We start from the raw sequence: 60,948 nt of genomic DNA on the forward strand, positions 1-60,948 counted from the left end.
AACATTTTGGAACTTTTGTGAAGAGGTACCGGAAGGAGTAGACCGATATAGCTCATCTTCGAACTTAAACTAAGTTTGGACAAAATATTACGAAAGCCAAAATTTGAACCGAATCGGTTCATCCTTTCGAGAGTTATCGTGCGCACCAGCCAGCCAGCCAGACAGACAGACGGACGGACGGACATTGCTAAATCAACTCCAAATTGTCTGAAAAACATTTCGTCCAAACATACTTGGGGTCTAAAATCATTATTTTGATGAGGCACATTTTGCCCGTATGAAAGTGTATATACCCTTTCTAGCCTAAAGGCTGAGGGTATAAAAACGACAACATTGCATTTTCGCCAAAAACAAAACTTCTTAACTGATAGTGGCGGGTATCGAAAGCTTCTCAATTTTCAATTTAAATTTTCTATATTAAATTATTTGTGAAGTGTGACCTGAGGTTTCTATTTTGTGGAACTGTTATAGGATTTTAGAACACCAAAAAGTATACTTTTTTCATGGCTCACAATGAAACTCGTTGGCCTATTTATAATAATATCGGCACTGCTACCATTGGGTACGGGTTATAGTGCATATGGTAGACCTAGTTCCTTTGATGATCAATGTACCCATAATACGGGATCATATGGTTCAGGTTCAGGATGTATGAATTCCTGGGCCCTACAATATTTGACAGAGATTCGGGAACTCTCGGTTCGCCTAAGGGAAGAATATAATAGCTTGTCAAGTAGTACTGGTAATAATAGCACCTACATCCCATGGTCAGGTAAGGATCCGCAAGAGAAATTTATTTCGAGAAATTTATTTTTTTCTATATCTTCTTCAAGAACGTCTCATCAGATTGACTGGCAAAACCTCCAGAGCATTGGAGCCGTAGAAGTGTTTGAAGACAAGCGCCGGGGCTCCATGAGCGCTCAATTAATTGCCCAACCCAATTTCTTTGACTGGAAATCGGCTGGTGCTCTTAAGGTACACCAAAAAATCATGAAATTTTAAAACATAAAAACAGGAGTTTAATTTTTTGAACAGGTATTCTTAAAAAATTATTTTTAACAAAACATTAATTTTTAAAGGAAAGTGTGGATTCTTTAAAGATTTTTTTTTTCAAACAACATGAATTTTCTAAAGAATATAATTCCAACAACGTGGATTTTTTAAAGAATATTTTTTCCAACATCGTGGATTTTTTAAAGAATATTTTTTCCAACAACGTGGGTTTTTTAAAGAATATTTTTTCCAACAACGTGGATTTTTTAAAGAATATTTTTTCCAACAACGTGGATTTTTTAAAGAATATTTTTTCCAACAACGTGGATTTTTTAAAGAATATTTTTTCCAACAACGTGGATGTTTTAAAGAATATTTTTTTCCAACAACGTGGATTTTTTAAAGAATATTTTTTCCAACAACGTGGATTTTTTAAAGAATATTTTTTCCAACAACGTGGATTTTTTAAAGAATATTTCTTCCAACAACGTGGATTTTTAAAATAATGTTTTTTCCAACAACATTGATTTTTTAAAGAATATTTTTTCCAACAACGTGGATTTTTTAAAGAATATTTTTTCCAACAACGTGGATTTTTTAAAGAATATTTTTTCCAACAACGTGGAGTTTTTAAAGAATATTTTTTCCAACAACGTGGATTTTTTAAAGAATATTTTTTCCAACAACGTGGATTTTTTAAAGAATATTTTTTCCAACAACGTGGATTTTTTAAAGAATATTTTTTCCAGCAACGTGGATTTTTTAAAGAATATTTTTTTCCAACAACGTGGATTTTTTAAAGAATATTTTTTCCAACAACGTGGATTTTTTAAAAAATATTTTTTCCAACAACGTGGATTTTTTAAAGAATATTTTTTCCAACAACGTGGATTTTTTAAAGAATATTTTTTCCAACAACGTGGATTTTTTAAAGAATATTTTTTCCAACAACGTGGATTATTTAAACAATATTTTTCCAACAACGTGGATTTTTTAAACAATATTTTTTCCAACAACGTGGATTTTTTAAACAATATTTTTTCCAACTACGTGGATTTTTTAAACAATATTTTTTCCAACAACGTGGATTTTTAAAAAATTATTTTTTCCAACAACTTGGATTTTTTAAAGAATATTTTTTCCAACAACTTGGATTTTTTAAAGAATATTTTTTCCAACAACTTGGATTTTTTAAAGAATATTTTTTCCAACAACGTGGATTTTTTAAAGAATATTTTTTCCAACAACGTGGATTATTTAAACAATATTTTTCCAACAACGTGGATTTTTTAAACAATATTTTTTCCAACAACGTGGATTTTTTAAAGAATATTTTTTCCAACAACGTGGATTTTTTAAACAATATTTTTTCCAACAACGTGGATTTTTTAAAAATTATTTTTTCCAACAACTTGGATTTTTTAAAGAATATTTTTTCCAACAACATGAATTTTTTAAAGAATATTTTTTCCAACAACTTGGATTTTTTAAAGAATATTTTTTCCAACAACGTGGATTTTTTAAAGAATATTTTTTCCAACAACGTGGATTTTTTAAAGAATATTATTTCCAACAACGTGGATTTTTAAAGAATATTTTTTCCAACAACTTGGATTTTTTAAAGAATATTTTTTCCAACAACGTGGATTTTTAAAGAATATTTTTTCCAACAACGTGGATTTTTTAAACAATATTTTTTCCAACAACGTGGATTTTTTAAAGAATATTTTTTCCAACAACGTGGATTTTTTAAAGAATATTTTTTCCAACAACGTGGATTTTTTAAAGAATATTTTTTCCAACAACGTGGATTTTTTAAAGAATATTTTTTCCAACAACGTGGATTTTTTAAAGAATATTTTTTCCAACAGCATGGATTTTTTAAAGAATATTTTTTCCAACAACGTGGATTTTTTAAAGAATATTTTTTCCAACAACGTGGATTTTTTAAAGAATATTTTTTCCAACAACGTGGATTTTTTAAAGAATATTTTTTCCAACAACGTGGATTTTTTAAAGAATATTTTTTCCAACAACGTGGATTTTTTAAAGAATATTTTTTCCAACAACGTGGATTTTTTAAAGAATATTTTTTCCAACAGCGTGGATTTTTTAAAGAATATTTTTTCCAACAACGTGGATTTTTTAAAGAATATTTTTTCCAACAACGTGGATTTTTTAAAGAATATTTTTTCCAACAACGTGGATTTTTTAAAGAATATTTTTTCCAACAGCGTGGATTTTTTAAAGAATATTTTTTCCAACAACGTGGATTTTTTAAAGAATATTTTTTCCAACAACGTGGATTTTTTAAAGAATATTTTTTCCAACAACGTGGATTTTTTAAAGAATATTTTTTCCAACAACGTGGATTTTTTAAAGAATATTTTTTCCAACAACGTGGATTTTTTAAAGAATATTTTTTCCAACAACGTGGATTTTTTAAAGAATATTTTTTCCAACAACGTGGATTTTTTAAAGAATATTTTTTCCAACAACGTGGATTTTTTAAAGAATATTTTTTCCAACAACGTGGATTTTTTAAAGAATATTTTTTCCAACAACGTGGATTTTTTAAAGAATATTTTTTCCAACAACGTGGATTTTTTAAAGAATATTTTTTCCAACAACGTGGATTTTTTAAAGAATATTTTTTCCAACAACGTGGATTTTTTAAAGAATATTTTTTCCAACAACGTGGATTTTTTAAAGAATATTTTTTCCAACAACGTGGATTTTTTAAAGAATATTTTTTCCAACAACGTGGATTTTTTGGATTCCGGTGACCAAATTGCAAAGCTGGCTGCCTGGCAACAACAGAAATTGGAGAGATTGAAGAAATTGATTCAAGAAAATAGTCACCTGAACTACATTCAATTCGAAGTTAAGCTCAGGAAGCAACACGACCACATACGCCAATTGTCTCATCAATATTCGGTTAGTGTTGAAAAAGTGGAACAATGGTTGCGGGAACAGTTGTTGTACTTGAAAACGACGGGTCAGGTGGAGGTGGAGAAACTCAGCAAATGGCAGAAAGAAGAACATAAGCGCCTGATTGCTTGTGGCTACAGCAGCAACGTGAAATTTCCAATGAAGAACTCAAAAGCCAGCTGGTCAAGGATTGGTCACGCATTGAACAATTGGCCATGGAATACAACTTGTCGGTCCAAGAAATCGAACAATGGATGAAGGATGAGTTGAAGCGTCTAAAGGATTCTGGTTTGGTACAATGGGGACGGTTGAGCTATTGCCAAAAAATTGAACGTTCGCGTTTGCTCGATTGGTTGAAGCAGCAAAACAAATTGGCCACTGCCGAGGATTTGGATGGATTCATTCAACATGACAAGGAACATTTGGAACTCATTGCCCAAGATTACCACGTCACAGATGAGGAGATTGAAAGCTGGATTAAACAAGAAGGTGTCCGTCTACAAATGTTGGGTGTTATCGAAACTTCGGACGGCAAGAATTGTCAAGATTCGGAAAGAAAACGCCTGAGGGCCATTGCTTCGAAAATTTCCATAGCCGAGGAAGAGTTTTTGCAATCATTGCCTTCGATGATGAATTCCAACAAAACCTGCAAAGCAAAGTTATCCTGCCTTGGGAACAGTTGAAACAATGGCGTCGCCGCCAATAGCTTTTGGCCCAGGCCCGTTTGATCTTTAACTATAGTGGCCACAACAACATTCAAGCCGGGGCGGTGGATTTGAGCCAACAAGAACATGTTGATGAATGAAATGATTTTGGTAAGCACCCACAACAGGTTCCAACAAGGTTCTTGATATCACAAGTAAAACACAGAAAACTTTTTTGAAATAAAAACAAAAGACTCTTTTCCCCTTTTTCTCTTCTTTTCGTTGCAGCAAGTTGAGGTCCAAGCCGAAACAGATAAGTCCGATTTCCTTGCCAAGATTAAGAACAAAATCTTTGATGACCAATGAACTTTTAGAAATATTATAAAGATAATTTTTTAAGACATTAAAAAATAACAAACAACAAACTTATTTAAAAATGTTTTTTTTTTCGATACAAAACATTGAAAATGGCGCCCAATGTGGGGTCGTTGTATATATTAAAATGTGTTTCTTTCAAATAAAAAAATGCTTGACGTGGTATTGTTGTTTGCCAATTTTTCAATAAACTTATTGGTGTCCAAAGCAGAGTTGAATAAAAAAATATGTAAAATGGCGCCCAACGTGGGGTGGCTGGAGTAACAATACACTCACACAATACAATACGCAATACAGTTCGCAATTTTTAAGATAGAACTATGTAATTTGGTATAGAAGTTTCTATTACTCCTAGGATGTTTGATATGGCAAATGGTCTATATCGCTCCACGTTTTGATATAGCCCCCATAAAACGGTGCCTCCAGATTTTCGGTATATTTAAGGTTGTGTCCTCATTATCACACCGAAATGGCTGGAAGTTGGTATTTACTCTTCGTTGGATGTAAAAAATTTTCCCTCAGAAATTTGTCGGTATAGGTTCACGCCTTCATTTAGCCCCCATAGAACGGTACCTCCCGATTTTCGGTATTTTGATTCAAAAATTTCAAAAATTTCAAATCAATATCCCACCGAAATAGCTGAAATGTGGTATTTAGTCTTCGTTGGGGGTATGAAACTTTTCACCTGAAATTTGTCGGTATAGGTCCACGTTTCGATATAGCCCCCATAGAACGGTAACTCCCGATTTTCGGTATTTTAAAGGTTAAGGTCTCAATATCCCACCGAAATTGCTGAAATTTGGTATTTAGTCTTCGTTTGGGGGTATGAAACTTTCCACCTGAAATTTGTCGGTATAGGTCCACACCTTCATATAGATCCCTCCCGAATATCGGTATTTTGAAAAGTAGCCACATTTTTTTACCGAAATTGCTGAAATTTGGTATTTAGTCTTCATCATAAAGGGAAGGAAACTAATGGTACAATTTTACCTCAAAACAACTCGTGGTGGAGGGTATAACAAGTTCGGCCGGGCCGAACTTAACGTCATCCTTACTTGTTTACAATCACTCGGCTTTAGGCTTGTCAATCATTAACGTCTGAAATGTTCTGAAGATCCATGATACCATTTCTTATTTTTGTTGTTGTTGTCATACTAGGGTTAGACAGGTCAAGGCTCCGACACTTCACTTGTGAATATAATCATTATATTGAACATTATTTGAAAAAAAACGGAACTCAATTAATTTGCTGAAATTTGTGTTTTGGATTTTCACCAAAAACACAATTTCTTAACAGATACTGACGGGAATCTAAAGCTTTCAGTTCACCGGGAATTGGTGTTATCTCAATCTTAGGTTTGTGTGCGAGTGTTTTGTGAGTATCGCTGGATCATATCTTATATAAATGAAAACGTAGTGTACGCAGCATACGTTTTATTCCATTCAAGGGTTCGGTAAAAAGAAGACTAATTTGTGGTGTTCTCTATTATATTGAATTATAATAAGAATACGGCAAAAAAATATCCTACAAAAATATTTTTCTTTAATTTAAGATTTGGCTATGGTATTTAAAAGTGAGTGGAATATTGAGAAATTATTTTTTTATTTTTGATAAAAAATTAAGAATATTTAATTATGATTTTGTTAAAAATGAGTTTTTTTAAATAATTGTGCATTTTACAAACGAAAAAAAGTTAGCAAAATTTTAAAAAATACGTATATCTATATATGTGCCTTATAGACTCAAAAACCGTGAGTGGAATATTGAGAAATTATTTTTTTTTTATTTTTGATAAAAAATTAATAATATTTAATTATTTATACCCCTATACCACAGTGTGGAAAAGGGTACTATAAGTTTGTTTTGGTAAAAATGCATGTAACACCGCGAAATATTCGTCGGAGACCCCCAATGTGGTATACCAATCTTCATATCTCGACGAGATAAAGCGATTTTGAGATGTGTGTCCGTCCGTCGGTCCGTCTGTCCATTATAAATTGTAAACACGCTCCAGGCCGCAATTATGGACCGATCGTCACGAAATTTGGAGGTCGGGTTCAGATCAGAATAGATCCCTATTCTTATTGGTGATGATCGTGAAATATTTAGCGGGTGAAATGGACCAAAAACATAATATTTATCCAATTTTCTAGCGGCTCTGTAGGTCTCAATAATAGTCCGATCAACGCGTAATTTTAAATAAGGTAAGAGTATATCACAAAGGAGAAGCTTGCAATTTGAGATGGCGATCGGATAATATTTAGAGGGTTTAATGGACCAAAACTTTTGTGTGGAAATTGTGAAAATTTTTAATATACAGCTTATATCTTAATTCCTGGAAGTGACATTCCGGACAAGTGAGATATACTTGAAAGTGGAACGCTTGACCTTTCAATTCATGCCAATTATGTGGGTGACGTAGGGGATGGAAGATACCAAGGAACGGTCCTGACCGGTTTTAACATGGCAAAGCCCAGGATTTATCTTGGTACCTCTTTCATCTCAAGTGGACACTGACCTCCCCGTGGTGTCACCTGGGGAACTGCCTTTAACACCCGTTAAAGGTAGTGAGCTAACATGTGCCGCGCGTTCACCCATAAGAACGTTAAAAACTTGGGTTTGGGCGTCGGGTTAGTAAGCCTCCCCTAGAAAAAAAACAGCCTACTATGAAAAAACGAAAGAAAAGAAAAACAAACCCCTCTAAAGTTGACGAACCCCGCAAACGTTTTAAGGACCATGATCTGCGAATCTGCACCTGGAATGTTCGCACTCTTTATAGAGAAGGTGCAGTCTTCGCATTGGCAGACGTACTTGGAAAGTACAAAGCCGATATTACTGCCATACAGGAAATACGATGGACTGGGAAAGATGTCACAACAACACCTAAAGGTGACGCACTGTATTATAGCTGCCATGACATAAAGCATGAGTTTGGTTGCGGATTTGTAGTTGGTCGGAGGTTAAAACATCTGGTCTCCAGCTTCACCCCAGTGAATGAAAGACTTGCTACAATTCGATTTAAAGAAAAAATTCTTCAACATCAGCTTTATCTGCGCTCATGCCCCAACCGAAGACAAGGACGAACAGACCAAAGATATATTCTACGAGAGCTTAGAAGAAACATATGACCGTTGTCCTGCCCATGACATTAAAATTGTTCTAGGCGATTTTAATGCCAAAATTGGAAAGGAGAATATCTTTGGACAAACAGTTGGGAAATTCAGTCTACATAGTGAAACATCAGACAATGGAATGAGGCTGATAGACTTCGCAGCGGCAAAAAACATGGTAGTTAGCAGTACCAGATTTAAGCATCTCGATATTCATAAGGGCACTTGGCTGTCTCCAGACCAAAGAACAATAAATCAAATTGATCACGTTGTGATAGATAGAAGACATTCATCGAGCGTGTTGGATGTACCATCGTTCCGAGGAGCAAACATAGATTCGGACCATTACCTCGTTGCAGCAAAGGTACGTACCCGTCTAAACGTTGCAAATAAAGCACGGACAGACACAACACGAAAGTTGGACATCGCCAAGCTGCAAACACAACAGATAGCCACAGCATATTCCACTCAACTGACCCAATTGCTTAATGATAGCGCTTCTCGTCCCGATAACATATCAGCACAATGGCAAAATATTGCCCACTCCATGCAAACAGCCGCAAAATCAGTACTTGGATACCAGAGACCTCTACCAAAGAATCCGTGGTATGACCAGGAGTGCCGTGCTGCTACCGAAGAAAAAAATGCGGCATATAGGGCTACTTTACAATCAGTAGCAACGCGTAGCGCACGAGAGAGGTATCGGGAGAAAAGGAGAGAGGAGAAACGTCTTTTCCGAAGGAAAAAGAGAGAAATGGAAAAGAGGGAGTGTGAACATATGGAGATGTACAGGAGACAGAACGAAGTCCGAAAATTCTACCAAAGAGTGAAGCATCAAACTAATGGCTTTGGTACAGGAATATCCTCCTGTAGAGATCAACAAGGTAATTTGGTAACTGATACAGATAGTGTGCTCAGGATATGGAAAGAACATTTTTCCAAACTGTTGGTATCCGATAGCAGTGAAGACGGCGAAGATACCACAGATCCAATCCCAGATGATGGTATTGAATGTATACCGCCCAGCCAAGATGAGGTAAGGACAGCAATAAACCGGCTGAAGAATAATAAGGCGGCAGGAGCAGATGGCCTACCAGCCGAGCTGTTCAAAACCGGAGGCGACACGCTGATAAGGTGTATGCATCAGCTAGTTAGCACCATCTGGCAGGAAGAACGCGTACCCGACGATTGGAACGTGAGCATCCTATTTCCAGTCCACAAGAAGGGTGATAAGACTGTGTGCTCCAATTATAGGGGCATAAGTCTGCTCCCTATTGCATATAAGATAGTATCTGGCATATTGTGTGAGAGACTAAAGCCTATGGTCAATGAAATTATTGGACCCTATCAGTGCGGCTTTAGACCTGGCAAATCCACCATTGACCAGATATTTACCTTGAGACAAATCCTGGAAAAGACCCAAGAAATGCAGATCGACACCTTCCATCTTTTCGTCGATTATAAAGCAGCATTCGACAGCCCTATACGTTCAAAGGTGTTCCAAGCCATGTCTGATTTTGGTATTCCTGCAAAGCTCATTCGACTTTGTAGAATGACATTAACTGAGACGAGATCCTCAGTTAAAATTGGAAAGAACCTCTCCGAAGAGTTTACTACCAAAAGAGGTTTCAGACAAGGAGACGGCCTGTCGTGTGATCTATTTAACATCCTGCTGGAAAAGGTCATACGAGACGCGAAGGTCAAAAGAAATGGAACGATATACACGAACAGCCACTGGCTTATGCCGACGACATTGACATCATGGGTCGATCGGTAAAGGAAGTAACTGACACCTTTGCAAAAGTCGAAAGAGAATCTGCTAAAGTTGGTCTGGCAGTAAACGGCGTAAAAACCAAGTTGATGGTATCGACGCGTAATATGTCCATAAACACCGCACCATCTGTGAATGTTGGTACCTATAATTTTGAGGTAGTAAAGGACTTCGTCTACCTCGGCACCGCCATAAACACAACAAATAACATCAGTTGTGAAATACGAAGAAGAATAGTGTTGGCTAACAGATGCTACTTTGGGCTGAGTAAGCAGTTTAGGAATAAAGCCACCTCTCGTCAAACAAAAATAACACTGTACAAAACACTGATACTACCCGTGCTAATGTATGGTTCCGAAGCATGGGTACTTGCTCAAGCAGATAAGGCAGTGCTTTGTGTGTTTGAGAGAAAAATTCTTCGAAAGATCTACGGGCCAATCTGTGTTGACGGCGAATATCGGCGTCGTATGAACATCGAGCTGTATCAACTATACAATGACATCAATATAGTTGAACGAATCGAGATACAACGATTGCGATGGCTAGGCCATGTTATAAGAATGAGTGATGATGAACCCGCTAAAAAGGCGTATAAATACGGGCCGCATGGAGGTTCTCGCAGATCTGGAAGGCCAAAGCTTCGTTGGAGCGAACAAGTGAAACGAGATATCACAAAGCTACATATCCCAGATTGGGAAAATACAGCAGCAAACAGAGAGGATTGGAGATTCTTTCTTAGTTCGGCTTATGGAACAAATGTTCAGTAAAAGGCCAGCTAAGTAAGTAAGTAATGTTGGTGTGCATGATCAGATAACAGAGTTACAGCCTAATATATTCCGTTATTTGTTTTTAGTGTAATAATAAACTCGCTAGGAGTCGCAATTATACATCAATAGTCACGAAATTTTGCACCGGGTAAGAGTATAGGTCGAAAAAGATGCCTACAATTTTGAATGATGATCTGATATTCTTTAGCGGGTGAAATGGACCATTACTTTTGTATGAAAAATATAAAAATTTAATTTTTGGTAGATATTTTAATTCCTTGCGGACATATATTTCGCAAAGTAGCCTACATATGGGAAAAAACTACTGACCTTTCCTCTGATGTAAATTGCAATAAAGTGTTTGCTAGATAACGGTCCTACTGCCTAATATATAATGGGTTCTGTGTAGAGAACCACATTTTTATCCCATGTTACATATTGTCTCTCCAAAAGTTTATGTAACACCACGAAATATTCGTCCTAGACCCCTTATTTGGTATGCCAAAATTCATATCTCGTCGAGATAAAGCGATTTAGCGATGTGTATCCGTCCATTAAAAATTGTAACCAAGCTTAAGGCCGCAATTATGGACCGATTGTAACGAATTTTTTAAGGAGGTTGGGTTCGGGCCAGAGTAGAAATGATTAGTTTTTGGTGATGATCGTGAAATGTTCAGGGGATGAAATAGACCAAAAACTAAATTTTAACCAATTTTGTACCGGCTTTGTAAGTCAAAATAATAACCCGCAAAATTTTAAACAAAGTTTGAGTTTATGATGAAAAAGGAGCGTACAAAACCAACGTCTGTGTGAACTAAATTTTCCTTTCCTGCTACAAAAATGTCTTTGTCATGCTAGTTAACTTTTTGGTTTTGGTCATAAGTATTATAAATTTTCACAATCATTGAAAAGAAGTTCCGTGGAGAGCGATTATTCAGGGATAGTGGTATAGGGTATCCCATAGTCTGCTCCGTCCGACTATAGACTTTTCTTACTTGTTTTTTTTTTTAATTTGTGAATTTCATATTATTATGAATTTTTGAAATACCGCGTTGATCTGGAGATACAGCATCAGAATCGGAGGTACCTCAAAAAAATTTGGATTTTGTACGCAAATATCTATAGAATGATAACAGATATAGTCTCTAAATTCAGTTACAATAGGTGTGAAGTAAGTACACGACATGTCTTACAAAATAAGCGGGGAGGGGTCAAGGGGAGCAGTTTTCCCCTTTGAGCTACTAATATAAAATATCATATATTTTTATTTTGTATGCCGAAATATAAAGAACGGTAACTGATATAGTCTCCAAATTGTGTTAATTCTTACAAAATAAGAGGGGTGGAGTCAAGGGAATAAGTTTTCCCCTTTAAGCTGCTAATACCACATATCATCTATTTTAACCACTATAAGATTGAAAAGCTTTAGCTCAAATGTGCCACGGAAAAAAATGTGAGTGGGCAATGGCGGGGAAGTGTTAGAGGTCATCCTATGGCAATTTTTGAAAAACATAACATTAGACAGAATCAATTTAAATTATAATTTTTTTAAAATCGTGAATCTGTTAACATTTTTTTTAAATAGTGGATTTTTTATATTCTTTTTTGAATTTTGTAAAAATTATGTTTGTTAAATTATCTTTTGTTAAATCTTGGATATATTAAATTTTTCATTTTTTTAAATCGTGGATTTTGGCTTAAACTTCATCATTACTTTCTGTTATGGCCCCGGCACATACGGCGCGTTGATCGTTGCGTGCGTTACAACAACCACATGAAAACTTCAAGAACAAACTTGGCATCACTTACACATTTTTCATGTGGTTGTTGTTTTCAACGCGCAACGCGTCACTCAACGTACCGTATGTATTTGGCCCTTTACAGATAGTAATGTTTTTCAAAGCGAACTGACAGTGTTGCAAAAGTTTTTTAAAATTACTTTTTTTCAAATCGTGAATTTGTTAAAATTATTTTTTTTAATAGTAGATTTTTCTAAATATTTTTTTTAAAATCGTCGATTTTTTAAACTTATGTTTTCAAAAATTCTGAGTTGTTGAGAAAATTTTTTTAAAAAAGTTTTTTATTATGTTTTATTTTTTACTTAATTTTTAATTTTTTTTTAAAAGTCGTGGATTTTATAAAAACATTTTTTTTTCTTTAAACTCAAGGGTAAAAAAAATGATTGGTAAAAAAATATTTTTTCCAAAAATTTTCGTTTTTTACCTTTTTTTTCAAAAAATCGTGGATTAAAAAAAATTAAAGAACTGCGGATTTGTCAAAAATATTTTTTTAAATCCTGTAGTATTTGAAAAATATTTTCTCAAAAATCGAGGATTTAAGAATATTTTTTATGTTCTTGTTTTATTATTTTTTTCTATGTTTTTTTTTAATTTTGTTAAATCTATGATTTTTTATAAATCTTTGAAATCGTAGATTTTTTTAAAAATTATTGATTTTTTAAAATCATGAATTTGTTAAAAATTGTGCAATTTTCTAAAAATTATGTTTTTTAAATTATTTTTTGGTTAATATTGAATTTTTTAAAATTTATCTTTTAATTGTATATATTTTTTTTTTTTTTAAATTTAATCGTGAAGTATTTAAATATTTATTTTTTTAATTATATTTTATCCTGAATATGTGAGAATTTATAATAATTGTTCCACAAACATCCCAGACGGGACAGAAGAGACTTGTGAAAAATTAATTTTTTTAAATTATAGATTTTGTAAAAAAAAATTTTCTATAAATTTTTGACTTTTGGAAAAATATTTTTCAAAAAATGGTGTAATTTTCTAAAATTATGTCTTTTTTGAAATTATAATTTGTTAAATATTGGATTTTCTAAAAACTATTTTTTTTAAATAGCAGATTTTTTAAAAAATATTTTTTTTAAATCGTAAATTTTTTTAAATTGTAGATTTTTTTAAATTATTTTTTTAATTCGTGGATTTGTAAAAAAAAATATATTTTTTTAAATAGTGAACTGTTTTAAATATTTTTTTAATCGTCGATTTTTTAAAACTTATTTTTCCAAAAATTTTACATTTTTGAAAAAAAAACATTTTTTTAAAAATCATTGATTTTTTAAAAATTATTTTTTAAATCTTGGATTTTTTAAAAATTATTTTTTTTAAATCATGGGTTTTTTAAAAGTTATTTTTTTTTAATCGTGGATTTTTTAAAAATTATTTTTTCCAAAAATTGGGAATCGTACAAAAAAATTTTTTTTATTATTTTTCCAAAAAATCGTGGATTTTGCAAAAAAAAAAATATATATATATATATGTATTTATTTTATAAATTATTTTTTTATATAGTAGATTTTTAAAAATTATTATTTTTTAAATCGTAGATTATTATTTTTTTTTAAAGTGGATTTGTTAAAAATTATTTTTTTTAATTAGTGGATTTTTTAAAACAATTTTTTAATTGTCGATTTTTTAAAAATATTTTTCAAAAAATTGTGGAATTTTGTGCACACTATTTTTTTTTAATTAATTTTTGTTAAATCTTGTATTTTTTTAAAATATTTTTTTTAAATCGTAGATTTTTTAAAAATTATTTTTTTTATAAATCTTGTATTTTTTTAAAATTCCTCTTTCAAATCGTGAATTTGTTAAAAATTAATTTTTTTAATAGTACATTTTTTAAATTTTTTTTTTTTAAATCGTCGACTTTTTAAGACATATTTTTCCAAAAATTGGGAGTTTTTGAAAAAACAATTTTTTTTAAAAATCGTTTTTTTTTAATTTTTTTTTCAAAAATCGTGAATTGTTTAAAAAATATTGTTTCTAAAATTCGAGGATTTTTTAAAAATTATTTTTTCAAAAAATTGCGAATTTTTTAGATGTTTTAAAAATTATTTTTTAATATCGTGAATTTTTTAAAAATTATATTTTTTAAAGTCGATTTTTTAGAAGTTAGTTTTCCAAATATTGTTTATATTTGAAAAAAATCGTGGAATACTCCACTCAAGCAATCAAAATCGTGGACTTTTGTAAAAAATATGTTTTTTTTATTATTTCTTGTTAAACCTTGGATTTTTTTAAAAATAATATTTTTTTAATTGTGAAAAATTATAATAATTGTTTCACAAACATCCCAGACGGCACAAGGGAGACTTGTGAAAAAATTAATTTTTTTAAATCGTAGATTTTTTAAAAATTATTTTTCCAAAAATTTTTCATTTTTGAAAAAATATTTTTCATCGTGGAATTTTGTAAAAATTATGTCTTTTTTTAAACTATTTCTTGTTAAATATTGGATTTTTTAAAAACTATATTTTTTAAATCGAAGATTTTTTAAAAAATAATTTTTTTAAATCGTAGATTTTTTTAAATATATATTTTAAATCGTAGAGTTTTTTTTAAACTATTTTTTAAATCGTGGATTTGTAAAAAAAATAAAATTAAAAAAAAATTGGGAATTTTTGAAAAATTATTTTTTCTAAAAATTATTTTTTTCTTTTTAAGAATTATGTTTTCTAAAAATTGTGGATTCTTTAAAAAATATTTTTTCAAAAAATTTTGCATTTTGTAGATGTTTTAAAAATTATTATTTTTTAAAATCGTGAATTTTTTAAAAATTATATTTTTTAAAGTCGATTTTTTAAAAGTGGACTTTTGTAAAAATTATGTTTTTTTTATTATTTTTTGTTAAACCTTGGATTTTTTAAAAATTATATTTTTTAATTGGTAGTTTTTGTAAAAAATATATTCGTAGATTTTCTTAAAACTTACTATTTTTTAAATCGTAGATTTTGTAAAAATTATTATTTTTTTAAAGTCGTGAATTTGTTAAAAAATATTTTTTTTAAATAGTGGATTTTTTAAAATAATTTCTTCTAAATCGTAAATTTTTTAAAACTTATTTTAAAAAAATATTTTTAAAAAAGTCAGGGTTTTTAAAAGTCGTGGATTTTGTAAATGCATTTTTTTCAAAAAACCATCGGTAAAAAAATTAAAAAATGTGGATTTTTTTTAAAAATAATTTTTCCAAAAACTATCGTTTTTTTTAAAAATCTTGGATTTAAAAAAAATAAAGAACTGCGGATATGTTAAAAATATTTTTTTTTTTTTCAAAAAATAGTCGATTTTTTGAAAAATGTTTCTTCAAAAAATCGTGGATTTAAGAGTATTTTTTTTTTTCAAAAAAAAATATTTTTTCTTATTTTTTGAAAAATCTTGGATTTTTAAAAATGGTTTTGTAAGCTACCATGGATTTTTTTAAAATTATTGTATTTTTCCGTAGGCGGCAGAAGACGTCTTAACATGGAACATTTCGTGATTGATATTTTTCTTCTTCTTTCTTCCGTTTTCAGATATCCACACACGACCTCATCAACGCTCACAATGAAAGCCTTTGGCTTGTTCATAGTGCTCTTGGGACTTGTAACATGGGGTACCGGTTATAGTGCCTACGGCAGAACTAGTTCTTATGATGGTAAAAATATCTATGGTACGGGATCATATGATTCAGCGTCAGGATTTGGTTCGTACCCACAGCTAAAGGCCTGGCAATTGGTGGAGCAGGATCATATCAGGAATTTGATTATCCAATATAAGAACACCTTGAGCACCGAGGAATATGAGAGGAAATTGCGCAACGATCGTGACCATTTGAAGCAATTGTCCGACTATTACATGGTCAGTGTAAAGGAAATTGAGGAATGGATGATCCGTGAATTGCTGCGCTTGCGCAACGAATTGGAAATTGCCAAATTGGCTGCCTGGCAACAACAGGAATTGGAGAGATTGAAGAAATTGGTTCAGGAGAACAGCCGCCTCAACTATATAAAATTCGAAGTGGAGCTGAAGAAGCAACATGACCACATACGCCAATTGTCTCAACAATATTCGATTAGTGTAGAGGAAGTGGAACAATGGTTGAGGGAGCAATTATTGAATTTGAAGACCACCGGTCAGGTGCAGGTGGAGAATCTCAGCAAATGGCAAAAGGATGAACAGAAGCGTTTGATTGTCATGTGCCTCCAACAACAACGTAAACTTTCCAATAAAGAATTCGAACGTAAACTGGCCAGAGATCGTGCTCGCATTGAAAAATTGGCCATGGAATACAACTTGTCGGTCCAAGAAATCGAACAATGGATGAAGGATGAGTTGAAGCGTCTAAAGGATTCTGGTTTGGTACAATTGGAACCGTTGAGCTATTGGCAAAAGATGGAAAGTGAGCATCTTCTCGATTGGGTGAAACAGCAACACAAATTGGTCACCGCTGAGGATTTGGTTGACTTCATTCAACATGACAAGGAACATTTGGATCTCATTGCCCACGATTACCACCTCACAGTTGAGGAGATTGAAAGCTGGATTGAGCAAGAAGGAGTACGGCTACAAATGCTGGGTGTTATTCGCGGTCCTGGTAGCTATGTCATTGACCGTCATTGGAACGTAAACACTTATCCTGGCCACGTTGTACCCCTGACCCCAACACGCCAACCACCCAGCTGGGACCAACACAACAGCGAAGTTATGTGGAAGCAACAAACCAAAGGCTTTTTAGTTGGCCATGCCCATGGCAGTCCCATGACATGGAAGGAATTTGAAAAGTACTTGCTTGATGAACGTCCCCGCTGGGAACAATTTGCCCGTCAGTTCAATGTTACCGTGGAAGAAATTGAAACCTGGTTGTGTAGTGTGGCCGAACAGCTTTCGAAGGAGGGATATATATACGGAGCGATATATGCAAGGCTCATGCAGCGTTGAACAATAGAAAGAATGGCGCCCGACGTGCGATATCTTAAAATATGATTTTTTTAATTAAAAAATCATTTAATTTACCCATTAAATTATTAATATTTAATAAATTATTACATTTCAATTATCAAAATTTAACTATTAAAAATTAATTATTAAATATAAACTATTTAAAGTAATTATAAAAAATTAATTTATTTAAAATTTAGGTGTAAAATTTTTATTTAATTATTAAAATAAAATTATTTAATTAATTAATTTTAAAAATTAAATTAAAAAAAAAAAATAAAAAACAAATTAATTTTTACACCTGAATTTAAAAAAAAAAATATATTTTAAAAATTAATTTTTAATAGTTACATTTTGATAATTTAAATTTAATAATTTTTAATAATTATATTAAACATGGATAATTAAAAAAATCATTTAATTTAACTTTTAAATTATTAATATTTAGTTTAATCATTAAAAATTATTACATTTCAAAATTTAACTATTACAAATTAATTATTTAAAATAAATTATTAAAAATTAATTTATTTAAAATTTATGTGTAAAAAATAATTTAATTATTAGAATTATTTAATTAATTAATTTTAAAAATTAAATTAAAAAAAATAAAAAAAAAAAAAAAATTTTTACACTTATATTTTAAATAAATTAATTTTAATAATTTATTTTTAATAATTAATTTGTAATAGTTAAATTTTGATCATTTAATTTAATAATTTTTAATAATTATATTAAATATTGATAATTTAATATGTTTTTCGTTAATAATTAATTTTTAAAAATTTATTTTCAATAATTAATGCACAATAAATAAGTCCTAATAATAAATTGTTAATTATTCATTTTAATAACTAAATTTTAGTAATTAAAATAATAATAACTTTTAATAATTAATTTTAATAAAACATTTTTATTAACTTAATTTTAATAACTAAAATTTAATAATTAATTTAAAATTGTAATAATAATTTGTTAATAAATTAGTTTTAGTTTAGTATATAGTAATTCGTTTTTAATAATTCATTTTCAATAATTATTATAATAATCATCAATAATTAATTATTAAGAATTAAATTTAAATCATTAAAATTCAATAATTTTTAATAATTAAATTATATTAATATTTAATGATAATTCTTTAATGATAAAATTAATTTTAATTAAATGAATTTTAAAAATGAGTTAATTTTCCATATTTAATTAATTTCCAATAATTAGTTTTTGATAGTTATTATTGAATATTTTTAGCACTTAAATTAAAATATGTACATTTATTAAAAATGAATTTAATTTTACCTTAAAAAATAATTTAATAATATTATATTTAATTATTAAAATTATTTTATTTAATTATTAAATTTTTGGTTGATATACTAATAATGTTTTATTCAATTATCAAAAAAAAAAAAATAAATTGCAATTATTAATATTTAATTTTTAATATTAAAATTTATATGTAAAAACTTAATCATTGAACATTAATTATTAAAAATTAATTATTGAAAATTAATTATTAAAAATTATGATTTAATTATCAAAAATTATAATTTTAAATAATTAAATTAATTTAATTTTTAATAATAATTTTGTAATAAATTCATTCTTTATATATAAATTTTAATAGTTATTATTTAAATTAATAAATTTAAATTATTAAATTAATTAAATTATCTGAAATTATTTTTTTAAAAAATATTATTAAAATTAATTTTATTGTTTTTTTTTTTTTTTGAGAAACACTGGCACCGTTTGTAGTGTTGGCTGCGACAAGCTACCAACTACATTTTGTTATGTGCATTCGTCGAGATTCGACGACACATAGCAGTGGGAAAAGGTTTGGTTTGTTTCGAAAACACTTTCGTCGGAGTTGTGTTAGGTTGCCAAAGAAAAACTTCTCATTGAAGTTTTTTCTTTGTTCACCTTTATACTTCGAGCTGACGATTGATGTTTGGGTATAAAAAGTTTTTTGTTCAAGAAGTTATTGAAAAATAACTTCGGTGGAGAATATCCACAAACAAGAAACAAGGGATCTGATGAGATCCAGTGGCGTGGATCGAAACTAGTCTTCCTTGCCTTACCCCTTGGCGAACAATGCCAACCTTTTTCCACTAATAAATTAGTTGTTTTAAAATAATAAAACAACAACAATGGGATTAAGCCAGACTATTTTGAAAAAACAAAATTGTATTAGCTATCCCAATAAAAACGACGCCACCAATGTTCGAATTAATTTTATTTATTTATTAAAAATGATCATTTAATTATTTAAAAATAATAATTTTTAATAATAATTTTTATTAAAATTTTTTATAAAATTAATTATAATTTTTTTTTACTAAAAATAATTGTTAAAAGAAATTATCTAAAAAATTTTAACAAATTATTATTAAAAATCATGACACCCATATTAATAATTAAAATTTTAATTATACAAAATTACTTACATAAAATTTGTTTACTCAAAATAATTATTAAATAATTTTAATAAAAACATATTATCAAAAATCATTTTATTTTATTTTTAAAAATTATAATTTTTAATAATTAAATTATTAAATTAAATTAATTTTTAATATTCATTTTTTAATTAAATAATTTTAATTTAAAATTTAATTATAAAAAATTACTTATTGATAATAAATTATTAAATAAATTAAAACTAAAATTCTAAAATTAATTTATTAAAAAATTATTATTAAAAATTAATTTAATTAAATCTATATATATAAAAATGGTGTAAAAAATGTATAGTAATTCATAAAATGAGAACGGCAAGGCCGATTTCTGTAAAATTTGTTGTCAGTTATTCGTATTTTCGAGGAGAAGGTCTTTACGGAAGAAAATTTTGGAAAATCTCTCTGGAAAAGTCGGAAAATTGGAAAAATCGAAAATTGAGTTTTTGTATGAAATTTTATTCCTTAATAGCGAGACGAAGTTCGCCGGGTCCGCTAGTTATTTATAAGTATACATTTTAATAGTTAAATTATAATTTTTAATAATTAATTTTTAATAATTACTTTTAATAATGATTAAGTTTTAACAATAATATTTTAATAATTAAAATTAAATATTAATAATGAGCATTCAGTTAAATGTTAATAATATTTTTTTAATATATTTTTTTAATATTTTATAATTTATTTTTAATAATTAATTTTCAATAATTCATTTTTAATAATAAAATTTTAATCATTAAAATTCAATAATTTTTAATAATTACATTTTAATGATGTAATTAATTTTAATTTTAGACAATTAATTTTTAATAATTAATTTGTTATAATTAATTTCCAATAATTATTATTTAATATTTTCAGTACTTAAATTAAAATATGTACGTTTATTAAAAATTAATTAATTTTAATTACTATTTTTTTAATTTAATAGTATTTAATTTAATTATCAAGAAAAAAATTATATTTTGATTATTAAAATTTAATTATACAAAATTAATTATAAATTATTTACTGATAATAATTTTTAAAAGAAATTATCTAAAATAATTTTAATAAAAAAATATTATTAAAAACAAGTGAGCAAAGGCTATATATAGACCGGACGGGGCCGACCATGTCATACCCTACACCACTACCCCTGTGCATAAGCTTTTCAGTTGTACACATTTCTTTTAAGGGAATATAATCCGACTACCACCAAACATAATATGCCTCTTTCTCTCTGGGACCCCCATAAGCAACCAAAATTTCGTGACCATCCGACCAAAATTGCGACCTGTAGTGTGATTGCAAAAAAATGGAAAAATTGAAGAATTCCATTGACAGGCTTTGATGTTAGAATACCTATACTAGAAGCCGATATATTCACAAACAATTAAACTTTGAATTTGTCTCCACATGAGTTTTTCCCCATTCCGACCCCTAAATATTATCCGACCATCACCAAAATCAATAGGCTTTTTCCTCTGTGGGGCCCCCATCAACACCCAGAATTTCGTGTCTATCCGATAAAAATTCCAACCTGTAGCGTGATTACAAAAAATGGAAAAAACGGATAAATTACCCACTTACGCCAACCTACTTTGCATCAATATTAAGGAGATCTTTTCTTCTTTCATTGACGGGCTTTCCTTTTGGAATACTCCTCCCAGAAGCGGAGATATTCGCATAAGAAAAAAACGTTGACTTTTCTCCACATAAGCTTTTTGCTTATTCCGACTCCTGAATACTATCCGACTATCACCAAACTTAATTGGCTTCTTCCTCTGAGGGACGCGCATCAACTCCCCAAAAATTCGTGACGATCCGAGCAAAATTGCGACCTGTAGCGTCATTACAAAAAAATCGGGAAATGGGATGCATTACCGACTATTGCGATATATCTGTTGTTTGACCACCTACTACAACCTACTTTACATCGTTGTAAATGTGATATTTTCTTCTTTCCTTGCCAGGTTTTGCTTTTGATATACCTCTTAAAGAAACAGAGAGATTGGCTTTGAAATAAAACGTTGACCTTATTTCCAAATAAGTTTTTGCTCATTCCGACCCCTGAATATTATCCAACCATCATCGAAATCAATAGGCTTCTTCCTCTGTGGGACGATCCGATCTAAATTGCGACCTGTAGCGCGATTTCGAAAAAAAAGTTGAAAAACGGGATGTATTACCACCTATTGCTATATTTCCGTTATTTGTGCACCTACGCCAAACTACTTTACATCATTGTAAAGGTGGGATATTCTACTTTCATAGTCAGGCTTTGCTTTTGGAAGCTCCCCAACCAAAGCTGTGATATTTGTCATTATAATTAAAATCGCAAAAACGAAAAGTTGGGTTGTATTAGCGACTTTTGCGATATCTTCGATGTTTGACCACCTACTAAAACCTATTATACATCATTGTAAAAGTGATATTTTCTACTTTCATTAGCAGATTTTGCCATTGATATACCCCTTATAGATGCGGAAATATGCGGTATGAAGTAAAACGTTGACTTTTACTCCAAATAAGTTTTTTGACCATTCCGAGCCCTAAATATTATCCGACCATCACCACCGTGGTGCAATGGTATGCACACCTGCCTTGCACACTAAAGGTCGTGGGTTCGATTCCCCAGTCAGGCAACATCAAAAATTTCAACGTTGGCAAAATACCTCTCAGTAACGTTGGCGACATTTCCTGAGTATTTCAGCCATGAAAAACTTCTCTACAAGTGGTGTCTTAGGACACGCCGTTCGGACTCGACATTGAGCTAATATGAATCAGGGTGCACTCATTGGTATGAGAGAAGTCTCCCTTGTCCCGTATAGGATGTCTGTGGAACAATTATATATATCACCAAAATCAAAAGGCTTCTTAACTGCGACCTGTAGCGTGATTACAAGGTTTAGATGGACAGACGGGCAGACGGACGGACACACATAGCCAGATCGATTCAGCTCGTCGAGACATTCGTTTTGGTATATAAGTATGGGTCTACGAGCATTATTTCGATGCGTTACAAACTTTTTGGCCAACTTATAATACCTTCCCCACATAGTGGTGTAGGGTATAAAAACTTTTTGACCAAAACCAACTTATAATACCCTCCCCATATAATGGTGTAGGGTATAATGAATTATAAAATAATAGTCATCAAAAGGATTGAGTAAAAAAAAAATTTATTAAAAAAATATTATTAAAATTTAACTAAATTATTACATTTTAGTTATTAAAATTTAGTTAAAATTTTGCCTGTTAGAGCTATTTTAATAATTTAATTTGGTTTAATTAAAAAATATTTTATTAAATTATCAAAAATAATTAAAAGATCATTATTAATATTTAATTTTAATTATTAAAGTCTTATTGTAAAAACTTAATCATTATTAAAAGTAATTAAAAAAAAGATAATTTAATTATTAAAAATTATACTTTTAAATAGTTAAATTAAATTAATTTTTAATAATAATTTTGTAATAAATTAATTTTAGATAATTATTTAATTTTAATTTATTTAATAATTTATTGTCAATAATTAATCTTATATAATTAATATTAAATTAAAATTATTTTATTAAAAATGAGTATTGAAAATTAATGTAATTTAATAATTTAATTATTAAAAATTATAATTTTTAATAAATAAATAAAATGATTTTTGAAGACATGTTTTTAATAAAATTATTTTAGATAATTACTTTTAATAATTATTTTCAGTAAGCAAATTTTATATAATTAATTTTGTATAATTAAATTTTTATAATTAAAAGAAATTTTTTTGTTTATTTAATTAAATATTATTAAATTAACAAAAATTTAGTAATTAAATTAAATTACTTTTAAAGTTAAACTAAATTAGTTTTTAATAAATGTACATATTTTTTAATTTAAGTACTAAAAATTTTTAATAACTATTATTAAAAACTACTTATTGAAAAATACATCTTAAAAAAATTATCATATTTGTTGTTTTCAAATTTAATTATTATAATGATTGAAGTTTAATGATTAAAATTTAATTATTAAAAATAAATTATTGAAATTAATTATTAAAAATGAATTAGTATATATTAGTTATTAAAAGTGTTTACTAAAAATTCATTTATTAAAGAAGTATTTTTAAAATTTAGCTAAAAAATTTAAAATTTAGTTAATAAAAATGTTTTATTAAAAAATAATTCTTAGAAGTAATTTTAAAAATTATTTTTATTTTAATTACTAAAATTTAGTTGAAATCAATAATTAAAATTGAAAATTAAATTAAATTTAAAAATTAATTAATATTAATAAATTATTGAATATTAACTAATAAAAGTTAATTTATTAAAAGCTATTATTAAAAATGTAAATATTTTAAATTTTACATTAAAAAATAATTATTGAATTAGTATTATTATTATTATTATTATTATTATTATTATTATTATTATTATTATTATTATTATTATTATTAGTAGAAGATAGAAAACGCAAGGCCACTGTGGAATTGCAAGATCTTGACGCCTTGACCACGACAGAAGAAGTACGATCTGCAGTACATAAGACCACTAACATAGCTGTAACTGATATCACGGTACATCTAACAGCTCCAAACCACCGGGAGCAGAGAAGAGCTTTCGTCACGATACCCGTACATGGCGCCAGGAAGATCCTGGAAACCAGATTGCTAAAAGTTGGTATGACTGACAGCAAAGCAAAATTCAGAGAAGTAACCAAACGATGCTATAGATGTTTTGGTGCAGGACATAATCAATACGAGTGCAACGGCCCGGACAGAAAAGGCATGGGTCTATGCATCCGATGCGGAGAAAAAGGGCATAAACTTAAAGAATGCAAAAACCAGACGAAATGCTGTATATGTGCAGAAGAAGGGAAAGCCAGAGTGGATCACTTACCTGGATCCAAAAGCTGCGTTTCAAACAAACAAAAAATATGAAGATTCTACAACTCAACATGCATAGAGGAAAAGTTGCTGATGCAATCCTACCACAGATAGTACGCGAGCAAGAGGCAGACATCATGGTTATTAGTGAGCAATACTCATCAAAAACAAGCGGCCAGTGGTTTGAGGACGAGTCAAAAACAGCTGCAATTTGGATCCCAGACAGGAGAAACAAGAAGCCTATGAAAGAAGGAAAAGGAAACGGCTACGTGTGGATTCAGTTCGCCGAAGTCACAATCATGAGCTGCTACCTCACCCCCAGTAACTCTATTGACGAATTTCAGTCAAAACTCGATGCAATAGAGGATGAAACCAGAAGGGTTTATGGCAACATCATCATGGCCGGGGACTTCAACTCCCGCGCAATTGAATGGGGTTCTCAGGAAACAAACGGAAGAGGAAGAAGAATTATGGATATGACAGCCAGACTAGGACTCACAGTCGCAAATGTAGGATGTGTACCAACATTTAGAAGACCGGGCTGCATTGGTACCATACCAAATATTACGCTAGTATCGGAAAACATCGCCAGAAGAATATCCAATTGGAAAGTTCTAGAGATATACACGGCCAGCGACCACCAATATATCTCCTACTCATTACAACCAGCCAGCGGAACCACTACTACAAGGGAAATTCGAGAAAGTACCCGCAAATGGAATGTTAAGAAGCTAAATAGACGAGCACTAATCTCTGAAATAGACAGACAAAACCGATTGTTGTCACAAGAAAGAAATGCCATGGAACTGGTAAACAGAACCATGGAAAATATTATTAATCAATGCCAAAAGTAAAAGACATGGGCATTGGAAAGCCAGCAGTATATTGGTGGAGTAACCAAGTTGCGAATTAAGAGCAAAATGTCTCAAGCAAAGGAGAAAATACACGAGAGCCAAGCGTAGAGGTCCAGCAAACATAGAACATGCGGAGTACAAAGAAGCAAAGAAGGCGCTTCAAATCACTATACAAGAAAGCAAACAACGTAAGTGGGAAGAAATGAGACAGGATATAAACAGAGATCCATTTGGACTTGGTTATAAAGTGGTCATGAGAAAATTAGGTGCCCAAACACCAACAAATGTAATGGACGTCGAAACAATGGGAAATATCGTAAACACATTATTTCCCACACACGAAACAAGAGTGGAAACCACTACCAACGTACACGTAACCCCAACAATGTTTACAATAGAAGAGCTAAAACTGGCAGCTACAAAATTGAAAAACAACAAAGCCCCTGGGCCTGACGGAGTTCCTTCAGAAGTACTTAAGGAAATAGCTGAAGCAAGACCAAATATATTATTAAACATGTACAACCAATGCATGTTAGAAGGAATCTTCCCAATTCCGTGGAAAGAGCAACAACTCGTACTTATTAGTAAAGGGAAAGGAGATCCAAAAGCCCCCTCATCATACAGACCGCTGTGTATGCTCAACACTGCTGGTAAACTTTATGAGAGACTGCTCAAACAAAGAATAGAGGAAGCTATACGACTGAAAGGTGGCTTATCAGAGAGACAACACGGGTTCAGACCTGGGAAATCCACAATTGGAGCTATACTGGAAGTTTTCGATGTATTTAATGCCGCGCAACAAAGAAATAATTATAGCAGACCGATAATACTACTTGCCACCCTAGACGTAAAAAACGCTTTTAATAGTCTAAGATGGATAGACGTAATAAATGCCATGCAGACAAAATTCGAAGTCCCTGCATACCTTCTGAAGATAATCAAAAGTTACCTGAGTGAAAGGGTACTTACATATAACACAAGTGAGGGTAAAAGGAAAAAACAGATTACGTCAGGTGCCCCACAGGGCTCTATCCTAGGTCCTGACCTTTGGAATATAAACTATGATGATATTCTAAAAATAGATATGCCTGATAACACGTTTTTAGTAGGTTATGCTGACGACATAGCCGCAGTAATTCAGGCCAGAAACACTGAGGATGCTCAACGCAAACTAAAGCAAGTGATGATCCGAGCCAAAGCTCGGTTAGAGACACATTGCCTAGAATTAGCTATGCACAAAACTGAGCTGGTGCTACTCACTAGAAAACATATACCAACTGAAGTCGTTATCCGCACGCAGAAGACTGTCACTTACCTGGGAATTCAAATTGACAATAAAATGTCATTCACGCCGCAGATAAACCGCGCAAGTGAAAAAGCTACCACAATTGGAAGACAACTGAGCAGATTGATGGCAAATATCGGAGGCCACTCCCCAATAAAAGAAAACTATTGATGGAAACCTGCAATAGCATCCTACTCTACGGATGTGAAGTCTGGGCACCGAGCCTTTCTACTAAAACCAGAGCACAAAAATTAATAGCGGTGCAAAGAACGCACTGTGGGCGAAATTCAAATCTAGCGGAGCAAAAGTCCGAAAGCTGACCTTATGTTATATGGAAATAATTAATGGCGTCCTCTTCTAAACATCTTGCGGCACCCGAAAACAATAAACAAATTTGTATTTTATTGTAGTTGGGTGTTATAGCGGTACATACATTGGAAGTTTTTATTCGTGATTGCTAAATCGACTTTTTATACCCTACACCACTATGTGGGGAGGGTATTATAAGTTGGTTTTGGCCAAAAAGTTTGTAACACATCGAAATAATGGTCGTAGACCCATACTTATATATACCAAAATGATTGTCTCGACGAGCTGAGTCGATCTGGCTATGTGTGTCCGTCCGTCAGTCCGTCCGTCCGTCCGTCTGTCCGTCTGTCCATCTAAACCTTGTAATCACGCTACAGGTCGCAATTTTGATCCGATCATCACCAAATTTTGGGTGTTGATGAGGGTCCCGGAGGGGAAGAAGCCTATTGATTTTTGCGATGGACGGATAATATTTAGGGGTCGGAATGGGCAAAAAACTTATTTGGGGAAAAAGTCAACGTTTTATTTCAAAGTAAATGTCTCCGTATCTATAAGGGGTATATCAAAGACAAAACCTGCTAATGAAAGCAGAAAATATCACCTTTACAACGATGTACAGTAGGTTGTGGTAGGTGGCCAAACAACGAAGATATCGCAATAGTCGCTAATACAACCCAACTTTTCATTTTTGCGATTTTAATTTTAATGACAAATATCACAGCTTTGGTTGGGGAGCTTCCGAAAGCAAAGCCTGACTTTGAAAGTAGAAAATCCTGCCTTTACAATGATGCAAAATTGATTAGCGTAGGTGGCCAAATAACGGAGATATCACAATAGTCGGTAATACATCCCATTTTTCCACTTTTAAAGAAATCACGCTACAGGTCGTAATTTTGATCGGATCGTCACCAAATTTTGGGCGTTGATGGGGGTTCCGGAGGGGAAGAAGCTTATTTATTTTGGTGATGGTCGGATAATATTTAGGGGTCGGAATGGGCAAAAAACTTAGTTGGAGAAAAAGTCAACGTTTTATTTCAAAGCGAATATCTCCGCTTCTATAAGGGGTATGTCAAAACCAAAACCTGCTAATGAAAGTAAAAAATATCGCCTTTGCAACGATGTAATGTCGTAGGTGGTCAAACAACGAAGATATCGCAATAGCCGCTTATAGAACACAACTTTTCATTTTTGCGATTTTAATAATAATGACGAATATGACAGCTTTGGTTAGGGACCTTCAAAAAACAAAGTCTGACGATGAAAGTAGAAAATCCCATCTTTACAATGATGCAAAGTAGGTTGGCGTATGTGGCCAAATAACGGAGATATTGCAATAGTCGGTAATACATCCTATTTTTTAATTTTTTGTAATCACGCTACACGTCGTAATTTTGATTGGATCGTCACGAAATTTTGGGTGTTAATGGGGGTCCCACAGAGGAAAAAACCTATTGATTTTGGTTATGGTCGGTTATTATTCAGGGGTCGGAATGTGATGGTTGATGGTTGGCGTACATCCCACTTTTCCATTTTTTTATTTGAGTTATTCTGACGATGCACTTAAATGCGTTTCAATAAAATTGACCTGTATTAATGAAGACATTCAGAGTAAAGGCGCTAAGCTATCCCAATTTTAATAATTTGATTTTTACCAGTCAAAAGCTTATGCACAGGGGAAGTGGTGTAGGGTATCACATAGTCGGTCCCGACCCGACTATAGCCTTGGCTCACTTGTTTGGTATTTGTTTTGATCGTCAAAAATTGTGGGAAAAATTAAAGTAAAGAGTGCATAATTGATTTTTTTCCAACAGTTTGGATGTGCTGCTTTAAAAAGAAAGTGATTGCTTAATTATTTACTGGTGTAAATATTCAAAAAAATTATCTTTAATTATTAAGACAAAACTTTTCGACTTTAAGTATCTTATATAAAGTACAACTAACCGGGGATAACCGGGGATCACTTCCGAATATTGTTTTTCTTAAAATACATACTCCGAGGTAATTACTCCGAAAATTCCGACTGCTACTATTTGCAACTCTTCATTTTATCGCCATTTTATTTTGAAGTAAAAAAGTCGTTTAGTTTGGATATCATTACAGGGAACCTATACCAAAACGTAAAGCTATGTCTCCACTTTTTGGGGAGACGTTTTTTTGGCCACTGGTTACCCTAAATGCCAAAATACAGCTAAGTCGGTCAGAAAAATTTGTTAAAAACTTTAAAATAAGTAAAATCGGACAATACCTATATATGGAGGCTAAACCAAAACGTGGATCTATGTCCCCAATTTTTGTGGAGAAGTTTTTTGACCTCAGGGAATCCGAAATGTCAAGTTGATTCGGCCAGAAAATTTAGCAAAGTTATTCAAACGCCGAAAATCGGGCGGTACCGCTATATGGGATCTACACCAAAATGTGGGCCAATATAGACCATATTCCATAACATGGGGCCTACGTATGATCAAAATTTCAATAGTCTATCTTAACTAGTTTAAAAGTAATTATATTTTTCCCCGCTAGATTTGGATTTCACCCACAGTGGAACGGCGGCAATGAGAGTTGCATCTGCATACCGCACAGTCTCAGGACCAGCTGTGCAGATCATAGCGGGTATGGTACCCATAGACTTAATGGCAGAAGAGCGGATGAAAATGTACCAAATGAAACGTTCCCTACAAGTAGAAATTTCTCAAATAAAAGATGAAACCATAATAAAATGGCAAAAAAGCTGGAACAGAGAAACTCGTGGTAGATGGACGGCGAAGATAATACCCGATATCAAACCCTGGGTGGACAGAAAACACGGAGAGGTAAACTACTACCTGACGCAGATGCTTACCGGACATGGGTATTTCCGAAAGTACTTGTTTAAACAAGGAAAACTCCGCCTTCTGTCTCTACGAAGAAGAAGATATTATAGATGACGCAGACCATACATTTTTTGTATGCAGCCGATGGTCTGATGCCCGGGCCACAACAGAGGCAGAAACAGGCATACTATCAGCCGAAAATATTGTGCAAAAAATGCTAGTAAGCAATGAAAACTGGATCACCGTTGCAAGATACTGTGAATCACTGCTGAGAGCGAAGAAAATAGACCTAGACAACGCAAATAGAGCAACCTGAAGCGAGGAATAAAGCGGAGCAAGCAAGAATGAGAAGAAGGCTCTTAGGCCTGGGAGCCACCTCGAAGTAATGCGAAAGCGGTGCCGAGGTGGATGCAGCTCCCAGAGCAGAGGAGGTGGGTTTTTAGTCGGTATGAAGATCGAGTCCGTCATACCACGTTGAGGGACGGCCCAACGTGAATGCATAATGCACATTCCCATCTCCGCCGCAAAAAAAAAAAAAAATTATTATTATTATTATTATTAATATTAATATTATAATTATTATTTTTATTATACCCTCCACCATAGTATGGATGGTATATTAAGTTTGTCATTCCGTTTGTAACACATCGAACTAATCATTTGCGACCCTATAAAGTATATATATTCTTGATCAGGATAAAATTATAAGACGATCTAGCCATGTCCGTCTGTCCGTCCGTCTGTTGTAATCACTCTAGCGTCCGCAATAATTGAGATAGAGTGCTGAAATTTTGCACCCGAGAGTCTTTTTTTCATAGGCAGGTCAAGTTCAAAGATGGGCTATATCGGTCCACTATTTGGTATAGCCCCCATATAACGGTACCTCCGGATCTGAGGCATGTTGACGTTCTTCGCCACATTTGCAGACCGAATTAGCTATAATTTGGCACTTAGGGTTCCTAGTGATCAACAAACTTATATCCCAAAGGATAGTTTTGGTATAGTCCCCATATAACGGTACCTCCCGATTTTCGGTATTTTGAGAATTTTAGCCACAATTTCCAACCGAACTATCTGCAATATGACATTTGAGGTTCTCAGTATTCATGAAACATCGTCAACATAGGTCCATGTTTTGGTATAGCCCCCATATATCGGTACCTCCCGATTTTCGGTATTTTGAGAATTTTAGCTACAATTTTTAACCGAACTAGCTGTAATTTGCCATTTGAGGTTTTCAGTGGTCATGAAATATCTCCGCTAAACATCGTCAAGATAGGTCCATGTTTTGGTATGGTCCCCTTATAACCGTACCTCCCGATTTTGGTATTTTGAGCATTTTAGTTACAATTTTTAACCGAACTAGCTGTAATTTGACATTTGAGGTTCTCAGTGGTCATGAAACATCTACAAGAAACATGGTCAAGATAGGTCCATGTTTTGGTATAGCCCCCATATAACGGTACCTCCCGATTTTTGGTATTTTGAGAATTTTAGACACAATTGGTAACCGAAATATCTGCAATTTGACATTTGAGGTTCTCAGTGGTCATGAAACATCTCCACCAAACATCGTCAACATAGGTCCATGTTTTGGTATAGCCCCCATATAACGGTATCTCCCGATTTTCGGTATTTTGAGAATTTTAGCTGCAATTTTTAACCGAACTAGCTGTAATGATCGGTATTTTGAGAATTTTAGCTACAATTTTGTCTATTCAAAAATAATCGTCAATATAGGTCCATGTTTTGGTATATCCCCCCATATAACTGTACCTCCCGATTTTCGGGAATTTTCAGTTGTCACGAAATTTCTTCACTAAAATTCGTCAACATGGGTCCATTTTTGAGGGTCTACATTGTTTTGATGAAACTACCCTCAATTTGACTCTTGAAGTTCCCTGCAGCTATAAAACTTTTCCGCCAAAAAATTTAATGATAGGTTGACTCTTTGATATAGCCCCGTAGGTGGTACCTTTCACCTAGCTGAACACATTTTTTTAGATTAGATCAGATAACACTGTTCAACAAAATGGAGGTGAAAGCCTGGGGCACGGAAAATTCCTCTTGGGGAAGAAAGGCCTTGATGAGTATATTATGAACCCCGAATTTTTGTTAGAGACCCTGTGGGCCATCAGAAATTAGCGTTATATCTTTGTTTACTGTTGCTTAAGTGCTCTACAAAAACAACAAACAAAGATATAATGCTAATTCATGATGGCTTACAGGGTCTCTTGCAAAAACTTCATCACGCCATAACGCGGAAGTTCGAATCACGGCGCATCTGTCCTTCGGGGTTTTTAATATACACACACCAAGGGCTTTCATCTCCAAAAGGAATTATCTCTGCCCCAACATTTGTGTTCACAGTGTAATTTAAGCAATAGCGGGAGGCAGTAGGATTCTAACCATTATCGAAAATTTGTTCCACTTAAAATTGTAATAGGACCCTAATTATTCCATTTTAATTAAGACTATTTTATGGTGGAGGGTATAAAAAGTTCGGCCCGGCCAAACTTAACGACTTTTTACTTGTTATTATTAATTTTTAAAATCACAACTTCATTGGGACATCTTCAAAATATTTTTGAAAATTCCATCCCATAAAAATGACTCATTCATTAGGTTTTATTCTATAATTTTTGGATTGGATAGTTCAAGGTTTTAAAATTTAACTTGTGAATAAAATACTTATATTCAAAATCGTTAAAAAAAAATCCCAATTATTGCGAAGTTTGAGAAGTTCTTAGAAGTAGAACGTGATTCCGGCTTAAAAAATGAAGGTGTTTTGAATTTTCCCCAAAAACAAAACTTAGTGGTTAGTGGCGGGAATCTAAAGCTTATAGTTTACCGGTAATTTGGTGTTATCAACTGAAAAAAACATAAACAAATGTATGCACATTGTATGTGTTATCAAAAGATTAAACTCAATCTTAGCTACAATCTCAGATTGAGATTCTCAAGCCAACTCATTGCCACTCTATTTCTCTATGGTTCTCTAACATTCTCTTGGTGTTCGTTTGGAATACATTTGTATCTCATTATGATGATGATCTGTTTGGCTTGTGGTCTTTTACTTTGAATTCTCTAGGTGACCGCTTGCGAGTGTGTGTGTGTTTTCGTGTGTTTCTTGAATATCTGTGTGGTGATCTTTGCTGTGAGCACTGGATCGATCGATTTGTTTTCATTTGCTATATTAGACACGATCTTTGCTATGCGTTAGTCAGTTAAGCTTTTGCTTTGGTCGTGTACGCAACATACGTTTTGTTCCCTCAAATAGCTCGGTAAAAAGAACACCTATACGTGGTGTTCTATATTAAATAGAATTTGTGAAGTGTGATAAGGAAACACAAGAAAATATCCTGCAGTTTCTGATTGGTGAAACTGTTCTAGGATTTTAGAACAAAAAACAATTCTTTTCATTTAACAATTTTGGATAAAATTTAAAAGTGAGTGTAAAAAAATGAAAAAAATAGTGGAATTTTGAGAATTTTTTTTTTATATTTTATAAAAAATAAAAACAATTAAGGTGAAATTATTTCACGTGCTCTATATACATTACGATTGATTTGTGACACTATATATTGTAGAAAAGTAATTGAAATGAATTTCCAATTCATTGATCAGCGAGTAAATAATCAATCCATGGCTTACGTCAGTCTACTTGATAACAGTTTTCCTTGTAAATTGATAGTTGATTACAAAAAAAAAAATAAAAAACAAAATTCAAATTCAAAATCAAAACAAAAATGCAAAATATGAATTTTAAAATGAATTTTAAATCGAAGAATAAAATTCAAATAATGAAATAATAAAACATGTGGAACAAGGACATTTAAATACAGAAAAATTCAAAATATTTTAAAAATTATTCAAATTTCGTTGCGACATTTCAATGTAAATTGTAAAAAATATAAAAATGTAAGACGATTCGAATGCGTTCGAATTAATACTAAACTCCTGAAAAAAATCAAATATTTAAAAAAAGAAAAAAAAAAAAACAGAAGTTCGTTAGTTGTTCGAGCGAATTTTAATTCGTCTTATTGAAACATGCCCATATTTGAAATTTGTTCATTTTGTACATCAAATGGATGTCCGATATCCTGCTTTTGGTTTGGGAGAAACAAAAAGCTTTATCTATATAATGGGTGTTTGTTGTATTAACAAGATCTCGCAGAGTTCTGAACTCATTAAAAGTGGCTTTCACATGGAAAGATGAACCGGCAATTCTCTGCGCCATTTACTCTTATAAGGGTGAATATCCTGATAGAATCAGAGAAACAACAATTTTTGTGGGAACACCTCCTTCGGCTCATTTTTATTTGTATATACCTGTTGTGTTTTTCCCCGAGTATTTTAACTTGCATGCCATAGGCCGTGTGTGGTGAAGCCCTTCTTGGCGTCCATGCGTTCATCAGTTGTCATAGACAAATGAATAAATTCTAAACCTTTATAAAGTTCGGAACATTCAGGTCCTTATAGAGAGAAATATAGAGAATAAAATTAGAGTATTGTAGTAGATACCACAAAACTACCTACAGTAAAATCCTGGACTTATCTGCACTTTATGAAAGAGGGGCCCCAAATATTGGCACATTTCGAGGCACATATCTCGGCTAGCTTCCCCTAGAAAAAAAAAACTTTACACATTAAAACTTCAACACAATGCGACAATTTGCCTTACACTGGATGTAAGCACAAAAGTGTTGAATTTTTGTGATGGAGCTTTTTGAAGGAAGAGGCCGACATAGTCCTTATCGGACTAATTGAGTTCAATAAAAAATGTCCATTAAAAGGGAAAATGAAAATTTCCTTGATAATATTATTTTTGTATTTGCCAAACATTTAAGAACTTTAAAAACAAGATTTTGTACAAGAATTTTTGAACAAAATTTAAAATTTGTGTTTATTTAAATTTAAAATTTTCAAAGTTTGTGTTCTTCATTCCAGAATCTACTTAAAAACTTTTAAAAATTATAAATTCTCAAAAACAAAAATTTTCCTTAAAATATAAAAAAGGAAATTGTTTTTATTTTGCTATTAAAATATTCCAAAGAGGATATTGTTTATTGTAAAACCATTTGTTTTTTTTCTTCAAAAAATTTTAAAATTCACTAAAAAAATTTTCCGAAACATGCCCCTAAAATTATCTTAAAGGGGGTTTGTGTTATTTCCATATCATTGATTAAAAAATTAAAAATTTTAAAAATTCGCAAGTTATAAAATGATCCTAAGAAATTCCCTGAAAATATCCCAAAAATGATTTTGTTTCAAAATAAGAATTTTCAAAAGACAATTTTTTATTCCAAACTCACTTAATTGTTTAAAAGTTTTCATGAATTTTGTATATTCCAAAATCACTTCATTTTCAAAAGTCTTCAAAAAACAATTTCAATTACAAATGTTCGACAAATTTTCCTTAAAATATCCCAAAGGTGAAAAAATTATTCCAAAGTAATTTTTTATTTCAAAATCACTTCGTTTTTCAAAAGTAAAAGAAATGAAAATGTCTTTAAAAATATCCCAAAGCGGTGTTTTTTCCTCCAAATTCACATAATTTTTCAAAATTTTATTAAATTTTTTCAAAAAAATCCTTAAATGTTCCGGATAGATGTCTCAAAGAGGGAATTTTTCCAAAATCATTTAATTATTTAAATAATAATAATAATAATAATAATAATAATAATAATAATAAAAATAATAATAATAATAATAATAATAATAATAATAATAATAATAATAATAATAATAATAAAATAATAATAATAATAATAATAATAATAATAATAATAATAATAATAATAATAATAATAATAATAATAATAATAATAATAATAATAATAATAATAATAATAATAATAATAATAATAATAATAATAATAATAATAAAAATAATAATAATAATAATAATAATAATAATAATAATAATAATAATAATAATAATAATAATAATAATAATAATAACAAGTAAAAAGTCGTTAAGCTCGGCCGGGCCGAACTTTTTATACCCTCCACCATAAAATAGTCTTAATTAAAATGGAATAATTAGGGTCCTTTCACAATTTTAGGTGGAACAATATTTCGACAATGGATAGACTCCTACTGCCTCCCACTATCGCTTAAATTACACCGTGAACACAAATGTTGGGGCAGAGATAATTCCTTTTGGAGATGAAAGCCCTTGGTGTGTGTATATTAAAAACCCCGAAGGACAGATGCGCCGTGAGTCGAACTTCCGCGTTATGGCGTGATGAAGTTTTTGCAAGAGACCCTGTAAGCCTTCATGAATTAGCATTATATCTTTGTTTGTTGTTTTTGTAGAGCACTTAAGCAACAGTGAACAAAGATAAAACGCTAATTCCCGATGGCCCACAGGGTCTCTAACAAAAATTTCGTCACGCCATAACGCGGAAGTTCGACTCACGGCGGATCTGTCCTTCGGGGTTCATAATATACTCACCAAAGCCTTTCTTCCCCAAGAGGAATTTTCCGTGCCCCAGATTTTCACCTCCATTTTGTTCCACAGTGTTATCTAATCTAATCTAAAAAAATGTGTTCATCTAGGTGAAAGGTACCATCTACGGGGCTATATCAATGAGTCAACCTATCTAAATTTTTTGGCGGAAAAGTTTTATAGCTGCAGGGAACTTCAAGAATCAAATTGAGGGTAGTTTCATCAAAACAATGTAGACCCTCAAAAATGGATCCATGTCGACGAATTTTAGTGAAGAAATTTCGTGACCACTGAAAATTCCCGAAAATCGGGAGGTACAATTATATGGGGGGGATATACCAAAACATGGACCTACATTGACGATTATTTTTGAATAGACAAAATTGTAGCTAAAATTCTCAAAATACCGATCATTACAGCTAGTTCGGTTAAAAATTGCAGCTAAAATTCTCAAAATACGGAAAATCGGGAGATACCGTTATATGGGGGCTATACCAAAACATGGACCTATGTTGACGATGTTTAGTGAAGATGTTTCATGACCACTGAGAACCTCAAATGGCAAATTACAGCTAGTTCGGTTAAAAATTTTAGCTAAAATTCTCAAAATACCGAAAATCGGGAGGTACCGATATATGGGGGCTATACCAAAACATGGACCTATGTTGACGATGTTTCGTGGAGATGTTTTATAAACACTGAGAACCTCAAATGTCAAATTACAGCTAGTTCGGTTAAAAATTTTAACTAAAATGCTTAAAATACCGAAGATCGGGAGGTACGGTTATAAGGGGGCCATACCAAAACATGGACCTATGTTGACGATATTTGGTGGAGATGTTTCATGACCACTGAGAACCTTAAATGTCAAATTGCAGATATTTCGGTTACAAATTGTGGCTAAAATTCTCAAAATACCGAAAATCGGGAGGTACCGTTATATGGGGGCTATACCAAAACATGGACCTATGTTGACGATGTTTGGTGGAAATGTTTCATGATCACTGAGAACCTCAAATGGCAAATTACAGCTAGTTCGTTTAAAAATTGTAGCTAAAATTCTCAAAATACCGAAAATGGGGAGGTACCGATATATGGGGGCTATACCAAAACATGGACCTATGTTGACGATGTTTCGTAGAGACGTTTCATGACCACTGAGAACCTCAAATGTCAAATTGCAGATAGTTCGGTGAAAAATTGTGGCTAAAATTCTCAAAATACCGAAAATCGGGAGGTACCGTTATATGGGGACTATACAAAAACATGGACCTATGCCCATATCCTTTGGGATGTAAGTTTGTTGATCACTAGGAACCCTAAGTGCCAAATTATAGCTAATTCGGTCTGCAAATGTGGCGAAGAACGTCAAAATACCTCAAATCCGGAGGTACCGTTATATGGGGGCTATACCAAAGAGTGGACCGATATAGCCCATCTTCGAACTTGACCTGCCTATGGAAAAAAGACCCTCGGGTGCAAAATTTCAGCACTCTATCTCAATTATTGCGGACGCTAGAGTGATTACAACAGACGGACAGACGGACATGGCTAGATCGTCTTAGAATTTTATCCTGATCAAGAATATATATACTTTATAGGGTCGCAAATGATTAGTTCGATGTGTTACAAACGGAATAACAAACTTAATATACCCTCCATACTATGGTGGAGGGTATAAAAATGATAATTCAATAAATCTATAATTTTCTCCTAAGCGAAACTTTTTTTCAAAACAAAACAAAAAAATCAAATTTTTATAATTTGTATTTTTGTATTGAAGAGAAAAATTTCCCCTTAACATTTTCCAAAAGGAACATTTTTGTTTTTTCGCCCATAATAATTAAATATATCTTTTTTATTTGAGATGACGACTTCTATAGGCGTCCATAATCCATAGTCGTTCTTTTAATATTTTATTAAAACAACTTTAATCTATTAGTGGCAAAAATTGGCAATGTTTACCAAAAATTACCAATTCTAAAAATTATAGAATTTTTGAAAAAAAAATCCAAAAACAAAATTTTTCCTGAAAGGGGATATTGCATTTATTCCATAAAAATTCGAAACTTGAAATGGAACTTAAAAAAAAAAACAATGAAATAAAAACAAAATTTGTATTTATCACTTCTGAAGTATATTGAACCAAAGATCAATTAAATCACATATTCAAATATTAATTTGATTGCAACAAAATTACTGCGCTAGGTGAGGCTTTGCCGCTGATGACAAATGAAAGCATCTTCATTAACAAGGCTAAAATCATTTTTTCTCTTCACAGCAACAACAATTGAAAACAATTTTTTTTAAAAATATCACGTTTTTTAGAATTTATTGAAATTCCATTCCAATAGATTTTATTTTTACTCGGTCAATTAGATTTTCATATCTATAAATGGAGAAATGCAACTCAAAACACCCCCAACAATGTCAAACATGACAACAATAAAAATTAGATTTTTATTGGCTTACACAAAACAAAAACAGCTACAACAACAACGGCAAACACTTTCCATGAGATCTCTGCTTTCCAAAAAAAAAAGAAAAATTAAAAATAGCATCAAATAAAACACATTCTAAATATTCTAATGAATTTAAATGCAACTAACAGCAACAATAAAAACAACAACAACCCATCACTGTCAAGCATCGTTGTTGTCACATATGCACACTCATGTAATAATGCATTTTTTAAGTGAGTGACTTAGTCAGTCGCCATCACAGACATCGTCACCGTACTGGTGATGCTGATGACTGCATCCCTCAAGTGTTGCACGCTCTGCTGGCCACACTTATTTTGTTTTTTGTTTAGAGAAATGGTTTGTTTTGGTCTGCCTGGCCACCAAGAAGTCAGCCAGCCACTGCCTCAAGGAGGTAATGTTGTAATCATCGCATGAGGTAAACTATTTTTGACACATTTGAAAATAAATTTGGAAGCTGTGATGTCACTGGGTATTACACGAAATTTTGTTACATACTCGTATGTACATATGTGAGCATATTTGAGTTTAATGGCATGTGAAGGTCTGAGAGTTCGTTTTTTCTTTCATTTTCTTAGACTATGAGGAGTCTAAGAATTAAACTGAATACTAAAAAAACTTCACCAACTTCCAACAAGGGACAAAGGAAGACTTGTAACAAATCAAAGAGTGATGCCCAGTTCAAATTTTAACTCAATGATTATGGGATGTCCTTCTGCTTGTCACAAATTTCGGCATTAACATGGTGCTTAAATTCGATCCACAGTTCACAAATAAAATCTTAAATTGAGGCAGCATCCTCAGTAACCTCAAGCAATATTCATATTTTTCTTCGAAGACATACTTGGTGATTTTATTGAGAATTTTCTATGGCATGTTCGATTTTGAATCCCATTGAATTAGTCTTGATATGAAATTGAAACAAAGACTTTATCACTTGGCTTTCTAGACCAATTAGCGTTAAACCAAAGCAAGACCTTGACATGCAATGAAAGACAATCTCTCTTGTAGATTAAATAAAAGAATATTCTGGATTCTCTTCCATTTCCGCCTTGGTTTCGAATGCATTATTCCACAAAAAAAAAACACATGACATAATTTATTTTGTTAGTAGTTTATGGCCATTACTTGACTGATAACAATGCTTCTAACCTATAGTTAATCTTGGACAAATTAGAGCTTTAATCTCAAGTCCTCATTTTTTTCTTTGAAAATTAATTGATAAGAACATAATTTTTTTGAAACGTATTTGAATTTTGAGAAGAAGAAAATAACTTATCAGCTTTAAATTAAAAAGAATAATCCACAAAATAATAATTCACATTAACAAAAATCGCATTGCAAAGTTCAAAAAGTGTTTGTAGATATGACTTTTGAAAAAAAAAATTTTAACAATTTTCAATTAAAAAAAAACAAAGAAAATATATTTGATAATTATTTGTGAACTTTGAAAAAAATTGTGAACAATTTTCAATTCAAAAAAAAAAAAACAAAGAAAATATATTTGATAATTAATATCCGGTATACCAAATATGGAACTCTGTTTCTACGTGACATGAATCACGACTGCTGACAAGCATCAGTCTGCTTTAAGTCTCTCCTTGGATCTTCAGTTCAAAATCGACATTCATTCCAATATTACTGGCATTTGCTCTGTTCAGGAACTTGTAAAAGTTTAATATTTTTGAAAACATTAACATTTCCCCACGAATATAAAAAATCTGTGAACAACACTAAACGTACCCAAAATTGGGCGCCACATTAAATGAGACATAATTTAATTTACTCACAATTGGGCGCCATTTTCAATATACCCAGAATTAGGCACGACACTTAATATAGCCTAAATCTGTCACCACTTTGAATGTCCACGGTTGCAGACCACACTGAACACACCCATAATTGGGCTCCACATTAACATATATAATTTACCCACAATTGAAAGTCCACATTTGGACATTTTTGAACCAATATGTTTTCAAAAATGTTTTAAAGAATATTTTTTTTTTCAAAAATCGTGGATTTTTTAATGAAATTATTTTAAAAATCGTGGATTTTTTAAAGATTATTATTTTTCTAAAAATCGTGGATTTTTTAAAGAATATTTTTTTTTCAAAAATCGTGGATTTTTTAAAGAATATTATTTTTCTAAAAATCGTGGATTTTTTAAAGAATATTATTTTTCTAAAAATCGTGGATTTTTTAAAGAATATTATTTTTCTAAAAATCGTGGATTTTTTAAAGAATATTATTTTTCTAAAAATCGTGGATTTTTTAAAGAATATTATTTTTCTAAAAATCGTGGATTTTTTAAAGAATATTATTTTTCTAAAAATCGTGGATTTTTTAAAGAATATTATTTTTCTAAAAATCGTGGATTTTTTTAAGAATATTATTTTTCTAAAAATCGTGGATTTTTTAAAGAATATTATTTTTCTAAAAATCGTGGATTTTTTAAAGAATATTATTTTTCTAAAAATCGTGGATTTTTTAAAGAATATTATTTTTCTAAAAATCGTGGATTTTTTAAAGAATATTATTTTTCTAAAAATCGTGGATTTTTTAAAGAATATTATTTTTCTAAAAATCTTGGATTTTTTAACGAATATTTTTTAATAATGATGGTTTTTTTAAAGTTGCGACACTCACAATTGGGCGCCATTTTCAATATACCCAGAATTAGGCACGACACTTGATATAGTTTATATCTGTCAACACTTTGAATGCCCATGGTTGCAAACCTAAACATGCCCATAATTAGGCGCCACTTTAATATATACAATTTATCCAAAATGGTACGTACACATTTCTACATTTTAAATAATATGTTTTCAAAATCGTGGATTTTTTTAAATTATATTTTTTTCCAACAGCGTGGATTTTTTATTGCTTTAACAACGTGCATTTTTTAAAGAATATTTTCCCAACAAAGTGGATTTTCTCAAAGAATATTTTTTCCAACAACGTGGATTTTTAAAAGAATATTTGTTCAATAACGTGGAATTTTTAGAAAATAGTTTTCCATAAGCGTGGACTTTTACAATATTTTTTCCAAAAACGTGGATTTTTTAAAGAACATTTCTTCCATAAACTTGAATTTTTTAAACAATATTTTTCCATAAGCGTGGACTTTTACAATATCTTTTCCAACAACGTGGATTTTTTAAAGAATATTTTTTCCAACAACGTGGATATTTTTAAGAATATATTTTCCAAGAACGTGGATTTTTATAGAATATTTTTTCCAAGAACGTGGATTTTTAAACAATATTTTCTCCAACAACGTGGATTTTTTAAACAATATTTTTTTCCAACAACGTAGATTTTTTTAAAGAATATTTTTTCCAATAACGTATATTTTTTAATGAATATTTTTTCCAATAACGTAGATTTTTAAAAATATTTTTTTCCAATAACGTGGATTTTTTAAAGAATATTTTTTCCAACAACGTGGATTTTTTAAAGAATATTTTTTCCAATAACGTAGATTTTTAAAAATATTTTTTCCAATAACGTGGATTTTTTAAAGAATATTTTTTCCAACAACGTGGATTTTTAAACATTTTTTTTCAATAACGTGGATTTTTTAAAGAATATTTTTTCCAACAACGTGGATTTTTAAACATTTTTTTCAACAACGTGGATTTTTTAAAGAATATTTTTTTCAATAACGTGGATTTTTTAAAGAATATTTTTTTCAATAACGTGGATTTTTTAAGGAATATTGTTTCTAATAATGTGGATGTTTTAAAGAATATTTTTCCAACAACGTGGATTTTTTAAAGAATATTTTTTCCAATAACGTAGATTTTTGAAAATATTTTTTTCCAATAACGAGTATTTTTTAAAGAATATTTTTTCCAACAACGTGAATTTTTAAACATTTTTTTTCAACAACGTGGATTTTTTAAAGAATATTTTTTCCAACAACGTGGATTTTTTAAAGAATATTTTTTCCAACAACGTGGATTTTTTAAAGAATATTTTTTCCAACAACGTGGATTTTTTAAAGAATATTTTTTCCAACAACGTGGATTTTTTAAAGAATATTTTTTTTAAAGAATATTTTTTTCAATAACGTGGATTTTTTAAGGAATATTGTTTCTAATAATGTGGATTTTTTAAGGAATATTGTTTCGAATAATGTGGATGTTTTAAAGAATATTTTTCCAATAACGTGGATTTTTTAAAGAATATTTTTTCCAATAACGTGGATTTTTTAAAGAATATTTTTTCCAATAACGTGGATTTTTTAAAGAATATTTTTTCCAATATTTTTTCCAATAACGTGGATTTTTTAAAGAATATTTTTTCCAATAATGTGGATTTTTTAAAGAATATTTTTTCCAATAACGTGGATTTTTTGGAGAATATTTTTTCCAATATTTTTTCCAATAACGTGGATTTTTTAAAGAATATTTTTTCCAATAACGTGGATTTTTTAAAGAATATTTTTTCCAATATTTTTTCCAATAACGTGGATTTTTTAAAGAATATTTTTTCCAATAACGTGGATTTTTTAAAGAATATTTTTTCCAATAACGTGGATTTTTTAAAGAATATTTTTTCCAATATTTTTTCCAATAACGTGGATTTTTTAAAGAATATTTTTTCCAATAACGTGGATGTTTTAAAGAATATTTTTTCCAATAATGTGGATTTTTTAAAGAATATTTTTTCCAATAACGTGGATTTTTTAAAGAATATTTTTTCCAATATTTTTTCCAATAACGTGGATTTTTTAAAGAATATTTTTTCCAATAACGTGGATTTTTTAAAGAATATTTTTTCCAATAACGTGGATTTTTTAAAGAATATTTTTTCCAATAACGTGGATTTTTTAAAGAATATTTTTTCCAATAACGTGGATTTTTTAAAGAATATTTTTTCCAATAACGTGGATTTTTTAAAGAATATTTTTTCCAATATTTTTTCCAATAACGTGGATTTTTTAAAGAATATTTTTTCCAATAACGTGGATTTTTTAAAGAATATTTTTTCCAATAACGTGGATTTTTTAAAGAATATTTTTTCCAATAACGTGGATTTTTTAAAGAATATTTTTTCCAATAACGTGGATTTTTTAAAGAATATTTTTTCCAATAACGTGGATTTTTTAAAGAATATTTTTTCCAATAACGTGGATTTTTTAAAGAATATTTTTTCCAATAACGTGGATTTTTTAAAGAATATTTTTTCCAATAACGTGGATTTTTTAAAGAATATTTTTTCCAATAACGTGGATTTTTTAAAGAATATTTTTTCCAATAACGTGGATTTTTTAAAGAATATTTTTTCCAATAACGTGGATTTTTTAAAGAATATTTTTTCCAATAACGTTGATTTTTTAAAGAATATTTTTTCCAATAACGTGGATTTTTTAAAGAATATTTTTTCCAATAACGTGGATTTTTTAAAGAATATTTTTTCCAATAACGTGGATTTTTTAAAGAATATTTTTTCCAATAACGTGGATTTTTTAAAGAATATTTTTTCCAATAACGTGGATTTTTTAAAGAATATTTTTTCCAATAACGTGGATTTTTTAAAGAATATTTTTTCCAATAACGTGGATTTTTTAAAGAATATTTTTTCCAATAACGTGGATTTTTTAAAGAATATTTTTTCCAATAACGTGGATTTTTTAAAGAATATTTTTTCCAATATTTTTCCAATAACGTGGATTTTTTAAAGAATATTTTTTCCAATATTTTTTCTAATAACGTGGATTTTTTAAGGAATATTTTTTCCAATATTTTTTCTAATAACGTGGATTTTTTAAGGAATATTTTTTCCAATATTTTTTCCAATAACGTGGATTTTTTAAAGAATATTTTTTCAAATAAATTGAATTTTTTAAAGAATATTTTTTCCAATATTTTTCCAATAACGTGGATTTTTTAAAGAATATTTTTTCCAATATTTTTCCAATAACGTGGATTTTTTAAAGAATATTTTTTCCAATATTTTTTCTAATAACGTGGATTTTTTAAGGAATATTTTTTCCAATATTTTTTCCAATAACGTGGATTTTTTAAAGAATATTTTTTCAAATAAATTGAATTTTTTAAAGAATATTTTTTTCCATAAACTTGGATTTCTTAAAGAATATTTTTCAACAACGTGGATTTTTTAATCATAATTTTTTTAACAACATGGAAAAAATATTTTTTCAAAAATCTTGATTTGTTTAGATTTTTTTTTTAAAAATTCTTGGATTTTTTAAAGAATATTTTTGCAAAAATTCTTGAATTTTTTAAAGAATATTTTTGCAAAAATTCTTGAATCTTTTAAAGAATATTGTTGCAAAAATTCTTGGATTTTTTAAAGAATATTTTTTCCAATAACGTGGATTTTTTAAAGAATATTTTTTCCAATAACGTGGATTTTTTAAAGAATATTTTTTCCAATAACGTGGATTTTTTAAAGAATATTTTTTCCAATAACGTGGATTTTTTAAAGAATATTTTTTCCAATAACGTGGATTTTTTAAAGAATATTTTTTCCAATAACGTGGATTTTTTAAAGAATATTTTTTCCAATAACGTGGATTTTTTAAAGAATATTTTTTCCAATAACGTGGATTTTTTAAAGAATATTTTTTCCAATATTTTTTCCAATATTTTTTCCAATAACGTGGATTTTTTAAAGAATATTTTTTCCAATATTTTTCCAATAACGTGGATTTTTTAAAGAATACTTTTTCCAATATTTTTTCTAATAACGTGGATTTTTTAAGGAATATTTTTTCCAATATTTTTTCCAATAACGTGGATTTTTTAAAGAATATTTTTTCGAATAAATTGAATTTTTTAAAGAATATTTTTTCCAATATTTTTCCAATAACGTGGATTTTTTAAAGAATATTTTTTCTAATATTTTTCCAATAACGTGGATTTTTTAAAGAATATTTTTTCCAATATTTTTTCTAATAACGTGGATTTTTTAAGGAATATTTTTTCCAATATTTTTTCCAATAACGTGGATTTTTTAAAGAATATTTTTTCAAATAAATTGAATTTTTTAAAGAATATTTTTTTCCATAAACTTGGATTTCTTAAAGAATATTTTTCAACAACGTGGATTTTTTAATCATAATTTTTTTAACAACATGGAAAAAATATTTTTTCAAAAATCTTGATTTGTTTAGATTTTTTTTTAAAAATTCTTGGATTTTTTAAAGAATATTTTTGCAAAAATTCTTGAATTTTTTAAAGAATATTTTTGCAAAAATTCTTGAATCTTTTAAAGAATATTGTTGCAAAAATTCTTGGATTTTTAAAAGAATATTTTTGCAAAAATTCGTGGATTTTTTAAATAATATTTTTTCGTGGTTTGTTAAAAAATATTTTGTTTTAAAAATTGTGGAGTCTTTAAAGTTTTCACAAATCGTGGATATTTTAAAGATTATTATTCAAAAATTGCGGGCTTTTTAAAGTTTATTTTTTAAAAATGGTGGATTTTTTAAAGTTTATTTTTTTTTAAATCGTGAATTTTTTAAAGTTTATTTTTTTTTAAACAAAAAAAAAAAAAAAAAAAAAAAAAAGAAAAAATTTTTTTCAGAAATCGTGGACTTTTTAAATTTTATTTTTTTTTAAAAACAAAAAAAAAAAAGTGAAAAAGGTTTTTTTAGAAATCGGGGACTTTTTAAAGAATTATTTTTTTAAAAACCCTGGATTTTTTTAAAGTATTATTTTTCACAAATCCTTGATTTTTTTAAAGAATGTTTTTTCCAACAACGTGGATTTTTTAAATAATATGTTTTTCAACAACGTAGATTTTTTAAGTAATATTTTTTTCAGCAACGTGGATTTTTTTTAAAAATATTTTTTCAAAAATCCTTGTTTGTTTAGAATATTTTTTTTTAAATTCTTGGATTTTTTAAAGAATATTTTTGCAAAAATTCTTGAATTTTTTAAAGAATATTTTTGAAAAAAATTCTTGAATCTTTTAAAGAATATTTTTGCAAAAATTCTTGGATTTTTTAAAGAATATTTTTGCAAAAATTCGTGGATTTTTTAAATAATATTTTTTCGTGATTTGTTAAAAAATATTTTGTTTTAAAAATTGTGGAGTCTTTAAAATTTTCACAAGTCGTGGATATTTTAAAGCTTATTATTCAAAAATTGGGGGCTTTTTAAAGTTTATTTTTTAAAAATGGTGGATTTTTTAAAGTTTTTTTTTTAAATCGTGGATTTTTTTAAAGTTTATTATTTTTTTCAAAACAAAAAAAAAAAAAGAAAAAGGTTTTTTCAGAAATCGTGGACTTTTTAAAGAATTATTTTTTTAAAAACCTTGGATTTTTGTAAAGTATTATTTTTCACAAATCCTTGATTTTTTTAAAGAATGTTTTTTCCAACAACGTGGATTTTTTAAATAATATTTTTTTCAACAACGTAGATTTTTTAAATAATATTTTTTTCAACAACGTAGATTTTTTAAGTAATATTTTTTTCAGCAACGTGGATTTTTTTTTTAAAAATCGTTGTTTGTTTAGAATATATTTTTTAAAGAATATTTTTTCTAAAAAATCTTGGATTTTTTAAAGGATATTTTTGCAAATATTCGTGGATTTTTAAATAATAATTTTTGTGGTTTGTTATAAAATATTTTATTTTAAAAATCGTGGAGTCTTTAAAGCTTATTTTTTCAAAAATTCTTAGATTTTTTAAAGAATATTTTTGCAAAAATTCGTGGAATATTTAAATAATAATTTTTGTGGTTTGTTAAAAAATATTTTGTTTTGAAAATCGTGGATTCTTTAAACATTATTTTTTTTCAAAACCCGTGGATTTTTTAAAGTTTATATTTTCGAAAATCGTGGATTTTTAAATTTTTTTTTTCAAAACCGTGATTTTTGAAATTTTTTTTCAAAACCGTGATTTTTAAAGTTTATTTTTTCAAAAATCGTGGATTGTTTAAAGTTTTTTTTTCAAAAAAAAAAGAAGTAGATTTTCAAAAATCGTGGTTTTTGTAAAGAATAATTTTTCAAAAATCCTGGAATTTTTTTAAAGAAAAAATTTTCAAAAATCTTGGATTCCTTAAAGTTTACTCTTTCAAAAAAAAAAAAAAAAAAAAATCAAAAATCCTGGTTTTTCTAAAGAATAAAAAAATTCTGGAATTTTTTAAGGAAAAATTTTACAAAAATTCTGTTTTTTTTTTAAAGAATAATATTTGAATATCCTGGATTTTTTAAAAATCGCAAATTTTTAAAGAATCGCTTTTTTGGAACAGATTTCTTAAGAATATCTTTCAAAAATTTTGGATTATTTAAAGAATATTTTTTTAAAAATCTTGGATTTTTAAAGAATATTATTTTTAAAACTATGGATTTTTTTAAATAATATTGTTTTTTAAAAATGATGTTTTTAAGAATATTTTTTCAATAATTGTGGATTTTTGTTAGTTCGAAACTTGTGGATTTTTAAGAGATGCATTTGGGGTTGAGCTCCACATTTCATATAGCTTTGCCTATGTTTTCCAAACGCCCTTATTAATTTTTTATTCATTTCCTTTTCAGATATCCAATTCTAAATTCGCTCCCCGCATATACACACGCACATTTTAACTCTCACAATGAAGGCCGTTGGCCTATTTTTAGTGCTATTGGCACTGGTACCATGGAGTACCGGTTATAGTGCCTACGGTAGACCTAGTTCCTATGGTGGTGGATCTTATGGTAGTGGATCATATGCTTATGGTTCAGGTTCAGGCTATGGTTCAAGTAGTTATGGATCATCAGGCTATAACTCAGGATCAGGTTACAATTCTGGTTCCTATGGGTCTAGACGTTGTGATGGTACATCTTGTACCTATGGTAGTAATGCTGCCTATACCTCAACATCATCATCATCGTCTTCCTCCTCTTCTTCTGCCTCGTACAGCACTTGCTGTGCCCTGAATTCCTGGGCCCAGCAATATTTGACAGAGATTCGCGAATTCTCGGCCCGCTTAAGACAAGAATATAACAGCTTGTCAACTGGTAATGGTGCTGGTTATGGTTATAGCATCACCTATACCCCATGGTCAGGTAAGAAGTCCGAAGTTTTTTTGGGATCTGGATTGGAAAAAATCAAATGTTTTTTTATTTTCTTCCAGAACGCATCATAAGTTTGACTGGCAAAACTTCCGGAGAATTGGATGCCATTTGCCACCTCCAGGCCGAGGAATTGTTGAAGGACAAACGTAGCGGCGCCTTGAGCTATCAATTAATTGCCCAACCCAATTTCTTTGACTGGAAATCGGCTGATGCCCTTTATCGTTACTATGCTGTGGTGGATAATGGCCAACAGCAGACCCTGGATTTGGGCTATAAACAAGTCGATTTGAATGATTTTGATGAAGTCAAAACCTACAATTACCCCGCCGAAGTCAAGGTTATCGATGGCCAAACTTATGTGGTCCATAAGAATGAGACCGAAGCCCACAAGACCATCGGTACCGGTTCCTTGGACAATCCCCGCGTCACGGTGATTAAACGCAATCGCACAATTATTACCAATGGTGTTCCAGCTGGTGTTTATAGTACCTCCGATTTGGGTTATAACACCGGAAGTTATGTTATACCCTCCGGTTCGGGTTATCCCACAGGTGTCAGCTATGGTCCTGGTGGTACCACCACAACAGTTACACGCAAGAAGACTGTCTATGATTGGGCCAATAAAAATATGGAACCCGGTGTTATGGGTTATCGCCCTGTCATTAATGTGGATCCCAGCCCATATACCCGTCCTCCTGTACACATTCCCGTCGACACTGGTTTTGGTTCTGATGTTGAGACATTCAACAAAAACGGTTACATACCCGCCTATGGTCCCGGTTCCATTACAACGGTACAACGTGTCAACAAGACCATTATTACGGATCACACCGGTACCAGAGTTTCGGGTTCTCAAAGCCACAAGAAATGGGTCAATGGAAAATTGGTTTACGACACTGAACTTCCCTTCGGAGACTGGACTGTGCCCAAGGATGAAGATTGGAAACGTGAAGAACGTGAACGATTCTTTTGGTTCTTGACTTCGGGCAACACCACACCACAAGCCTTGGAGGCCTGGGAACGCCAACAAGAGGAAAGACTTTTGGGTTTGGCTGAACGTCACCACTGCACTTTGGAAGATATTCAAAACTTCCATCGCACCGAATTGGAACGCTATCAAATTCTCTTGGCCCAATACAACTCCCAAACTGAAGAGCCCAGCGAATGGAAACGCAAGGAACGTGGACGCTTGGATTGGTTGATCCATCAAAACAGTGTTACCCGCGAAGAATTGGAACGTTGGCAAAAGGAGAATGCCGATAAATTGAATCAATTGGCCCGCCAGTATCACATCACCGTCCAGGACCTCAAGAACTGGCAAATCGAAGAATTGGACCGTCTCTATGTCTATTTCAATGACCAGAACAACTCCATGATCCCCATACCCACCGATAACTATGTGCGCAGCGCTGAACAGGCCCGCTTGGAGGAATTGATACGCCAACACAACGCCACCATTGACCAGCTACACAATTCCATCAAAATGGATCAAGAGAAGCTCAAGGATATCTCCAAGGTCTACAAGGGTAATGTTGAGGAAATGGAGAAGTGGCTCAAAGGAGAATTGTCCCGTTTGGGTGGTATCATTACCCAAACCCGTGAAGAAATGACCCGCATTACGGAATGGCAAAAGTCAGAACGTGCCCGTTTGGAAGATATGGTTAGGCGTCATCAAGGTTCTGTCACCGACATTGATGGTCAAATGGCCAAGGATCGTGTCTATCTGCAAAATTTGGCCAACAAATACCATGTCAGCATTGATGAATTGGAAAAATGGCAACGCTCCGAATTGGAACGTTTGCAAAACGAAGGACAAATGCAAATCGAACAGGGCATCAAGGAATGGCAGCTGCGTGAACATGAAAATCTCAAGAAATTGATTGCCCGCAATGACCTGACCATTGAAGAATTCCAAACACAAATCATCAATGATCGTCAACGTTTGGAAAATTTGGCCCGTACCTATCATGTACAGATTGCCGAAATTGAATCATGGCTAAAGAGTGAAATGAGCCAACTGAAGAATGAAGGTTTCCTGCAGGAGGTTAAGAAAGAACTGGAAGATTGGCAAAGGAAAGAACGTGAGCGTTTGATGTTGATTGTCCAGCAGAGTGGTGCCACCGTTCAGGAATTGGAATTGAAGATAAAATCCGATCAGAGTCATTTAAACCAATTGGCAGCCAATTACAATGTGCAGGTATGTTAAGGGGTTAAGAGCTTTTAAGAATGTAGGTACACTTTACGTGGGTTTTTTTTTTTAATCGTGAAGTTTTTAAAAAAAAGTTTCAAAAATCGTCGATTTTTTAAAAACGATTTTTTCAAAATTCGTGGTTGTTTTAAAAAACATTCTTTCATCGTAATTTTTTTAAATAATATTTTTTCCAAAATCGTGGATTTTTGAATAATATTTTTTCAAAAATCGCGGATTTTTTAAAGGATATTTTTTCAAAAATCGTGGATTTTTTAAAGAATATTTTTTCAAAAACTATAGATTTTTTAAATAATATTTTTTCAAAAATCCTGGATTTTTTAAAAAATATTTTTTCGAAAATCGTGGATTTTTTAAAGAATATTTTTTCGAAAATCGTGGATTTTTTAAAGAATATTTTTTTCAAAAATCGTGGTTTTTTTAAAGAATATTTTTTCGAAAATCGTGGATTTTTTAAGGAATATTTTTTCAAAAACCGTGGATTTTTTAAAGAATATTTTTTCAAATACCGTGGATTTTTTAAAGAATATTTTTTCAAAAATCGTGGATTTTTTAAAGAATATTTTCACAAAAATCGTGGATTTTTTAAATAATATTTTTTCAAAAATCGTGGATTTTTTAAATGATATTTTTTCAAAAATCGTGGATTTTTTAAATGATATTTTTTCAAAAATCGTGGATTTTTTAAAGAATATTTTTTGAAAAATCGTGGATTATTTAAAGATTAATTTTTCAAAAATCATGTATTTTTTAAAGATTAATTTTTCAAAAATCGTTGATTTTTTAAAGATTAAGTTTTCAAAAATCGTGGATTTTTTAAATAATATTTTCTCAAAAATTGTGGATTTTTTAAATAATATTTTCTCAAAAATTGTGGATTTTTTAAAGATTAATTTTTCAAAAATCCTGGATTTTTTACAGATTAATTTTTAAAAAATCGTGGATTTTTTAAAGATTAATTTTTCAAAAATCGTGGATTTTTTAAAGATTAATTTTTCAAAAATCGTGGATTTTTTAAAGATTAATTTTTCAAAAATCGTGGATATTTTAAAGATTAATTTTTCAAAAATCGTGGATTTTTTAATTTTAATTTTTCAAGAATCGTGGATTTTTTAAAGATTAATTTTCAAAAATCGTGGATTTTTTAAAGATTAATTTTTCAAAAATCGTGGATTTTTTAAAGATTAATTTTCCAAAAATCGTGGATTTTTTAAAGATTAATTTTTCAAAAATCGTGGATTTTTTAAAGATTAATTTTTTAAAAATCGTGGATTTTTTAAAGATTAATTTTTCAAAAATCGTGGATTTTTTAAAGGTTAATTTTTCAAAAATCGTGAATTTTTTAAAGATTAATTTTTCAAAAATCGTGGATTTTTTAAAGATTAATTTTTCAAAAATCGTGGATTTTTTAAAGATTAATTTTTCAAAAATCGTGGATTTTTTAAAGATTAATTTTTCAAAAATCGTGGATTTTTTAAAGATTAATTTTTCAAAAATCGTGGATTTTTTAAAGATTAATTTTTCAAAAATCGTGGATATTTTAAAGATTAATTTTTCAAAAATCGTGGATTTTTTAAAGATTAATTTTTCAAAAATCGTGGATTTTTTAAAGATTAATTTTTCAAAAATCGTGGATTTTTTAAAGATTAATTTTTCAAAAATCGTGGATTTTTTAAAGATTAATTTTTCAAAAATCGTGGATTTTTTAAAGATTAATTTTTCAAAAATCGTGGATTTTTTAAAGATTAATTTTTCAAAAATCGTGGATTTTTTAAAGAATATTTTTTCAAAAATCGTGGATTTTTTAAAGAATATTTTTTCAAAAATCGTGGATTTTTTAACGAATATTTTTTCAAAAATCGTGAATTTTTTAAAGAATATTTTTTCAAAAATCGTGGATTTTTTAAAGAATATTTTTTCAAAAATCGTGGATTTTTTAAAGAATATTTTTTCAAAATTCGTGGATTTTTTAAAGAATATTTTTTCAAAAATCGTGGATTTTTTAAAGAATATTTTTTCAAAAATCGTGGATTTTTTAAAGAATATTTTTTCAAAAATCGTGGATTTTTTAAAGTCTTTGATTTTTTAAAAAATATTTTTTTCAAAAATCGTGGATTTTTTAAAGAATATTTTTTTCAAAAATCGTGGATTTTTAAATAATATTTTTTCAAAAATCGTGGATTTTTTAAATAATATTTTTTCAAAAATCGTTGATTTTTTAAATAATATTTTTTCAAAAATCGTGGATTTTTTAAATAATATTCTTTCAAAAATCGTGGATTTTTTAAAGAATATTTTTTTCAAAAATCGTGGATTTTTAAATAATATTTTTTCAAAAATCGTGGATTTTTTAAATAATATTTTTTCAAAAATCGTTGATTTTTTAAATAATATTTTTTCAAAAATCGTGGATTTTTTAAATAATATTCTTTCAAAAATCGTGGATTTTTTAAATAATATTTTTTCAAAAATCGTGGATTTTTTAAATAATATTCTTTCAAAAATCGTGGATTTTTTAAATAATATTTTTTCAAAAATTGTGGATTTTTTAAATAATTTTTTTTTCAAAAATCAAGGATTTGTAAAGAATATTTTTTCAAAAATCGTGAATTTTTTAAAGAATATTTTTTCAAAAATCGTTTATTTTTTTTAAGAATATTTTTTCTAAAATCGTGAATTTTTAAAGAATATTTTTTCAAAAATCGTGAATTTTTTAAAGAATATTTTTCCCAATTAATTATTTTTTAAGGAATAGTTTTCCAACAACGTGGATTATTTGAAGTATATTTTTTCCATCAACGTGGATTTTTAAAGAATATTTTTTTACAACAAATGAATTTTTTACAGAATATTTTTTGAAAAATAATTTTTCAAAAATCCTGGGTTTTTAAAAAATATGTTTTCAAAAATCCTGGATTGTTTAAAGAATATTATTTCCAAAAACATGGGTTTTTAAATAATAAAAAAAATTAATTTGAAAAATCCATAATTTTTGAAAAATTTTTTTAAAAAATCCACGATTTGTAAAATATGTATTTTAAAAAATTCACGATTTTTTAAAAAATGTATTTTAAAAAATACGCGATTTTTGAAAAAATATATTTCAAAAGTCCACGATTTTGAAAAAATATATTTCAAAAGTCCACGATTTTTGAAAAAATATTTTAAAAAATTCACGATTTTTGAAAAAAAATATATTTTTAAAAATCTACGATTTTTGAAAAAATATAATTTAAAAAATCTACGATTTTTGAAAAAATATAATTTAAAAAATCCACGATTGTTGAAAAAATATATAATTTAAAAAATCCACGATTTTTGAAAAAAATATATTTAAAATATTCCACGATTTTTGAAAAAATATATTTTAAAAAATTCACGGTTTTTGAAAAAATATATTTTAAAAAATCCACGATTGTTGAAAAAATATATTTTAAACAATCCACGTTTTAAAAAAAAAATATATTTAAAAAAATCCGTGATTTTTGAAAAAATATATTTTAAAAAATCCGTGATTTTTGAAAAAATATATTTTAAAAAATCCGTGATTTTTGAAAAAATATATTTTAAAAAATCCACGTTTTTTTAATAAATATTTTTTAAAAAATCCATGATTTTTTAAATAAATAATTTTTAAAAATCCAAAAAATATTCTTTAAAAAATCCACAATTTTTTGAAAATATATATTTTAAAAAATCCACGATTTTTGAAAAAATATATTTTATAAAATCCACGATTTTTGAAAAAATATATTTTAAAAAATCCACGATTGTTGAAAAAATATATAATTTAAAAAATCCACGATTTTTGAAAAAATATATTTTAAAAAAATCCACGATTTTTGAAAAAATTTATTTTAAAAAATGCACGATTTTTGAAAAAATATATTTTAAAAAATCCACATTTTTGAAAAAATATATTTTAAAAAAATCACGATTTTTGAAAAAAATATATTTTAAAAAATCCACGACTTTTGAAGAAATATATTTTAAAAAATCCATGATTTTTGAAAAAATATATCTAAAAAATCCACGATTTTTGAAAAAATATATTTTAAAAAATCCACTATTTTTGAAAAAATATGTTTAAAAAAAATCCACGATTTTTGAAGAAATTTTTTTAAACAATCTACAATTTTTTGAAAAAAAATCTTTAAAATATCTACGGTTGCAAAAAATATTTACTTACGTTGGGCGCCACTTTTGACATTATTTCTAATATTTCTCTTCTTCTCTCTCTCGCTTTCCAGGTTAAGGAGATTGAAGATTGGCTTAAGAATGAATTGATGCGCCTGCAGTCCCAAGGTTTGGTCAAGGTTGAAGATCTCCAGGAATGGCAAAAGACCGAACGTAACGAAATCTTTAAACTTATCGAAAATAATCGCCTAACAATTGAGGAGTTTGAGAACAAATTGCTCAACGATCGCCGCAAACTGGCCGATTTGGCAAGAACCTACAATGTTGAGATCCATGAAATCGAAACATGGATCAAGAAGGAGGGAGAACGCCTACAAAGCTTGGGTTTGATTCAGATACAAGAACAATTGAATAACTGGCAAACCGTTGAACGTGAGCGCCTTATGAAGTTGCTGCAGGAAAATAACTATTCCATTAAGGAATTGGAAGAACGCCTCAAGAAGGATCAGACCCATTTGTATGCCACTGCCAATCAACATCAAGTGCGTGTTGAAGAAATTGAAGAATGGCTGAAGAAGGAAATCAAACGTCTCCAAGATGAGGGTATGTTGGAAATTGAGAAATTGAAGTCGTGGCAATTGGAATGGCGTGGCAATTTGACCACCATGATCAAGGAACGTGACTTCACCGTCGAACAGTTCCACAATTGGCTTATGGAAGATCGCAAACGTTTGGAAGCCTTGGCCATGCAACATAATGTACAAATCGAAGAGATTGAAGAATGGGTTAAAAATGAGGAACAGCGTTTCATTAGCATGGGTCTGCTCCAGCCCAATGAGAAGTTAACCAATTGGCAAGAGGTTGAGCGCCGTTACTTGGAACGCATTACCCAGGAACAGTACCAGTCCACGGAACAATTGGAACAGCGCTTGCGGCAAGATCGTGAATTGTTGGAAAAATTGGCCAGGGATTATCAGGTCCAAGTCGTTGAGATTGAGTCATGGATGAAGAAGGAATTGGCCCGTTTGCGTGATGAGGGTCAGTTGCAAATTAACAATTTGACAGCATGGCAAATTGCCGAAAAGGAACGTTTGGATAGCCTCTTGAAGCAGAACAAAGACTGGTCGGTAGAGGAATTTGAGCAGGTCCTGAAGCAAGATCGTGAGCATATGCAAAATACGGCCTTCCAATATCACGTGTCGGTGGAGGAGATTGAAAAATGGATCCAGGGAGAGGTGAATCGCCTGCAACAACAGGGTAAATTGAATATTGAAAAATTGACCCAATGGCAAAAGGATCAGTATCAGAGAATTATGAATCTGCTGCAGCAACAGTCGAGCATTACGGTTGAGGAATTCGAAACCAAGATCCAAAAAGATCGCACCTTCCTCATGAATCTGGCCAAGCAATACAATGTCAACATCAACGAAGTTGAGACCTATGTCAAGAAGGTCATCAACGAACTGAAGGAGAAGGGCCAATTTGAAATTGAGCAGCTAAAAGGCTGGCAATTGGTGGAGCGGGATTACATCAAGAATTTGATTACCCAATATAAGAACAGTTTGAGCACCGAGGAGTATGAGAGGAAATTGCGTAACGATCGTGACCACCTGAAACAATTGTCCGACTATTATAACGTCAGTGTCAAGGAAATTGAGGAATGGATGATCCGTGAATTGCTGCGCTTGCGCAAGGATTCCGGTGACCAAATTGCCAAATTGGCTGCCTGGCAACAACAGGAATTGGAGAGATTGAAGAAATTGGTTCAGGAGAACAGCCGCCTCAACTATATACAATTCGAAGTGGAGCTGAAGAAGCAACATGACCACATACGCCAATTGTCCCAACAATATTCGGTTAGTGTGGAGGAAGTGGAACAATGGTTGCGCGAACAATTACTGAACTTGAAGACCACCGGCCAGGTGCAGGTGGAGAATCTCACCAAATGGCAAGAGGATGAACAGAAGCGCTTGATTGCCTTGTGTCTCCAACAACAACGTGAACTTTCCAATGAAGAATTTGAACGCCAACTGGCCAGAGATCGTGCACGCATTGAAAAATTGGCCATGGAATACAACTTGTCGGTCCAAGAAATCGAACAATGGATGAAGGATGAATTGAAGCGTCTAAAGGATTCCGGTTTGGTGCAATTGGAACAGTTGAGCTATTGGCAGAAGATTGAACGTGAGCGTCTGCTCGATTGGTTGAAGCAGCAAAACAAATTGGCCACAACTGAAGATTTGGAGGGCTTTATTAAACGTGACAAGGAGCGTTTGGAACGCATTTCCCGCGATTATCATGTCACAGTTGAGGAGATTGAAAGTTGGATTGAACAAGAAAGTGCCCGTCTACAAATGTTGGGTGTTATCCGCGGTCCCGGTAGCTATATCATTGAACGTCGCTGGAACGTAACCACCTATCCTGGCCACATTGTACCCGTCACACCAACCCGCCTACCAACCACCTGGGGCCAACACAAAACCGAAGAGGTGTGGAAGGAACAAACCAAAGCCCATTTGGTTGCCATTGCCCAAGGTCGTCCCATGACATGGAAGGAATTTGAACAGTACTTGGTGGATGAACGTCCCCGCTTGGAGCAATTTGCCCGTCAGTTCGAAGTTTCCATCGAAGAAATTGAAACCTGGTTGCGTAGTGTGGCCCAAGATCTATCCAAGCAGGGCTTTATACATGGCTCCACCACCATTGAAGAATGGAAAACCACGGAATACAATTATCTGCAACAATTGCTAAATGAACGTCTACGTCAACCCCAGGCTCAGCAATGGTCCTATGAAGAGTTGGAACGCCAACTTATCAATGATCGCAATCACCTGCAGCGCTTGGTCAACCAATACCACATCCAGGTGGATGACATTATCAACTGGTATCGCCTGGAACTACAAAAATTGCTCAATGAACAACGCATTGTCTCCGAGAATCTAACCCAATGGCAAAAGGATCAAAAGCAACGCATCTATTTGCTGGTCAAACAGCGGCCCTATCAAACTTTAGACCAATGGGAATTGGAATTGCTGCGTGACCGCAATGCCCTAAATCGCATTTGTGACCAATACCACGTAACCATTGAGGAAGTTGAAATCTGGATACGCAGCGAATTGCAACGCCTTGTGAATTTGGGCCTGATCCGCAACACCCAAACGTCGGGCGGCAAGAATTGGCAAGATGAGGAAAGAAGACGCTTGAGGGCCATTGCCGCGGAAATTTCCATAACCGAGGAAGAGTTTTTGGAATTCATTGGCTCCGATGATGAATTCCAGCAACATCTGACCCGCATCTATGGTTGCAGTCTAGAGGAATTGGTGCCCTTCCAAAACATTGAAATTGGCAAAATGAATCGTGAGGGTCTATTGGACCGTACCGTACTCCTCAAGGTTGAGCCCTGGCAAAGAACCGAACGTGATCGCCTTTACTCCTTTATTAAGGACAAGAGCTACACCCTAGAGAACCTCAAGAATTGGCAAAAACAAGAAATCATGTTTAATCGCTTGGCCGAACATTACGGCATTACCACCCAAACCCTTAAGGAATGGCAGTTGGAAGAATTTGAACGTCTTGCCAATTTGGCCAATTTCTATCAAATGACCCTCAATCAATTGCAAGATTTCCGTGAAAAGGAACTGCGTTATCTGAGCTATGTTATGCACAAAAAGACCAGCTCCGCCGTGGAACAAAATCGTTGGGCCCACAGTGAAATGGCCCGTTATACTGTTTTGCAACGCAAGGTTAACCTGAGTGGGGAACAATTGAAGCAATGGCGTCGCCGTCTTTATCTTTTGGCCCAGGCTCGTTTGTACTTTAGCTATGGTGGTTCAGGCGGCAGTACCGTCACTGAGCTGCCCACCGACAAAACTGGCTACTATCCCAAGGTCAGCAAAGATCGCGGAGATCAACCACCCAATGTCTACGATGAACAAGTGGACCCCAATGAGCCGGGAGTAGCTGGCAAGGATCCTTTGTATCCACCACCACCAGCCAAGTTGCATGAAGACACCACTGGCCACCAATATCCCTATCACAACACTGCCATGGGAGCTGGTTCCTCCAGTAGTTATTCCAAAACACAATATGATTATACCAGACCTGCATCGTCAGGTGGTTATGGTGGCCACTACAACATGCAAGCCGATGAAGCAGATTTGGGCCAACAACAACAGGTGGAGGAATTAAATGATTTTGGCCAACAACAAGAACAGGTTGAGGTGGAAGATTTAACTGGTACCTTTACCTCCCATCAAAGTCCCTACTATCACAAAAATCAAAAACAAATGATGGCCGAGCCCTCAGCTGTAAGTAAAATTTATTTTCTCCTCAAAATAAAAACAAAAAATTAAATTCATTTTTCTTCTCCTTTTATTTTTAGCAAGTTGAGGTCCAAGCCGAAACCGAAAAACCCGGTTTCTTTGCCAACATTAAAAACAAAATCTTTGGTTAGTTTTGTTTACTAAGGATTCATCTGTTTCCCCCAATTCTGCCTTTTGTTTTTCTTTTGTTCAAAATGCCATATTCTGTTTAAGTTTTTTTTTGTAACGAATTTCTTAATTTTGTTTTAATTTTTTTAAATGGATTTTTTACTTATAAATTTATTGTTTACTAGTCAGTAAGTAAAATTAATAATGATGAGATGATAATGACATTAGCATTGAAAACGAATATGAGATTTAGTTTATAAAATATAAAAATAAAAAATATTTAAAAAATAAAAAAATGTGTTTTTTATATTTAACAAGGATCTTTTGAAAAATATTTTTTCCAACAACGTGGATTTTCAGCGAATATTTCTTTTAAGAATATTTAAATCCAACAACGTGGATTTTTTAAAGAAAATTTAAATCCATCAACGTGAATTTTTAAAGAATATTTTTCCCAATTAGCGGGGATTTTTGAAAGAAAAAATTTTCCAATTAACGTGGATTTTTTAAACAATATTATTTCCAACCACGTGAATTTTTTAAACGTGGATTTTTTAAACATTTTTTTTTTCCAACCACATGAATTTTTTAAAGAATATTTTCCCAATTAACGGCGATTTTTGAAAGAAAAATTTTTCCAATTAACGTGGATTTTTTGAACAATATTTTTTCCAACCACGTGAATTTTTTAAAGAATATCGAAAAATTTGAAAATTTTTTTTCAATAATCGTAGATTTAAAAAAAAAAAAATTTCAATAATCGTAGATTTTTTAAAAAGTATTTTATATCGTGAATTTTTTAAATCAGATATGTATCAATAATCGTGAATTTTTTTAAATATTTTTCAATAATCATGGATTTTTAAAAATTTTTTTTTCAATGATCGTGGATTTTTTTTAAATACTTTTCAATAATCATGGATTTTTTAAAAAAAATTTTTTTCAATAATCGTGGATTTTTAAAAAATTTTTTTTCAATAATCGTGCTTTGTAATAAAATATTTTCTCAATAATCGTGGATTTGTAAAAAATATTTTTTCAATAATCGTTGATTTTTTAAAAATATTTCCTTAATAATCGTGGATTTTTGAAAAAATATTTTTTTCAATAATCTTTAAAAAAATATTTTTTTAATAATCGTGGATTTTTTAAAAAATATTTTTTTTAATAATCGTGGATTTTTTAAAAAAGATTTTTTCAATAATCGTGGATTTTTTAAAAAAATTTTTTTTCAATAATCGTGGATTTTTTAAAAAATATTTTTTCAATAATCGTGGATTTTTTAAAAAATATTT

The 60,948-nt window shown here is 30.5% G+C and overlaps 1 protein-coding gene across 1 annotated transcript; it reads left to right on the plus strand.

Annotated features, from left to right (window-relative positions):
* The first annotated feature begins 33,085 nt into the window (after window positions 1-33,085).
* On the plus strand, window positions 33,086-59,949 carry Tig (Tiggrin). Its single transcript, XM_073967374.1, has 5 exons — window positions 33,086-33,353; window positions 48,359-48,868; window positions 48,937-51,074; window positions 55,337-59,530; window positions 59,605-59,949. The coding sequence occupies exons 2-5, from the start codon at window positions 48,415-48,417 to the stop codon at window positions 59,674-59,676; spliced, it is 6,858 nt and encodes a 2,285-aa protein (XP_073823475.1). The 5' UTR covers window positions 33,086-33,353; window positions 48,359-48,414; the 3' UTR covers window positions 59,677-59,949.
* The last annotated feature ends 999 nt before the right edge of the window (window positions 59,950-60,948 follow it).

Source organism: Musca autumnalis, unplaced genomic scaffold (assembly GCF_047663935.1).
Source record: "Musca autumnalis isolate F117 unplaced genomic scaffold, ASM4766393v1 scaffold_2, whole genome shotgun sequence".
Lineage (NCBI taxonomy): Eukaryota > Metazoa > Arthropoda > Insecta > Diptera > Muscidae > Musca > Musca autumnalis.

Excerpts from the sequence above, each read along its gene's own strand:
- Tig (XM_073967374.1), top strand. The coding sequence starts at position 48,415 with ATGAAGGCCGTTGGCCTATTTTTAGTGCTATTGGCACTGGTACCATGG. Across the intron at positions 51,075-55,336 it reads CAGCCAATTACAATGTGCAG|GTTAAGGAGATTGAAGATTG; the intron begins GTATGTTAAGGG and ends CTCGCTTTCCAG. Across the intron at positions 59,531-59,604 it reads TGATGGCCGAGCCCTCAGCT|CAAGTTGAGGTCCAAGCCGA; the intron begins GTAAGTAAAATT and ends TTTTATTTTTAG.